The sequence below is a fragment of the Alosa sapidissima genome, chromosome 5 (assembly GCF_018492685.1).
Source record: "Alosa sapidissima isolate fAloSap1 chromosome 5, fAloSap1.pri, whole genome shotgun sequence".
Lineage (NCBI taxonomy): Eukaryota > Metazoa > Chordata > Actinopteri > Clupeiformes > Clupeidae > Alosa > Alosa sapidissima.
In genome coordinates, this window is record NC_055961.1 from 28,542,453 (window position 1) to 28,597,268 (window position 54,816).

At 43.7% G+C, this 54,816-nt stretch overlaps 3 protein-coding genes across 7 annotated transcripts; 1 reads left to right on the plus strand and 2 right to left on the minus strand.

Annotated features, from left to right (window-relative positions):
- The first annotated feature begins 3,844 nt into the window (after positions 1–3,844).
- On the plus strand, positions 3,845–7,564 carry LOC121709531 (fibroblast growth factor 18-like). Its single transcript, XM_042092984.1, has 5 exons — positions 3,845–4,466; positions 5,018–5,057; positions 5,222–5,399; positions 5,999–6,105; positions 6,404–7,564. The coding sequence occupies exons 1-5, from the start codon at positions 4,399–4,401 to the stop codon at positions 6,674–6,676; spliced, it is 666 nt and encodes a 221-aa protein (XP_041948918.1). The 5' UTR covers positions 3,845–4,398; the 3' UTR covers positions 6,677–7,564.
- Positions 7,535–23,505, minus strand: LOC121709529 (F-box/WD repeat-containing protein 11). 2 transcript variants are annotated; one of them, XM_042092978.1, is made up of 13 exons: positions 23,376–23,505; positions 21,051–21,113; positions 20,308–20,527; positions 16,810–16,996; positions 16,261–16,351; positions 15,053–15,190; positions 13,432–13,550; positions 12,706–12,955; positions 10,853–10,971; positions 10,183–10,293; positions 9,792–9,870; positions 9,553–9,717; positions 7,535–9,443 (listed from the first exon to the last, which is right to left on the minus strand). In XM_042092978.1, exons 1-12 carry the CDS (start codon positions 23,412–23,414, stop codon positions 9,556–9,558), a joined length of 1,578 nt encoding a protein of 525 aa, XP_041948912.1. In that variant the 5' UTR covers positions 23,415–23,505; the 3' UTR covers positions 7,535–9,443; positions 9,553–9,555. The 2 variants fall into 2 exon arrangements, with proteins under 2 accessions (XP_041948912.1, XP_041948911.1); XM_042092977.1 differs by having other exon boundaries at positions 9,553–9,870.
- Positions 23,506–23,942: 437 nt separating this feature from the next.
- Positions 23,943–33,733, minus strand: LOC121709530 (eukaryotic peptide chain release factor subunit 1). Of its 4 annotated transcripts, none has more exons than XM_042092979.1 (11): positions 33,439–33,733; positions 32,898–33,003; positions 31,641–31,816; positions 29,876–30,015; positions 29,114–29,252; positions 27,768–27,958; positions 27,512–27,641; positions 27,153–27,326; positions 26,809–26,873; positions 25,897–26,044; positions 23,943–25,720 (listed from the first exon to the last, which is right to left on the minus strand). In XM_042092979.1, the coding sequence occupies exons 2-11, from the start codon at positions 32,981–32,983 to the stop codon at positions 25,638–25,640; spliced, it is 1,332 nt and encodes a 443-aa protein (XP_041948913.1). In that variant the 5' UTR covers positions 32,984–33,003; positions 33,439–33,733; the 3' UTR covers positions 23,943–25,637. The 4 variants fall into 4 exon arrangements, with proteins under 4 accessions (XP_041948913.1, XP_041948916.1, XP_041948917.1 ...); XM_042092982.1 differs by lacking the exon at positions 33,439–33,733 and adding an exon at positions 33,345–33,375; XM_042092983.1 differs by lacking the exon at positions 33,439–33,733 and adding an exon at positions 33,162–33,292.
- Positions 33,734–54,816: the final 21,083 nt, after the last annotated feature.

Genomic DNA, 54,816 nt, shown 5'->3' on the forward strand with positions numbered 1-54,816 from the left:
CGTGATCAGCACGTCCACTGATGCAGAACAATGTCTATTTACATAGTTTGAATCTGGTGCCTATAGTAAGCAGCTGCTGTCAAAGGAGAATGGAGAGATATGGGGTTTTAATCCAGGACTGTGGAAGTGATAGGTGGTGAGAGATATAGAGAGAGAAAGAAAGATAGAGAGAGGGAACAAAAGAGAGATAAAGAGAGAGCGAGGCCAACAAAGTGGTCATAGTGATGACAGGTTCTGATGTTGCAGATTTCACAAACAGCCCAAGGTTATGTTTGAGGAAAAGTTGGGTCAAGAACACAATATACCTGTGGTTGAATGACACAGAGCTATGTAAAGAATGAATTCAGAGGACACGAGACCATGTAAAATATGACCACAGAGCAAGCGTTCATTTAGTTTACAATGGCTCCAGACCTAGTCCAGCTGAAGGACTTCCTAACTGCACTTGCATTTGTCTTTGCTGGTTTTCATAGCTCCATCACCCAGACCCTGTCACCCCTTCATCCCCTCTCAGCGGTGACTCACTCTGCTCTTTTCTTCATCACTCATCTCCACTTCCTCCCATCAGCTAGTGAGGCTTTCATCTCTTTGCTTTCTGTTTGAAATGTTTCTCTGCTATCCCTTCTCTCTCTCTCTCTCTCATACACTCTCTCTCCCTTCTCTTGTCTTCTCTCTCGCTACCAGTGCAGCACACTGCCCTCAACCCCCACCACCACCACCACCACCACCCCCTTCTAATCTATTCCAGAAGACCGGCTACCATGGAAAACGCATAACAAGTGCACATACTTCTCTCTGGGCCAAGAGCGAAATAACACAGAAAGGGGAAAATGGGAGTGGAGGAGGGGTGAGGTGGGGTGGTGTGGGGTGGTGGTGGGAGGCAGTGGGGGGGAGACAGACAGGGGGGGAAAGGAGAGAAAGTGTTTATTCAAACTCAAAGCTGACTCTTTTGTTGTGGCAGAGACCTGTCTTATATTAGAAGTTTGAGCTGCCTTCAAAGTCTGGAAAGACGGAGGGACGAGCCAAGAGGAAGAGATGCAAGGAGACAGAGAGAGACAAATCGAAGCAGAGGCGAGACAGAGTGTGTTTAATTTAGCTAAAAATGAAACTATGACCAGTGGTGAAAAATTAATATGAAAAAGTAGACTTGAGAATAATGTGTCGGCTCTTTGAACAGAGGGGCCAAGATGTTCCTTAGCTGCCGCTTGGTATGAATTCCTGAACTGAGCTGTTGGCCATATAAATACATGGACACTTAACCTACCTTCCTTTTTTTGAAAACATGGAAATCTCTGATTCTGACTGATGTTAACGAGGTAGAGAGTGTCGATGTCCACCAGACTCGGTCCTGTAGAGCTCCACATTATGAAGCAGTGAGCGTGTTTTACAACCATGGCAGCAGAAACGCAGGCTGACCAGACAGAGAAGCCGCTCCAAGGTACAAAACTGGCCTTTAAATAGGCTGTTCTTCATATTCATTCTCTCTCTCTCTCAATTCAATTCAATTCAAGTGAGCTTTATTAGCATGACAAATATTTTTACATTGCCAAAGTCCATTGCCATTTTCTCTCTCTCTCTCTCTCTCTCTCTCTCTCTCTCTCGCTCTCTCTCTAGTGCTTTTCTTCGATTTCTTAAAGTTTAACATGTCCTCTCAAAAACAACACTGTCTCTATCCAGGTCAGGCTTCGTGCGCAGACAGTGTCGCAGAGGGGAGCCCAGGACTAGCCAAGCGAACGGGCCGGCCGGCCGGCTTGCTCAACTGGGCCAAAAGGTTATCCAATCATGGTGCAGGTGTCAGGTACTGGGTGTGGGCAGTGGGAACGAGACGGGACAGAGAAGCCAGACTGGAGGTGCCAGCGCTCGCCGCTGTGAAGCACGCCGTCCCAGCCAGACCCAACATGGCTCATATGGAACCTGTTAATGTCGCCCCAGTCTCTTTCTCCCTCTTTCTCTCTCTCTCTCTCTCTCTCACACACTTAATTTGGTCCAGTATTGAGACAGAGAGAGAGAAGATGGATGGAAAAGGCTTTGCTTTGGTGATGGGAGTGGTGGTGGTGGTGGTGGGATTGGGTTGAGGGGACGGGCTGTCATCTTAACAGCAGGCCATATCCATATTCTTCCTAATCTATCTCCACACAAAACTATGACTAATAGCAGGAAATAATGTTTTTTTCTCTTCAGAGGCAGAGGCAGGAAACATCCAAAACAACAATCCACCCCATGAATGAGGACAACTCATACAACACTGTGTGGATGACATAGACAAAATAACAGCTAAGAATCTCATAGGACACTCCACAATCTCCAGTTCAGTGAAATCTTCCAAACAGTGAGTTACCCTGATAAGGCTCATGCACAATTATGAACTCACAATTAAATCATGTGCTGCCAAAATAAACGGCATAATGACTGTTTGCTGACAGCACTCTCAGGAGGACCTCATTTTGGCATGGCTCAACATTTGACTTGGCCTTTTGCTGGGTTATTTTAGAGAGTTTGCATCTTCAGGGGGAAGCATGTGCCAGCAAGTAAAGACTTTTGCTTGTTACACTCAAATTTAGGCAATATTTGGCTCAGATGAAAACATATTTTCAAAAGAACTGAAAGGAACTGTTGCCGAGGTCAATTTGTGAGGAATGAGAATGTGTTTTTAAGATTTTTTTCTCTCTCTTTTGAAAGCATTTGGCATGCATTTCTTCCTCTTATAATGTGGATGTGTTGAGGCTTCCTCTAGACCAGGATGAAACCTTCACTCTGGAAACTGGAAACATTAAGAGGTCCATCTGAATGATGGTTCAGGCCATCATTCAAAAGTAAAATGCTATGGCTGGTGTGTATGGTTAATAATGCGCCTGTCTCGCATGCTTTACTGGTAATTGTGGGGCAAAGTGGACTCTGAGTTATGTACATTCTTGTGCGGCGCCACCCTTTGGATTCATCAAAAGTATCTTCCCTCTTTGCCACTCCTCACCCTGTGTGTTTGTGTGTGTGCGCGAGCGCGTGTGTATGTGAGAGAGGGGGAGAGTGTGTGTTTCTGAGTATCTGTGTGAATGTAGCCTATTTGAGCGAGAGAGAGAAAGAAAGAGAGAGACAGAGAGAAACGGCGCTGGCGCACGGACCGGGTGTCTGCGGTTCTGTCGCGGTGAGGGAGCGGAGAACGGGCGAACATTTCTAAATCCCTTAGAAATGTTCGTTTTGGAAACATCTTTTGCTTACATACCACCCTCACGCGCTCCCCCTCCCTTTGCCATGGTCTAATATCGCCTCATTTCCCTTATAGCCTTTTCACATCCCGTGTGAGAGCTTGGGGTTAGTTAGCCTATCCCAAAACATTTAAAGCCATCATGGTACTCTGATTTGTAGACCATACGCAATACAAGTGAAGCGCAAGGAAGATTTCCTGTCTACCTCGGCTGCTGAACAGTGTCAAAATTAACGAACTTTAACATTTCTTCATGTAAGAGCCACGTGTCGGACAGAACGCAGGCGACAGGTCAGACGAATATTGATTTTTGAAGTGTCAGTGGTGGGCACGGGATGTGTCCTTTTGCTTTGGATGTCTGCCTTGAAACACAACTGTGAACTCCTTTAACCTAATCAGGACTACTTACTGTTTCTTCATACGACCTTCCGTTGCTGCCCTAGATTGTCAGCTTAAGTTGGACAGTTTGGAGTTGAAGTTCTCCACTCTTACTTGCTCCGTTGTGGACCGGGTGGGTACCTGTTACACGGACGTTTGGCTCCTTGAATACCATGAATGATCGAGGTCAGAGGTACGTGAAGCAGACGAGTTCGTCACTACCACTCCAACCCATGAAGGTGCTCGAGTCTGCGCTGGCACCGCGTTACACCTAATGACAGGAAACATCACAGGACTGCCGCTGTAATTCCATCCATAGGATGCCTTCCTGTGAACATGCTAAGACCTCCGTTTCAATCAACTAAAATGCAGGAACTTTTTCTGTCTTCATGTGTTATGCACGGAAATATGTCAGGAACGATGATTGCCTCAACTAATGTGGATGCATACTCCTGTGGTTAATTCCTGGAGGGTGTAACATCGTTGTAGACAGTGGACTATATCCTCTGGACATGGGATAACCCTAAAATGTAGACTAATGTCAAGAGAATATGGTCAAGAAATACGTCTCACTCACGCGCATCGAGACGGCCATCTGAAGCAATACTTTGACTCGGATTGACGACGGCTGTTCACCTGTCGCTCCAAACCAGATTGGTTGAGAGGAGTACTGTGCCAACAGCAACTGGCTTCGCACGGAATACCTCTTTGTGGCCACCACCGTCGCGGATGTTCTCTTTGGGTGACTCAAATGACTGGGGGTCACTTCATGCTCTGAGAAGAATACGGACAAATACGGAAATTGTATAACTTTTTTCATGATAGCTGGACAGGGCAAACTCATGTCTCAAGCGATGCGGTCCCTGCTCTCGGCGCTGCTCCTAATGTAAGTTACAATTACAAATGACAAAGTATATCAGTGACAGTCTGACGATCCGGGGGATTAATAGTTACAGTCTGATGTATTTGAAGAGTTACGTGTTTTGAGATGCATAAAGAGGAGCCTCTGGTTCGGGTTTAACATTGACTGACGCAGCGTCCTCCATTCATACCTGACATTTAAAGAGTGACGAACAGCAAGACGTTTTCATGCTCTCTCTTCATCTTCCCTGTCCATCTCCCTGCAGGCAAAGTTATTTGACTGTATTTCACTCCTTGACTTTGTTTTTTACTTGGACTGTATTCTTTGCAATGTATGTCATTTTTCATTCAGGTGCAAAAGTTCATTCAGTTCAACCTTAGACGGTTGATGGAAGAACTAGAGCTATATATATATAAAACACTGACCTGAGAATAATAGCAGACAACATGAATGTACACTTGCAGTAGGTCAAAAACATGAACTTACAAAAAGTAACAAGCATTAAGTGTCATGAATGTATCTGAAGGGTAGAGATATACAGACTGTCATAACTTATCCCATGTTTTCTCTCTTAGATGTTTCCAGACTTTATTGGTAGTTTGCAGCCCTCTTCAGGTAAGCAGGTGTGAGGGGTTACATTAGTCTTACATGTGCACACATAGGCTGCAGGAGCGTTGGGAGACATTTGATTGGCTTTGATATGTTATTGATATGCATTCCCACTAACTTGGGCCTATAGACAAAAAGTAACAAGTTTCTTTGTCTACCACCTCTCCCAGGTGCTCGCCATTGACAACTTCAACTTCAGTGTGCACGTGGAGAACCAGACACGTCTGCGGGACGCCATGAGCCGAACGTACCACAGACTCTACCAGCTGTATAGTAGGACCAGCGGCAAACACGTCCAGGTTCTGGGGAAGAGGATCAGCGCCAACGGAGACGACGGAGACAAATATGGTAAGCCTGTCTCAGCCACCTGCGTAAGAGGAGGAGAACACACAGTCTCACTCGACCACATGCAGTAGGCAAGAAAGACTGAGACGAAAAGTATTCGGGAAAATGCCAGTAGCTAAAAATAAACACAACCACCACAAGTCCACTAATAAAACTGAAACAAGCTGTTAAATGAGGTGCCATTAAAACTAATGGTGATGGTGAATATAAAGGGCTTAAGTGAATTTTTTTCTTCCTTTGTAAGACTAGAAGAAGAAAAAATCCTGATTAGAGAAGGATGAAGTAGTGCAAAAGTCTTTTAAATACGAGACAATACTTCCATCAATCATTTTATTGATTTTACATCTGCCCTGCAACACACAGGGTAATATTGATCTAGCTTGACCTCTACGCTGCACAGGGTCACATATATTATCCAAAGGACAGAGCTAATGTCAGTCATTCTTCTCAGAACTTGAGAGACCAAATAACAGCCAATTACAGAGCTCCTTTTATTTCACAAGCAATAGTGCCCACAACCACTTACCAATCGCCCTATTTAAAAATCTCCCCTTTTCTTTTTATATCCCATCATCTCTGCCTCCTCGCTCTCTCTTTACAAGCCCAGCTTATTGTGGAAGCTGACACCTTTGGGAGTCAAGTCAGAATCCGCGGGAAGGAGACCAACTTCTACCTGTGCATGAACCGCAGAGGGAAGCTGATTGGCAAGGCAAGTCAAAGTAAAGTTTCCCCTGGCTCCCCTTAAATGGCTCTGCCCAGCCAGATGTTACATAAGATATGCGGCTCATGTCTCATAGGAACTGTGAAACAGATACCTTTGTGGTATCCTTTGATATTTAAAGAGAGAAAAGTCAAGAGGCACAGTGATTACTTAATTACATGTTAATTAAGTGTTAATTAATCCCTTATATTGTCATGCTACAGTTGTGGATTTACATGGCTAATCTGAATTGAGCTTTTCCGTGTTCACAATTATATGGATTAAAACAGTTTGCCTTCCATTGTAGCGGGCCAGAAATCTCAGTGAGGATTGCGTCTTCATTGAGAAGATTCTGGAGAACAACTACACAGCACTGATGTCAGCACGGTACAGCGGCTGGTACGTGGGGTTCACCAAGAAGGGGAGACCTCGGCGTGGTCCCCAAACACTGCCCAACCAGCAGGACGTGCACTTCATGAAGCGCCCCCCGCCATGGCAGGGCCCACCGGACACAGTCACCTGCCGCTTTACCACGGTCAACAAGAAGGCCAACACAGATCAGGAGACAAGGCCCAGCTAGAGGGCTTCTGTTACATCCACAAGACTGAAACTTTGTTTCTGGGCAAGCGAATGCAATATATTAATGTAAAATGACTGTAATCGAGATGGATAAGGCAGACTTCCGCAGCTTTAAGACTTTCAACAATGATTGACTTTTTTCACACTGCAGACTAAGACCCATTGTGTCTGCTACCACCTTTCCCAAGACAAAGACCCCCAGGACCACAAGTTGATGCAGCTTGGGAGAACATTCTGATCGGTTAACTGCTTCTTTTCTGGGACATATACGCTCTCTGTAGGCACTTAACTGATATCTATGACCACTGAGTACCCTTGACATACACTACTTTATTTTGTTGACCAATCATCAGTTGTAGATCACCAATACAGTTTTATAGAAAGTAAGTGGACAACTATATCTGATCACAAATATTTACTCTCAAGTTTGAGTCTACTGACCCACGGCACATCTTATAAATGTTAAGGCGCTTCAGTCGAATTATCAAAATCTGACACTTATTTGAACAACTGAAGGGGGGGGGGGGGGGATCAAGGAGTAGTGCACTGTACTGGTGACGTAAAGTTCTGACGTTTGCAAATGGCAACTACCATTACCCAGTTGTACATACTGAAAGAAAATACTAACACTCAGTTTAATGTGGAAATATGGATGTGTCGACATGTGGATACAATGTTCACCCTTATCCACTTAACTGTGGCTTCTGTTGATACCCGTTATATTCTTAAGACACAGGACCTTTGGGTTCTCTATTGGAAATAAGACGACATGCTGCTGGTATACAGTAACGCACCCAAGTCAAACCCTATACACCATCTCTTGTGAGAAAAGGAATGAAATATGATTGATTGTAATCAGTACTGTTAATAAAATTATTTATTTCATCAATGATACGTGGAGGTTAACCACTGTTTGTGTTTGCAGCATCTCTACCTTGAGCCGTTTTAAAGGAGGGAACTACAGGCATTTTTGAAAACATTTTCAAACATTTCAGCACCACCTAGTGGTCACACAGTATAAAAGGTTGTGATTCAGCCTTTCAAATGTCTTCAAATGTCCATGAATCACATAGACTTCACTAGTATGTTGTAAAGAATACTAGTAATCCATTATTTCTACTATATTTACATAAATTAGTTACTACTTATGATTGTACATTGGTGTGTAGAACATATGCATTTGTAGAAAGCTTTGTGTTAGTAATTGAGCCTGGGAAAACCTGAGGGAGGACGAAGCATAGAAAGACAGAAATGAAGAGAAAGAGGAGAGAAAAGAGCTTAGGCAGTCTGGCCTAAAGTCGTCTGCAACACTGTCGATCACCCTCTTAAGGCCCCAACATTCTATCGGCTGAATGACTTCGACCCACTCCACCCTTACGACACACATACATACACACACACACACACACACACACCACTGAGAACATCGTGCATGCCAAATGCTCACCCCAGACAGAGGCACACGCATACAGGGCCATATGCATACACTCACACAACTGACTTCTACAAGTGTTTTAACACTCCTTCACAGTCAAGATCTTTATTATTATTAATAATAATGTGTTTTTTTTTTCTTAAAAAAAATCATTTCAATATACAACACAATTTTAGACAAGACAACTCTGTTTTACAACTAAATTCAGCTCATTTATAGGTCATTCGAAACCTAGACAAGCAGACTGCAAAAATGGGACAAGACAGGAAGGTCAAAGAAAAGAGATAGAGCAGGCGAGAGAAGAGAAGAGAGGAGAGTAGAGAAGTGGAGAGACACTGTAGAAGTCTGAAAGGGGGACAGAATTACAATTATTAGAGTACGATATGACAAAGAAAGCAAAATTTAAAATTTCCAAAAAAAAAGAAAAAAAAAAAAAAAAAAAAAAGTCAAAGAATAAAAAAGTAAGAAAGACAAAAAAAAAAAAAAAAAGGGGGGGGGGGGGGGGGGCACTAGCACACACTACTGTCCAATCGTCCATTCATGCAGTAAAGTCCATGTGGAAGACACCCTCCCTCCTTCTCCATGTCTTCCACCATTTTTTTTCTCGGTTTCATCATATTTTTTCTCTTCTGTCAGGGGAAAAAAACCTCTGGCAAGAAAAAGCAAAAAAAAAACGAAAAAAAAAAAAACAATCAAACAAATAAAAGCAAAACAGATCCACTGAAAAATGTCTTTTGGGCCATACAAGGGGCGGGACTGGGAGCTCTGTCACTCAGTCTGGTTCTCGGAGGCGAAGGGGAGGAGCTCCCATGCCCTTCCACACCTTCCTCCTCTCTGTGGCATCTCTCTTTTGAGAGGCACAGGCCATTTTGTCTGTCCATCCATCTATCCATCCATCCACCCATCCATCTCTTTCACTCCTCCACCGGTGGTGAAACGTCTGAGCTCAGGCACAGGATGGGTGTGTGTCGAGTGGGGTAAATGGGCTCTGTGGGCGGAGGTGCGTGGCTCCCAGGTGGAGGAGTAAGATGGAGGATGGAGATGTGGAGAGGAGAGGAGTGGAGAAGATGAGAGGGGAGAGAGTTCTTTTCCTCGACTTCAGATCCTGGCATACTGACACAGAGGCTCGGTCGTCAGGACAAACCCCACACATTCACACAAGCACAGATACACACACACACACACACACCCACGTACACCCTCTCACACACAGACACACACTCTCTCACACACATACATTCACACACACACACACACACACACATTCTCTCTCTCCCTCACACACACACACACACACACACACACTCATACAGTGACCATCAGTGGGCCTGCCCTGTAGTAAAAAAGGACAAGAACATAATTAATATTTACTGCTTACACTTTGAAACAGGATGTCTGTTTCATACATGTGTATGTTTAAGACCTGCAATAGATGCACATACCTGCTATCTAGAGATGTATGTATACGTGCGGGAGGGCGATCGCCCTTCATTTTGTCCATTGGTTGACACATTGAGGAAGTCCCATATGAGAATAGTGTCGTCATGGGAACTGCTGATGATCTGGAACTCGTCAAACTGAAGCCTGAAGACTCGACCAGAGTGCTCCTGAGAAACAGAAAAGACGGGTCAGAACACTCCATCTTTCTCCTCACCATGACGAGTTCTGCAGCTCTACTCACCACCAACGTGCGCAGACACAGCGTGCTGGCAGGAGCGCGTGGATCCAGGGCGGCTTGCAGGTCCCATACTTTAATTTTACTAGAGAAAAGCAAACAAAAACGTCTCATTATATGTCTAAAATGCAAAAACTGTTTAATGTAAAGATAATCGATGAAGTTGAATATCTGAGCTGAGAACAATTACGTAGGAAATAATCTTTGCAGTAGTATACAGAATACATGAAGCTGATACACTTCTTTTCTTGCTTTGGTCTGTTATTGTTAGTGATCAAGACAGGATTTTGATTATGATTAATCTAAACCAAACTGTCTATGATGAGAAATCCTCCATTATGACTACACAAGTGGTTCAGACTGAAACAAACTCAGAAAACAAGAAAGCCTTTCGCACCCGTCATACGCTCCACTAACAATCCGTTTGTTGTCGAACCGTATGCACCGGACCAACTCCTCGTGGCCTTCCAAAACTCGCAAACATGCACCACACTCAATGTCCCACAACCTGTGAAAGCACAAACAGGACAAGATATGAGAAGTGTGCATAAAACAGGAGGGAAAAATAAACATCCTTCACTCTTTCCATAAACAGTAACTTTCCCCTCACATGAAATTGCATGAATATGAAATACACATGAAAGCATCCTGGAATATTGGTCCACTACGGTAATTAGAATTATATTTCAGCAAATTAAGTGGTAAAGACTTTACTGGCTCTGGGCCCTAAGAAAATACAAGCAAACAGCATTTGTACAAAATGTGATTTCCAATACATAGGCACAGTGTTCACTTCCAGCACTCCCTCAGGATTTTAACAAGTGGTGGAAAAATAACCGAAAGGTTCATGTTCATAGGCCCAGAGCTGGATGGGGGCCCTGGAGAACACCAAGCAGAGAAAAGAGCTATGGGGATTTTGATTATAGAGGTTGAGGTGAGATTTTTTTAAGGACCCCACATGTTGTAACAAATAAAGTACATCCAATTCAATTAATTTCAATGCAATGCTTCAGCTGCTCTTTTGAGCTCGAGTCATATTATGATCGCCAGATCTCCAACGAACGCACCTGATAGTGTTGTCAGATGAGCCGCTGACCACCAGCCTGTCCCGGTACTGGAGGCAGGCGATGCCCCGCTTGTGCCCGTTCAGCGTGCGCACAAACTCGCACGTACTGGTGCTCCACACCTGCAGAGGACACAGCAAAACAAGAGCGTCAGAGCTGAACAGAGCAGAGAATGAACGAACAAACAAACAAACAAACAAACAAACAAACTCCGATCAGAGAACATGGACAACACATCTGACGGCCGGTTGGATAGGAGGTCCGTCACTTACATAGTAAATGTGTCCCCTAATCAACAATGACCCACAGGCACCCCAAAATTCTCAAAACCAAAACTGCATGTCATTTATGAGTGACATGGGTACTCGTGGGTCTTCTGGGAAAATCCTGTAGTGCTCCTACAGTTCCAGCCACTGTTTCTCCTGGCCTGAGGGGAAGGTGGCTTAGAACCAGTTTCCCTCTCCAGACACACACACACACACAGTTGAGTGCATGCCCTGCCTGCCCTCCCTCATCATTCGGGGAATGTTTTTGGAGGGCCGTCGAACAGAGCTGTAGGAGACAGCTCTGGAGAGTTTCCCCCCACCCCCCTCTTTTCTTTTTCTTTTTTCCCCCCCTCCTGCTTCTCTTGCGGAATGCTTTGGCCTTTCTCCCAAGGCGATGGGTGGGCTCGCGAGGGTCTCTTTGTTCCTGGAATCCCGGCTGCCCACAAATCCAGCGTCTGGAAGGGAGCTGCGAGGGCCAGGGCGGGTGCGCGGCAGAGCCGGGCCCAAGGCGAGGTGAGCAGAGGGGCCACGCCAGAACTTGGCTGGCGGCTGCAGCAGCAGCAGAGGCAGCGGCGGCAGTACTCCTGTCGGGACTACAGTCTGGACGAGCAGGCCCCAGCCCACAGCAGAGAGCTGCGCACCTGCACCCTCTGGTGGACAATGAAATCATGGCTGAAAGTGAGCACCGACACTATGGTGTTATGATCATGGGTCAAGAGTTCTATTAAAATTCTTCGGGACTTTAGATGTGGGGAGTGTGTGGGTGCCTTTTCCTGTGTATTACGTCCCCGAGTGTTTTGCTTTGCTTCGGTGTCCTCTGTTTACAGCTCCTGTTTCAGAACATCCTGACTCCTAGACAAGGACATGCCCGGGACACACTGGATTGGTGCCATACATTACGTTTTTTCTTTTTGGACCGCAAACTATACTCACAAAGTTCTCTTAGTTGCCAGATATATATCTGAAGTTTTGATAATTAAATGATTGATTGACACAAAACTTTGTACAAAAAAATAGCAATGCTTACAATGGGAAAACACTACTTATTTCATGCACAGTGGTTATACATAAGAATAAACACTCTGTCCAATTCAGCAACTTCCCAGCCATCTAACTCAATATCACTAACCAAAGATAAGACCACAGGCGCGCACACACACACAGGGTCCCTCATGCTGAAGACAATTAACCCATTTCACAAGATGGGGCCGCTGTGTAAATCAACTTCCTGTGGAAGAGCACTGTCCCATAGACAGCAAAAGAAAAGTCCACAGGAAAGACAGAAACAGGAAGATGTTTTACCCTGCCAATTAAGGTATCATTAACATCAATGAGGCCGGACACCTGGACACTGTGAAATTGGTCTATCTTCTCAACCCTGAGCTGAGCATCTCAGCAAGCACTCAACCAAACCCACAACCAGGGAGGCGCAACCAGACTTTATCTGAATGATCATTTCCAGACAGTCCTGATCACACACACAGGCCACATTTGCATTTACACCAAAACCGAATTTGATATATATATATATATATATATAAATAACGCTCAAAACACAGAACGACATCCCTCGTCCCAATTCTAACTGACCTTGATGGTGCGGTCGCCCGAGGCAGAGACGATGTACTTGTCATCGAAGTCCACCACGTTGACGGCGGCGCGGTGTCCCACCAGCACACGGCGCAGGCTGATGTCGGTGGGCGAGGCCATGTCCCATACGGCGATGGAGCGGTCCTTCGAGCACGTCACCATCAGACCGTTGCAGAAGCGCAGGTGAAGCACCGCCTCGTTGTGATGTATGAGTGTGTTGAGAACCTCGCCCGAGTTCACGTCCCACACCCTGAATACAAAAGGCAGGCAAAACTATGATTAACATTCGAGTTGAGTACCTACACATTAGCCTGGCTAATGCTAGTGGCAATATGCATTGGGCAAGCATTAACTGTGATTTGAAGATACAGGGTGGAGAGACGGCAACACCTTCCACCATCGGTTATTCAAAGAGACTGACTTAGCATTAAGCTCTTTTCATACAATAACAACAATCAAACAACACATGGTGCACATGTTGGATTTAGATCAGGTGACAAGAATCATGATAAATAGAGAGCTATTGTATCAGTCAGACCAGTGCTGAATAATGAAGTGGTACATACCAATGAAGTAAGTGACTGATTTTTATCACACTAAGCAGATTGTTATTTATATTAATACTTGTGTTGTAGAGGACAGGATGGATGGATGGATGGATGAACAGAAGAGCGAGGGGTGGGGGAGGGGGGTACATTAAGACATGAAGAGCAGGCGGCTCGATACCTGACAGTAGAGTCTGAGGAACCTGTGACGATGACCCGCTCATCGTACTGCAGGCAGAGCACAGAGCCGGTGTGTCCCGTCAGGATCTTCAGACACTCCAGGCTCTGTTTGTCCCAGATCTGCACCGCAACACACAAACCAGTAAAGATATTAACCCCCGTTGTTGAAAATGGTCCACGGTGGCCCCAGCCGTGGCGCACCTGGCTGGGGCACCTGCACCGTACACTCCCACTCGCTTCCGGTCATTCTCAACTATCCCACATTAAAAGGCATAAAAAAGCCCAAAATATATGCTGGAAAAAAAGAGAAAGAAACTGGTCCACGGTTGTTAAAAACAGTTCTTCGTGGTCAAGTTCAAACAGAAATAACTGCAAGCGACGATGACTGGACCTAGCACCTCCGGTTCCACTAGCTGTGATGTTTTGTCATCCAACAATTCACTCACATGTGGTGTTTTTGTCAAATGCACACACGTGATGTGTGTGCTGAATTTCACAAGATTTAGACATTTTTAAGAACTTCTTTCTGGGTGCCTGACAGTACGGTAGTAAAGCAAATTGGGCAACACGAAAGCTTCTTAGAAGGCAGAACTTTATACAATTATTTAATTCGGACATGCCTCGATGCTTTGCTGCCACCGAATGCTATCTTAGAAGGCTGGACTTTTTTTAATTTTGGACACAGCCATAGACTTTTCACATGCAGATAGCATTTGATCATCAAGTGTAACTACCATTTCTGTGCATTTGTGTGTCAATTACATTTCAGTTCTATTTTTGTCGGTGCTGCTCAATAAAATCCATTGTTTACAGCTTACGACTTCAGGAGTTGTGGAGGAGTCGTAGCATTGCTGCAGTTTTGAGTACATGTTGCTTTGGATAAAATAATCTGCTAAATACCAGTCCACTTTAATTCTTAACATACTCAGTACACAAACCACTACAACTCAACTGAAGCCTACAACAATGTGCCTGAACCAGTACTTAAAACAACAAATAGCTCACACAACATTTGACAACATTTGAACAGGAAACTATACACACTATTTTATCAGTATCTTTAATATAATGTCTATAATGACATTGTTACTAGTCAGTATTATATATTCAAAATCACATTGTCTATATCTGGACATTTTTGATAACTGATAATATTATGACTAGTAACAACAGTTTTTTTCCTAGAAGTTGTGGATTTGAAATTGAAATCCAAAAACACATTAATGGCAGTATTTACGGAATTTTTCCATTGTGAATACCTAAAATGACAATTGAGAATAGAGAGGACTGGATGCCTGAAATGTTTTATCCATGAGACTTGATGGATATCTTCAAAACATAGCCATATGAAGATATTAAATGTTGAAACTGCTGCTGACGTAACATCTGAGTAAAAATGGATGTGTGTGCCAAATTTCAAGTTTTCACCCATGGGAAGCACTTCAGAAAAGGCAAAGTCTTAAAGAAACACTAGGGTTTTGCATCTTCATTGCTCTGGCCCTTTTTGTGAATGTGCCAAGTCACAAAAAGGCCTTGATGTAATAAGAGACCATAACTCTTTCTTTCAACACACCCCACAGATGCCCAGATACGGAGTTGGCCAAGACCTCCCACACACACACCTTGATGGAGTTGTCTCGCAGGCCGCTGATGATTTTGTCGTCGTCGTACTGCAGGCAGTAAACGCCCTTGCTGTTCTCTGAGCGACACTGAATCCTTTGCAGGTTGTGCCGCCCACACCGCCAGTTGGCCTCGATAGTCTGAGCGAGAAAGGGAGAGTGAGTGAGTGAGAGAGAGTGAGAGAGAGAGAGTGAGAGAGAGAGAGTGAGAGAGAGAGAGCGAGAGCAATGAATGTGTGGACAAGGCAGAAAGAATAAGTCTGACACAAAAATGAGGCCCCACAAATCAGTCTTCCAGACAAAGAGAGCTACACAATTTTCCATCTGACTTTGCAATTTGGCTAGTAAGATGCTTATTGCAGTACCATTCTTATATTTCTCCCCTGCATGGTGTCAGAGACTACTTTAAGTTAATGGGTGGTGTGGCTATTTCCCTCACTGATGTAAGCCCCGCCACCACCAGCTCCATAGGGCTCAGTCCTTCCCTCCCATGCAGCCACACGCCGGGGGACACAGAGTGGACTCAAACATGGCATACTACACTAACGGGGCCTACATATTTAATTCCAGACTTAAATCAGTCATAGCCATCAATTCCAGGTGCAGCCTGGTTACTGCATACCTTCACCTAGTAAATTTCAACTAGTTTCCCTTTCAGAGAAAAACAGGAGCGCACTCCACTGACACAGCTCTCCTGACCACCACCATCTCACCTGAAATCTCGACCCACTGCATTCTGCCAGAGCATAGGTTAGTCCTATCTCATCCATAGCACAGACCGTCAAGCTAAGAAAATCTCTCGATTCTGTGTGGTCATCAGTTCTTTTCATTCATCTAACAATCATGCATTACGGTCTGCTGACTCAGACCAGCACTTCTGTATCCTTTCTTTTTTTTTTTCATCTTTTTCTGCCCCATTTCATCTTTCTCAAGCCCAGAAAGAATTTTGCCAGGTCAAAAACTCCACAATGCCGAGTCTGGGCTTTGAGTAAACATTCGGTCTCGCAGTACAGGGTCCCGCCGAGTCCAGACATAACGTGCCCCTCCAGTGTCCTCTTTAAACTGCTGAGAGGGGAAGAAGTGGTCACAGCGGCTCTCCCCTCAGCTATAAATCATCCTTATTTACTGCAGAGCTGATGTGCGCCTGTCTTTGTCCAACCCGTCTGTTTTAATCTCACTTAGCAGAAAAGGCTCGGCACTGCGGCACTCACCTCAATGTCTTGGATTATTTTGGGATACAGGGAGCGGTAGTAGGAATTTGGCGGAACTTCTGTTGTCCGGTTCTTGAATAGATACTTCTCCCTGGTGGATTCAAAGGTGTAGGAGATTAGTTTTCATATTTTCAACTACATCTAAAAACCTGGGTTATGTTTTGGACAAAGAGCAGTACACAAGTAAACAATTCTGAAACATTTACAGACAACCACAATTCATACTTTATACGTAAAATATTTCTTCATAAATATTTCAAGGGAAAATCTGCTAATGTGACTGACAAGCTTGCAACCATTGCTCAGGGCAATTTACATTCTTCACTTAGTTACTTCACACATAGATTTTGAGGCACATACACATAAGCTGTGTTTGAAATATTCACTAATTCACTCACGATATAGATATAGTGTGACATATATGGGACTATCAAGGGGACAAGTGGATCTAGTGACTGGAGTGGCGATTATCAATTTCAAACACTGCTGCCTCATTCATGCTCTGGATTTTTTTGTAAAGCCCAATGACAAAGGGGGCACTGAACTCACCACTGGTGCCTCTCCGACAGGCCCTTCCAGAGGGGGTCGGTGCGGACCATGCGCTCAATCAGCTTCTTCCACAGCATGCCCTCGGAGATGACCCGCTGCCACTCCTTACACACCAGCTCGGCCGAGCACAGCGAGCGCGCGTCCAGGAACGACAGGATGTTCTCCGCTATGTGGTCCAGACCCTGAGCTAAAGGGGGTGGAAGAAGTAGAGAGCAGGGGGTTCGGTATGTATGGAGGTTTGGTTTATGAATAGGTCACAAGGTGGTCAGAGGCCACAGACCTAGTCAGATCATGTAGTAAGCATAGCTTTAGCTAAAGCATTGTAGTAAAACATGGGACATAGCTTCAAAAAGAGATGATGAAAAGATGACAAATCCATTTTGATTACTTGAGTGTTACAGATACAAATGAGCACTGGTTGTGTGTCAAAGATTTTCTTTGACTTATTCGTTTTTGAACATTTATTTTATCTAATGACAGAAAACATGATGAATTGCATCCACATATCCTGCACTATGCGCAACTATTTTTCACTAGCCTAAAACTGTGAGACTGAAAGCTAATGACTAACATTCTTGTTAAAGTGACAGGCACTAAAATAGACACCACCAATGTACCGTAATGACACTAAAGACAAGTACAATAGTAAAATTCAATATGAAGCATTCAAATTACTAAATATTTGTAGCCATTAGTAATTATGCAGAACAGAAAATACTAAAATTATTAATCAAATATAAACTTTATATGAATTCCAAAATATATGAAATAGAAACATGACATAATCCTTCATTTTCCGTGTGTGTGTGTTGAGGGTCGAGCAGAGTCTAGGATCGCCACTGGTGTGAATGATCACAAAAATATTCAATATTACTGGTGGTGTGAAGGTGGTGGGGTCCCTCAAATCAAATACATTTTTAAAAAAAGTATAGAAATCATTTTTTTTTTACTTGGCATCGGTATTGAACCAATAATTTTGGTATCGTGAAAACAATTCAGCAGACACTTGACTATTCTCCATAACACTGCAGTGGGAGTCTGAAACACCCAGACAGAGGCAGACATGGTGTCACCATCACCAGTCACATCAAGACTGGCACGACAGCTAGAATACCAAGGACAGCCATCTGAAGAGCAGACAGGTCTCTTCTGAGAGAGACAGGTCATTATTGGCCCTGGGCACAGTGAATCCAACTTTTAAGCCTATCAAAAAAAGATGGGTTGAATAACAGACAGACAGGGTCATAAAAAGGTCTCTGTTCTTAAGGGATTTCTGGTGACATTTTCCACTATGTTCGCAATTCAATAATGTCGTCACATGTAGCAAAGTAATACACTTTTTGAAATTATTGAATTAATTTCAGAGTCAACAAAATGTAAACAGGATGTGGATATTGTCAGAGCAGATGAGTCATTTCATTGATCAAACCAATACATAGATAAGCAATCCTTCAAATCTTGTGCAATGCTGTCGCTAGATGTATTCAATCTGTCTGAATAAAAGTTCTCTCCATAATCACAACTGATAATCCTGTTTCCATCTGTTTAACCACTCAAAAATATCCTCCACCCTCTGGCTCAAAAGAATAACAATCTGGGTGTGTCCCTGTCAACAAGCACAGAAAATGAGGGTCTCACTCAACACAAGAGCAGGGGCAGCTCTAGAAGATCACGGTCAAAGTATATAGATCACCTTAAAAACTCCCGTAGCATTAGTGCTGGGCGGTATACCGGTTCACACCATATACCGGTGTATATTTTCATTATGATATGAATTTTTAATATACCGCCATACCGGTGTATTTCATTACACAACGTTTGGAACGCTGCGCGCGCGACAGTGTTTCAGACAGGACTTTTCACACGCACGCATGGTGCGACTGCGAGGCATAGTGAGTGTAAACACAAAACACCTTAAGTTTTTCCCCTGAAGTATGACCCTTAAGGCTTGATTTCTCCTTAGGTAAGGGGTTTATTTAAGGGTGTTGCACAGAATACCTTAAATTGTTTCTCTAGTTAAGGAAAAACTTTATATTAAGGGATACTGCATTGAAAGGGATTTACAGTCACGAAAATTCTATTGAGATTGTTCAACAGCTGTAACTAGCTGGCTAGTAGGTGATGTTAGTTAGCAACCCACCGAACACAGTGAAGTTTAATGTTCTTATCATTCTTCATCTCACCTTAAGAATATTCGCTGAAAATATCCAGGTAGCAAGTGAAGCATGTTATGAACTGAGCAATACTAGCTGGCTAGTTAGAAATGATCCTGACTGTCATCAGTGCACCAAAACGAACTTTTTTGTTAATGTTTTGCCTAGCGAACCGAACCGAAGCTCGTGGCAGGCTAACAAGACATGCACATCCACATGAAGTTAACGTTAGCCTACCACTAACGTCATGCAAACCACACAATAACAATAAGGCATGTTTCTGATAGGCCTATTTGTCAGAGTAAGCATATTAGCAGAGAGGTTTTATTTTAAATTGTATAATTTTCAAAAAAGTATAATTATTGCAAGTTTACTTTTTATTTTTATTGGTTTTATACAAGATGTTTGAAATTTGCACAGTGAAAGTTCTGTATTTTGACTTCAATTGTCTTTGCATTCTAATGCATTAGAATCATAAGTAGCTCTTTGCAAACAGCATCATTTTCTGGGGCCATGCAAAACTGCATTACCACTAGTGGAGTTATTCTACATCATGACAGTAAAATAGACCATCCTTAGTCAATGTACTGCAGCAATTCCTCTCTCAACCTGTAGAAAATGCAGTGAACATCTGATTATGCATGCACAAAAAATACCGTCATATACCGTGAAACCATAAGAATTTTGAAAAATACCGTGATGTACATTTTTGGTCATACCGCCGAGCACTACGTAGCATCACTAAACTAAAACGACGGAAACGCAACTGCATGGAGACTGGATGCAGACACACTAAATGTAAACCTCATCGACATAATTACACCACCAAGATTTGGACACTGCAGCTGTTAGGTCACACCCTTCAACCAGATCCATCTAAAGCCAGTACTGACGATTACAGACTGTGGATTGGGATGGGCTAGATAACCCAAAACGTAGCTAAGAGGAGCCCGATGGACTATGAACAAGGATCAACCATCTTTAGACTGACATAGTGGAAAATACATATAAATGTTACACAGGCTATGAAATGCCAAACACACACTTCCCCCATCTTCTTCTACACATTCTATTTAAATGATAAAATGCAGATCAATGTGATATCTTAAGGGGGGTGGATAGATTAACAATATCAACCAAATTAAATTATCCTTCCTCACTTTTAGTAAGACAGTTTACTCTCACAGCATAAACAGACACACAAACTATACATGAACTGAACTACAAACATAACCAACTTAAACTTTACTAAATGAAACACACCATTTCACACAAGGCCTGGTCCTATGTGAAGATGTACCATAGAATGAGAGACTCAGTGTTGTCCTGATATCAGCACACGTACCTGGCAGTACTGTGATGAAATCCCTTTGGAGCATGGGCTTGAGGTAGGAGTTGATGTGGCCGTGCTGGTAGTGGCACATACGCGAGATAAGGTGCTCCACAAACTCCACCTGGTCTGCCTCGGACCACTGGTCGAACAGCTGTATGCAGACATCCTTCTCCTTCTGGTAGTTACCCTCCGATGGCCTTTTCCGTGAGCCCGTCATGGGACCGTTGGTGATCTGAAATCAAATCAAATAATGCATCAGAAAGTCATGCTCTGTATCAGCCCATACAAATGAAAGCTGAAAAGGCTGAAAGGCAAATAAATGACATTCATGGAGATAACTAAAAAAGAAATTCAGCTTCAAGCAATCAATACCAAAAAGTGTTAAGAAATCAATAATTGCTTTCGAAATCAATTACACCTCTTTCGTATGCATGCATGCCTATAAAGACCCTGGGTAGGGTCAAAAAAGCAGCCTTTTATGCCAAATTAATGAAAAAAGAGCAACATTTCACCGCTGGCCAACTTAATACATCAACAATAAATGGTACCCATCATGGGAAACCACCTAAACCCATAACAGAAAAATATTATATCCTTTCCAGTAGCCTAGCTTCTTAAGATTTTCAATCATGTTGGTAAACAATTTCTGGAGGAACCAGCACACATTATAGCCAAAAGAAGCAGTGGATAGAAATGGCAGTTGTGCTCAAGCCCAAAGAAATAATGTTATTCAGCAAATAAATAAGGTCACTCACCTTGAACACTGTGGTTGTCTTGGGGGAGAGATCCCCTGTCTGTGACTCCATGACGGAGGTGTTCTTTTTTTTTTTGTGGGGGGGGGGGGGGGGAAGGGCAAAGAGAGATAGACATCAAAGAGCATCTGTGAATGCCGATCATGGAAATAGGCAAGCAGGCAACTGACACTGTGGTGATACTAAATATGTACGAGTTGCCCAGGCCTGCATTTCTTGTGTATATGCAACAACCGGTATGGTACCAGCGTGAGTTCAAGCAACCATCCAGGAACCCTGGGGCTTCCAGGAGCATACAAATCAACCTTCTTTCAATTGCAAGATGTCAGCAAAACAAACATAAACGCTAATGTCTTCTTTAAAATCCTCGGGAGGGATGGGGTAACTGCACACATAGTTTTCATCATTTGCAGCTCCAGGCACCTTACATTGGACTCTCTAATGCCACATCCAATCTTAGCTTGTCCACATCCCTGTTTATAATCAGAATAACCCCATGACAAATTAAACACAAATATAGCACAAGAGACTGCACAAATAAAGGATACCGGCAACTATGGGCAAGCGGGAGCTAGCAACAGGAGCAGCTGCTGTGCTGAGGGTGCCACTTCCAGACCCTTTTATAGGGTACAGCAGGTGTTAGGGCCCGACTTTCCTCAACTCCGGGGACTGTTTAGACTATGCATGCTCAAGCCGACCCATCAACTACAGAATCCAAAACGAATACGCTGTCTGACTAGGGCAATAGTCAAAAAACATTTCGGATTCTTGAAATGTCGACACACCTAGAAACAGTTGCGGTCCATGTCACCTTAAGTCTTTTGACTGTATCCATAGCAATACAAGGCATGGTCACCTGGACGCCGGTGCAACAACTAATTTATACAGCCATCACTAGTTGTCGGATGGCAACATTGCATGGAAAAAGGAGACATGAATTACCTGGGACAAGTGGGCAGAGCCTTGTTTGCGATTAATCTACTTTACATTTTAGTATTACCTTTCCATCATGACAATAGTATATGTCCTCACTGCACAAAAAAGAAATCTTGCATGCCCTAGCATCGGTAAATAGTGATGACAGTCTTCATGTGAACCAACACTAAAATGGCTTGCATTTCATTGTAACGTAGCAGCTAGCAGATACCTACGGTAAGTAACGTTACCATCCATGTACTACAATTTAAAACATGAAATTATGTGATTCAACGCTACAAATAGCAGCAAACCGATCATTAACGTTACCGTGAGCTGGTTTCAGACGATACCGTAACCCCTACCGGACCATTATTTGAGTATTTGATCAGTAAAAGCAACCTACCACATAATACTGTAATCAAAGCAATGGACGGAGCAACTAATGTTACTGTATGCCCTAATATTAACGTTACTTAGCTGTCGTTACATCGTTCTACTTAGCTAGCCACCTACATTCAAATATGAAAGTATACGGGACCCCAACTACATCTTGTATCCGAACTAACGTTACATTGATACTGCAAATGATTATGACATCGCTGCTGTGCCCATATAGAAAAGGTGCCGGTAGCTAAAGAGTTAGCATAGCTAGCTACATTCAGGTTAGCCAGCTAATTTATCTAGCTAGCAAGGTAGCTATAGCTAGCAAGAAAATTACTTCCTTCTACGCAGCTTGAAACGCCTCTCACCTCGACTATGACAGCCGACTGGGCAGGGTTTCGCCGGGGTATTAATCAATATCCATAGTATTACGCTTAATTGAGCGCTTGCGATATTTAAAATACCGATTAAAGTAATGTCATCTGTACATCGTCCACAGTCACCATTACACCGCGGGTCTAGGCAGGCTAATGGCGCAGAGGCGCCGCAGTGAGACCCACTTAGCTAGCGAACGTTAGCTCGGTATCTTGATAGCTAGCGTTAGTCAACACCGACGGCTAAAAAAACCGACTTACTTTACTACCATAACCAACAGTGGCATAATACAATACGTATACCTTCCTCATTTCGGTCTCAAACGACTACGGGGAAGCTCCAACACAATACACACGAAAACAACAGGGATGGAACAGAACTGAGTAAGGGACGATTTAACAACTGATGCACATTTGGCTGGCTAGCTAGCTAATCTACTCAGTTAGCTACCTAGCTAGCTGATATCAGGCCCTTCCTATCAAAGTAGGTAGCTGCCTGGCTATTTGTCTCCCAGCTCACCCCCTCCTTTTTCTTCCCCCTCTGTCGATCTTCTCCCACTACATTCGATCAGAATGTCCTAAAGCCGGCTTCATCACTTCCAAGTTAGAACCGATACTCAAATGGGAAGACAATCTAAATCAATTCTACACTTACCATAAGCTCCACGGTTTTGTCCTCCATCTCCGGCTCCATACTGTTGTTCCCCGAAACTCGCAGCAAAAAATGGAAACCCAGCCCTGCGTCGGCGGCCTGCAGCAGCTGAGACGACGTCAGAACACAAGAGGCGGAGGGGGAGGGGTATTTGTAAAATCGCATGAGTGGCTGGTTGGTCCAGCGCTGACAAAGAGGGTGTTGTTTTCGCTGTGAACTCGATCGCGATTGGATATATACTGCTGCTAAGGCAAAGATTGAGGTTATCCCCAATGATTCACGCTTTTGGTAAAATCGCCAGATTGCTTGCTATCTGTCATCGCCGCTCCAGGGTAAGTCAAAGATAAGATGACCCATAGACTGTATATACATATATACCGTTTATGAGATGACCAACATACATGTCAGCTAATCGCCCAGAATAGGCTGTGTTGTGATTCGCATACCCCGTCGATGGTACTGTGCTCGTCCCTTTACCTGTCCTTTTTTAAAACTTCAGCAAAGTGTACACAGAAAAAGTAATCATAATACAGTATTCATTATGCGAATAACAAACCACTTCAGGACAAATTGCAAACAATGGAATTGTTTAATAGTTGTGGTCATTTGTAATAAATGATTTATACAAAATAGTGATGACAAAGAAAACAAGAGACAATGCATTTCTTAACATAAGGTTAGGTATATCGAGATGTTTTACAGCTTGACATCCCTTGGTGAGGTTGTCAGTAAAACCCTCTTAAAAATAAAAGGGGTCTTAAATCAAAGCAGTCACTGGTATGGTCCACAGCTTCAACAGCTAATGACAGTGCCAGGTCCGTCACATCTTTTTAGTCTTGCAGCAGACACTTGAGAGGAGGGCCACCTTCATCTAGTAACAATTGACATGTTCCTGTGGAAAGGCTTAGGTTCAATGCTGTTTGCTGCAGGCTAGGCTATGGAGGTTCTCAGACCTGACGAGGGCAGGCAGCTGGCCAAACAGAACTGGACAAAGCATCTATAAATACAAACGGTACCAAACATTCACTGCCTCACTCCTGCATAGTTTTAAAGTGCCCTCACAAACACACACATGCATAACCCACAAAGACATCTCTTTCTGCCACAGAAGAGAGAGAGAATTTCAAAGGCTCAGCACATATTCACAAGCACACCAGTTAATATGCCAGGAAATACAACCCCCCCCCCCCACACACACACGGCTAAAATGAGATCAATCTGGCCTAACTGGAGAAAAACAGTCGACATCAATGTCAAAGCCTCAGCATCATTTGTGCTCTACCATCTTAGACACTTTGGGCAAACGGGAGGCTAACTGGAGGTCAGCTTTAGGGCCCAATCTCTCATCACACTGCATGAGGGGGGCTCCACGACTGGGAGTGTGGCTGGGCATCGTATGAAGAAGCCCCTGCTGTGAGACTAGGAGAGCAGTGACATCCATCTTGCCCACCGCTCACCTGGGAAGATCAGTAGAGGGGATTGAGCTGGCTCAGAGGGCACTATCAGTCACAGTGACAGAAGGAGAGAATGGAAGAGAAGGCAAGTGAGGAAGCAGCTAGGTGGATAGATGGATGGATGATGAATGGCACCTGTGCGGCTATGTTCGGATCAACCACTAACCAATTACACAGAATCCTGAACAAACCACAGAGAACCGATAACCAAGCTGAAAAGAAAAGGAGAGTCCTTGGGTAGAACTGGGCTGAAAACCCAACTCCACTCACTTCAACCCTATAGACCTAAATGCAGTAGTGCAAACCAATCAACTTCATAAACAGTGTGAAAAAGATGGAAATAAAAGCAAAAATAAGAACAAATCAATACAATTTAAAATAAGCTATAAAATGCAAAAACAGTGGGTAATATGTGAGCAATAAAAAAAAGAAAGAAAAGAGAAATGACAGGGTATAAAAAGATTATTTTTACACAAGCCAATGCTTGAAGCCCATCTGTATCTTGGAGAAAGGTGAGTTTTAGGGGGAGGGGGGATAACTGGGCCTTTCTGACACTTCATACCTTCACAGAGAGGGGAGAGGAGCAAAACCTAGACTCAGTCCGACCCAAAAGTTCATTACTTTGTGTGTTCTTTTTTTAAAGTCAGGGATACAACATATATATACTATTATACTTTGTTTATGTTTTTTTTAAACTTCTCACATTGCTCCGTTCGTCCTCTCGAGGACTCACATGTTCTCTCTCTCCCAATTGGCCTGGATGAATCCTTACATTTGATTTTGTCATTGATCATAGTTCAGTCCTGACTACCTAGTAGTCATCCAAATCAAAGAACTCATCATCTTCACCCTGATAATCCATTCCCTGGAAATCCACCCGGTAGCGCAAAAGCCCTGAGGAGGCAAGGGGAGAAACAAATTAGAAAACAAAAGAAAACATTTTCATTAAAACAAAATGTGAAGAGAATACAAAGCAGAGAAATGCAAATAAGGAGCAAACTATGAGGTGCTGCCAGTGTTTAAAATGCAACAGTTCCATTCAGTAACAATAGAAAGAAATATGTGCTCACCCCCGATTCCACCAAAGCCTTTAACAAACTGTGACCCCTCTTGGCTCTTGTCGGTGACTATCTCCAGCGTGGCTCCAAACCTCTTGTAGTTGTTGGCAAACCACTCCAGCAGAGGCATACTTTCGATCAGCTCGTGCTCTTGTCCTGTCTGGGTGCCAATTGCACAGGAAAGATGTCAGATTAACTGTAACCGACAGGAAGTTTACATTGGTTTTGGCTTGTTTTCTTTGCCTCTCCATGCCAGATCAGAAGGGTTAATGGTCAATGTACGATACATGTGTAGTCATCCTTTTTTTGCACAACACAGAATAGCTTAACTGTTCAACTGCATTTCATTTAATCTCTCTCTCTTTATATATATATATATATATATATATATATATATATATATATATATATATATATATATATATATATATATATATATATATATGCGTTGTAAGGAAGAATATTTTAGTAAAAAATGCCAAGAACGGCGCAAAGCAATGGCACAATTTATGTCCTAACACTCTGGTCATTTCATGGACAAGAAAAAATACTGGAGGGTTAGCTGAGGTGACTTTCAATAGTCCTACTGATAGATGTTAAATGGTGCTTGTAAATTAGAGGCAAGAGTCTTGCATTATGCTTTGGTGATTTTCCATATGTGGCTAGAATTAAAATGCTTGACCTTTTCCCCTCCTTTGGTGTGCACAACATACACTTATAGGTCATTTAGCTTGTGGGTACCCCAGGAAGGAAGAACTGGGATTAGCTTGTACTCAGTCTTAATTTCCCATGCCCTATAGGGGGGCATTCCCATTGTATAATGCATTTAAACTGTGCACTCAACCTTTCAGTTAGAGTAAGACAAGAGTTACAAAGTTCAGAGGAAGACTGTGTACAGTTGTTGTCCTTTGTGACATTTTGTACCTCTTTGTCTGTGAAATGAGATTTGTCCTTCTCTTGCTCTGGAGTCAAAAACAAAGTCTTCTCATCTAGGGAGCAGAGGAAAGGGCAGAATTAGAAAATGTTCTCCATCATGCAGTACATTTTAATTCCAAAACATTTGTATGCTGTTCCATCCAATTGTAAGGATATGCTATATACGGGAGGTGTCATTCTTATATAGTTTAATATAAGTCCAGCTATGATTGGTAAGTCCAGCTATGAGATAGGCTTACACTTAACTGACAGTTGAGACAAACAGTATGCTTGACCCTTATGACAGACTGTCTAGCCCTGCAACCCCTGGCCTATGGTGGCAGGTTTCATACCATTCTCTGGTCCGTTGCTCTCGGCGCCATGGCACCGCAGAACATAACGCATGGTGTCCAGGTTCTCGTAGACTATGAGGATCTCCACCGCTCCCATTTCCAAAGCCTTCAAGGTGTCCTCCACACCAAAACAGTACTTCCCCGTGTCCTGACTGATCTCATCAAAGTATCTTCCTAAAGAGGGAGAGTGTTCCCATCAGCAAGACATCAATACCTGAGCACCACAGAAAGCAACATCAGCAAATAAGAGTGTAAACACCCACAATGATTAAGTTCCCTCAGTGGGAAGCGAAATCCCAGTCAACCTTTTTTTTTTTTTTACTTTTTCTAACTGCATCTTTTTAAATCTGTTTTCCTACCGATCAGTTTCTTCTCTTGTATGAACTTGACATTGGACAAGACCTCAGCAGAGAGCTCAATGGCCTGGTTGAAACCATTCTCTCCTCCATACGAGATGTCCACCAGCTTCAGGACCTTTGCTTGTAACCTCTATGTGGACAACACAGAATACGAGACAACCAATCGTCAGAGGAGACACCTCAAATTTCCTCAGGTCACTAAAACATTTAGGTTAGCACGTACGTTGGTTAAGTTTCATGTAACGACGGCACTCACCGGATCGAACATATCCGACTGACTTAGTTCCGTCTTGAAGTCTGCTGATCCGGCGAGTACCAGGCCAGCGACGTTGACCTTGTCGTTGGAAACGAAGAGCTGCACTGCTGTCTCTGCCACCTTGCGTACATAGTTGTGCCTCTTCTCCATTCTCAGACGGGCAAAACGCAAGGCAGACTGACCTCCTCTACCTGAACAATACAAGACAGCACATTACATTCTTCTACATTGCTTAATGCATGGTGGATTACTGCAGGAGTGTTTTTGTTTGAATTTGTCAGTGTGAGGTAGTAGAATGTTTTAGTAAGACAGCGAGGGTGCGAGTTTGACAGCGGAATGCTATGTGAATGCAGGCGGAAACTCGGATATGGGTGAGACCTCTCTGGCAGAGTGATTTGAATACACTGATCACATGCATCCAGCATTAAATTCTGATCTATCTATCAGCTAATAAATGTCAACATGTCTTTATGGTAATTATTCAAACTATGCCATCTCTAATCTCAATTTCATGTGTGACGATTGTTAATTAAATATCTAACCAAACTGATATAGTATAGGAGTAGATGAGAACAAGGAAGTGTGCAGTGCGTACCAGAAAGTATCGTCGCTTATTCTAAAACATAGGCTACTACAACATGCATAAATAGACTACATCCATACTACATCCAACATACATTACATTATTTCCAACCATGGCGTAGCCCACCGGGATTCCATCAGAAATGTTTAATTCCATAGAAAATAGAGTGGAGTGGACCTCTCTTTTCAATAGACTGCAAGTTAGAAGTTGCAAATGTGTTTCCATTAAACTCGACTCAACACGACTTATAATTGAACATGAAGTTTGGCAAATCTTATTGCTACATGAATGAACACTATAACAGCCTGGATATGATACAGCATGTAAAACAGGTCTGAAAAGCTACAACCGTGTTTTTGTGAATGAAATTGTTCGGAACAAAAGAAATGCTACATAAACTATTCAGACGTGCAGCAATATTGACATTTCAAAGGCTACTAATCTGATCTGAAGCATTCCATTTAAAGGTATTGCTCAACACTGCTATTGGTGGGCTTTAACCTAATCCCTGCTCACTTTGTGCGTATGGCCTAGGTCTGGCACCCCTTGCATTCATTGCATATGGACTCTCATTATCGCCAGGAGATTCTGTTCTCAAACTTGGACCTCAAATACTTATGCAAGAGACACAGAGTATGCATGTGAGAAACTGAGCATGTATTTGAGAGACACTAGCCTAAATGTTACTGTGTGTGAAAGTTGTTAATAAGCAAGCAGTTAAGTGAGCAAGCAAAGAGACTTTGAGTGAGGTGGGGCCACTTACCGTGTTTTTTGGGAAGGTCCACAGTGAACTTGTGAAGCACTTCTCTAGTGTTCCCCTGGAGAGTCCCAAAGAGCGCACCACTCCCATCAATCACAATGAAGCCAAATTTACTGTCATCTGACAGCAATGCAGTAAGAGCCTAGAGTAAACAGAGCAAAAGATTAAGCATGACTCAAATGACAACTCTGACAACTGTGTATAAACTACCGGTCAAAAGTTTGGGGTCACTTAAAAGAAATTTCCATTCCACTCCATTATAGACAGAATACCAGCTGAGCTCAGTTGCATTGTTTTTTTTAATCAGGGCAGCAGTTTTCAGATTACATTATGTTCTTACATAATTGCAAAAGGGTTCTCGACAGTTGTAGAAAGAAATGGCTGAAATTTTTAAAGCAATATCTACATTGCCCATTATCAGCAACCATTCAACCAATGTTCCAAAGGCACATTCTGTTTACTAATCTGATAATATTTTAAAAGGCTAACTGAGCAAACATTGGAGAACTCTTTTGGAATTATATAAAACATTTCTAAGTGAACCCAAACTTTTGAGCGGTAGTGTACCTTCTTACAAAGAGGTTACCCTCAAAACACACCAACGATCTCTACATAGTTCAGTGCAAAAATAAATATTGCACCATAAATGGCATTTCCAATTTATGTGAATTCTAGCTAAACCAACACCAGTATCCAGAAATCATGCAACTCAGCCAAAAATCCATTTGACGCTGTTGAAAAGGAAGTTTAATGGCTGATCCTTACCTCCGTGTGGAATTTGTTATCGCACAGATACAGGGATGTGTTGATTGGTTTGAAAGGCTCAAAGTCAATGTTGACTTTCTTCTCTTTGCCCTCTTCAGTTACAATGGTTCCGCAATACACCACCAAGCCATTGTGTGGCACTGCATTAAAAATAAAATGGGCACACAGATTAAACACCACACCAGGGAACCTGGCAATTAATAGGCCACCACAATCATCATCATCATTATCATCACCACCACCACATCTCCCAGGTTAGTGCCTTCAAAGCATAAATCATTTCTTTTTTTTCCCTACACAACACACAGAAAAGCTCAAAGGGAGCAGGTCTGGCTTAAGAATGTAACTTTACTGAATAATAAGGTGCCACTGACATCAAAGAAAGCAAATTGGTAACAGCCACGTTACTATTTATGCATTTAGTAGACGTTCTTTTCCAGATCGTTTTACAGACACCAATTACAGGGACAGAGCTCTTTGGGCAACTCAGGGTTTAGTGAAATAACTCAGTATAACTTCAGCATTTGTGCTAAAAAAAAAAAAAACTCTTGTGTTCGTAAGTCATGTCTGTGTAAATGGGAAACTAACATGGCTTGTGGCTTGGAGCAAGCCATTAATAATTTCAAGCCAATCAACAAGTGGCTGTTGAACTCGTATTAACAACCTCCTCAACCCCAAATCACTATTTTAGGGGCAAGGCCACTTGGCCTTCAGTTGGGCATATTTTATGTGGGGCACAAAGGCCACATGTCAGGGCACCAAGGCCAAAGTTAACTATACAGTAGTAGGCTATAAAAATGAAAGTTGTATTTAGCCTATTCACAGCAGTAGACCTGCATCACTGTATGAAACATTACAAAAACATGAAACATGACATATTACATAGAACTGTAAATCATCTGATCATCTAATAAGTACAGATATCTAGGCTATATTTAACATTTATTTTATATTTGGCCTGTTATGAAATTATGTATTGAACAATTTAGGCACAGCTCAGCTTTAAGAAACTCAAATACCCTAGATGCATGCTTAGCATTTTGTGATCATTAAGGCTCCTTTCACAAACTCTTAGTCAGCTGTATATTCTCTGACTGCTTTACACCTTTGTGTTCGGTAAGATCTGCTGTTTATTCTGATATATGGTTTGTCATGTGTTGAACGAAGGGTTCGTGAAGTATTCCACAGAGATGAATGGGTAGGGAGATGGGCGCAGAACCATTCACCACAGCAATTAGCAGCTAACATCGTTTAAAAGCTGAGAAAAAGATCCTTCATGTGATACATGTGTGATGAGTAGGCTACTTCGCGATCGCGAGTATTTCGACTGAGAAGAATGGGTGAATTTAGACGCACTTTCTTTCTTGCCATGCACTGTCATTTTCTCCACTGCGTAAGACTGAATTCATTTGCACTGTGAATGCTAAAATTATTTTGACAGGCCATAGGCTAAATAAAAAACGCTATTAGACGGATGCAAAGCAGAACATTGAAAGGAGGGGGCACCAAGGCCACAGTGGCCTGTAAACTTTTGATTTTCAAAGGGGCATCACGGCCAACGCAAGGGGCAACAACAGCCATGGCCGTTGTTGCCGCCGCCGTGAAATTCCTACCCTGCTTATGCCTGTCTAAACAAGTACCAGTGTCATTCTTTGATGAAATGTTATCTTCCACACGCAACCTATACATTCAGCAAACTCAAGAAAAGATGGGTATAAGAATACCACATATATACGCTGGCATTTTCACAAACACAAAAACCCACCCTTGTTGTAGAGCTTGAGTCTCTGTTGTACAGATGTGATTGCTCCTAGCACAGAGAGGCGGTTGACTCTACTTTTGATATTAGAGGCTGTGCCGAACTCATCAGCCAACATCTTGGCCACTCGAGAAATCTGGTCCTTCGGGGGGATGATTAGAGAGATCATACTCGTGCCATTCCTAAGGAAAAAAATGAACAATATCCCAAATCAGTTTCGAGAACAACTTTATCCACACATGACAACACCTTAAAAAATGGGGAGAACAAGCTATCGAATAGTGACTCCCTACAATGGGGTAACTCTATAAATGCATGAGTGGGTTGGTATGAATCAATAATGTTGTTGCAAATATGATACCTAGCAACAAACTCCCAGTTACACTTCTGACATAATCTTTATGTTTGACAACACACAAGTAGAGGTCAGTATCACAATGTTTTGACATCTGAATTAAACCATCTTTCTATTGGTGGTCTTTTCAAAATGCATCATGTATATTGTTGGCCATCCTGAAAAAAGTCAACAGGAAAGAAAAGCAAACATTCCAACATGCCCTAATAAAATGGTATCCATCATACTCAGAGCTAACCATATGAATATACACTGATGTACATAAGGTGCAGGCTACAATTGTATCAAGAGAAACATGCCCAGTATATTACAACTATATTTCAGTAGCAATCTAAACCATTTCGTGAATAACAAGTTTTGACCCAAAATTGAAAAACAGAGATGGAATTCTGGGGTTTCAATGTCGTACCACTACATCAACTAGCCAACATCTTGTATGAAGTCTGCTGATATGAAAGGTGCGTTACTGTTACACTTTGCAAACCCCCGTGCACCGGTCAACCTTCAATCTAGAGAACAGGGTAAGGTTACAAAGGATCCTAAGTGCTCTTACAGGTCAAGCGCAAATCAGCTAAGTTCAGCTGGCTAAACGCTAATATTAGCTAGCCATTAATTGTGAAATGTTCGGGTGATGTTAGACAACCTGACATGACTATGTTCTGCACATATGAAAGGATGCTAACGTTGAAACAAGTTTGACATCACAACGGGTTTAGCTAACGTTAACTCGCTTTAGTGAAAAACTATCCCGTCTATCAGCTTGACACAACTTCCATGTCTTGCCCCTAGAGTAACATTATAATAGGCTAACCAGCTGTTACCGTTACCCCAGTTACCGTTCAACAACACAGCATTCAGCTACGCACTTCTACGACTATTCTACCCATCCCAAGGTTTCGTACACTTACCCTCTGGCAGCTTCAAGGCTTTTAATCAACTTCTTAATCTTCCAGATCTCCACGTTCCTGTCTGCAGCACTGGGGTCGTCCGCCATCTTTCTTGAATCGTTTCAGCCTAAAACAGAATGGCTAGCTATGTTAGCTAGCTAGCAACCTAGATAGCAGGCAGAGAAATTGTGCTCACCAACTAGTTACATGAGAAACTGAGAGCTAATAGTCAAAAAGAGTAAGTTACAATTCGATGCTACACAATTCCTAAACCATACACCACACCTAAGGATAATTTAGTGACTAAGTTAAATGACAGCCGGGCAAAAGTGCGTTGAATGTAACACAATGTGTCTTGAAATATTGCGAGCTAACTGAGAGAAGGCCTTTCTCCATCGGTTAGATTGGGAATATACAGAGAGCCCGGCATGATCGATCACAATAACCCTCCCAGGCCCTAAAGCCCACCTATTTCACTAGTTTGCTTCGTGAGTAGACTGCTACGCGATTGCATTCGTAGGACTCCTTAAGTCGCAATGTCTCCGTTAAGTTGACCACTTACAGACTCCTTGGTAGTTGCTGTTTTGTCGCGTCTCCAATCTCACTTCTGATGTTTGTACCTGGCTGCTATTTTCCGACGTTGCCTCCCGAGCCGGTTCGGGGTTGCTGCGCGTGGTACGGTTTAGCTCACGTGAGGTAAGGGTTCCCGGTTAGATCACTTCCTGGAAATGGATATGTCCTTCTCATTGGATGACAAGGAACGTGTAGAGGGGACTACGAGTCAGTCTTCAGAAAGGCTAGAATTGTAGTCATAACTCATTATGTATTTTAAATACGTATTTAATTACTTTAGTGCGTTTGGTCATCTGATTTGTAATCAGTCCCAATGAAACTTCAAATACTGCTCCTTCTTTGAACTTGGTAATAGAGTCCTGAAGCCATGACGTAGCGTTGCCAAGGCAGCAATTTCACTGGATCTAAACAAATCAATCTAACCATTGAAATCGCCATAGCGGTGGCTTTCTTAATCTATTTCAGTAATTTTACAACGTTTCTAAGACGTTAGTATATTTTTTTACACTGTAGGAATCACATACTACAACATATATTAATACCAACACGATCAAATTCGTGACTACAGAGTTCTATTTTAGCATGGGTTTCCTCTGTAAAAGAGACCTGCATGTAACTTCACAGCATGCGGTTAAAATCCTTAAATTCACGGACGTGTTTTGGCTTTATTTTTTTGGCAAAAAACGTTGCTCTTAACAGCCGCCAGTCTTTGAGAAGACGTGAAATATCCACTGGAATTTTGTTTCTTTCTATAACACCTGCCAGGAAATCCGTGTTATGTGGCTAAGCTGCTGCCTAGCAGGTAAAACACGTTTAAATGGATATATTTATTTTTATTAGCTAGAAATTATGCCACATGTCTCATTCAATGCTATTTAAGCCACTTCGAAAGTTTGTTTAGATCCAGTGATTCTGCCGTCATGGAAACGCTACATAGTAACAGGGCTGGGACTGGTGAGGTGCTAAAGGGAGTGAGTGTCATTGTGAGGGATCGAGCAGTCGACACAGGGAGCCAGGATTGCAAATTCCGCAAAAATGGTTTTATTACCAAAAATCAATAAATTACTTTTTTAAATACATCTCTGTGCCCAAAATAAGGGTATCTAAACAGAATAAACATAGACCTCCGACATGAACACACAGCAAGAACTGACAAAGGGGAACTTAAATACAGACTGGCCAGACCATGAATAACTAAAAGGGGAACACAACAAAATCAATTAACTTTCAGACATTACCAAAACATTCAAAAAGATAACCACACATAATGCTAGCAATAAATAAACTACACAAAGACATCTGGGCAGAAACACAAAAGAATCCAACCAGAAAGCTCCAGTCAATAAACACGAAAGGCTTCTCCTTCCCCCATGGCAAAGACGTTAAATGGATGTGGCCATAGATAATTTAAACCAGCGGAACTTGCAGCTCCGTCTTGACAGTCAGGAAGTCCGCCCGGACCAAATACCATGACGCACACAGCTCCCGGAGTCGGCCGCACCAGAGAATGTCTAATAAGGGGAGAACCTTCACTCTCGGAACTCTTCCGGTGTGGTACTGCATCTAGGGGCGCTCGCGGGCGAGTCCAGAATGAATGGAGGTCTATGGAGCAGTACCCCTCAAAATCCATTTTTCTCGGGATATAATTTTTTTTCAAGTAATTTGAATATTGTATTCGAAAGGGCAGGCAAAGACAACACACTTGGTTGAGCATTATATTTTTTAAAGTCACTTAATTGTTCTAAAAAGCCTTTCAAACGTGTCAATGACGTCATTCATTAGCATGATCATAGCATAGCATAGCATCAATGCTAGTGTGTTATGGGCAACAACAACAAAATGCATTAAATAACGAACTCTAACTAATTAACAACAGAACACAATTGAGAAGTTGCGTGCACTCAACCACACAATCACGTACTATTGAACTAAGCAATAAAGTCTGTATGTTGTATGAAATCAAAAGTCTGTGTTGCGTTTTTACTTGGTTGCCACGTAGTGTTGCTAAATGTAGAGCGTACGTGAATATAATTGTAAATATGTAGACATCAAAATGTGTGAGCATATAATTAAGAAAAATCAACAGAAGATTTAATGAAAAAGGGAGCGTTAGTGCGTTCGGTGTGTGGCCGCTATGGCGACCATCACAGTCATGGTGAAGGTGCAAACAGTAGTCCAACCACAGTCCTTAGTTATCAAAGTCAAAGTCTGCTTTATTGTCAATTTTTTCACATGTCAATACATACAAAGAGATCGAAATTACATTTCCCACTATCCCACGGTGAAGACAAGACATATTTTACCAATTAGCTCCACAGACAAACATAACATTCAAGTAAACAATATAAAAAGTAAATAAGAAGGCACATACAATGAAGAAATAAGAGCAGCAAAATTTAGGTTGAAATTGTGCAATTGTGCATACAGTAGACAGTCAATATAATAGTGCAAAAGTCAGGCCAATAAATGGCTGAGGTAGTTCTGTTTGACCTAAGTATGCAAGTGGCATAGTGGCGCAAGTTATGTAAGAGCAGCAGAAGTGTGTTCAGAAGTGTTTTCAGGACAACAACAACAAGTTGCAAAGTGTGCAAGTGTACAAGTGGAGTAGTGCAAGTGGAGTAGTGCAAGGCAGCCATTGTGGGTCCAAAGTCCAGGATGTTATGTAGCTGAGGGTGGAGGGGGGAGAGGGGGGAGAGAGTTCAGCATCCTAACAGCCTGGTGTATGAAGCTGTTGGTGAGTCTGGTGGTGCGGGAGCGCAGGCTTCTTCCCAGAGGGCAGTAGATCAAACAAATTGTGAGCGGGGTGACTTGCATCACTCACAATTGTGGTCGCCTTGCGGGTGAGGTGGGAGGTGTAAATGTCCTTCAGGGAGGGGAGTGAAGCACCAATAATCTTTCCAGCTGTGTTCACTATGCGCTGCAGGGCTTTCCTGTTGTATTCAGTGCAGCTTCCGCCCCACACAGTGATACAGCTGGAGAGGATGCTCTCAATGGTGCCTCGGTAGAATGTGGTCATGATGGCTGGTGGAGCACTTGCTCGCCTGAGTTTCCGCAGGAAGTACAGGCGGCGCTGAGCTTTCTTCACCAGTGATGCAGTGTTGGTGGTCCAGGAGAGGTCTTCACTGATGTGCACTCCCCAGGAATTTGGTGCTGCTCACTCTCTCCACCACAGCACCGTCGATGGTCAGTGGCAGGTGTTGGGTGTGACCTCTCCGGAAGTCAACAACAATCTCCTTGGTCTTGCTGACGTTCAGCAGGAGGTTGTTGTCCCTGCACCACGTGGTCAGAGGGTCGACCTCCAACCTGTATTGAGTCTCGTCGTCCTTGGTGATGAGACCCACCAGAGTAAGTTGTGTCGTCAGCAAATTTTACTATGTGGTTGTTGCTGTAGGTTGCAGTGCAGTCATGCGTCAGCAGGGTGAAGAGCAGCGGACTGAGCACGCAGCCTTGGGGGGCCCCCGTGCTCAGTGTGATGCTGCTTGAGATATTGTTGCCAACACGTACTACTTGAGGCCTCTGACAGAGGAAGTCCAGTAGCCAGTTGCAGAGGTAGGTACTGAGTCCCAGTTTGTCAAGTTTGCAGATGAGTTGTTGTGGTATTATGGTGTTGAATGCAGAACTGAAGTCTATAAACAGCAATCTCACATATGAGTCTCTTTTTTCCAGGTGGGTGAGGGCTGGGTGGAGGGCAGAGCAGATTGCATCCTCTGTGGACCGTTTGGCTCGGTATGCAAACTGGAAGGGGTCCAGGGTGGGGGGGAGAATGGATTTGATGTGTGACATGACAAGCCGCTCAAAGCACTTCATGATGATGGGTGTCAGTGCCACGGGCAGTAATCATTGAAGCAGGATGGAGCAATTTTCTTCGGCACAGGTATGATGGTGGCAGCTTTGAAACATGATGGGACGATGGCTTGCTTCAGGGAAGTGTTAAAGATGTCTGTGAAGACATCCTTAGGGCTTCTACATACTCGACGCACCTGACCGGTAGCGCGACAACGTGACGTCAAAATGAAGTAGATCTTGCTGGCGCACCAGGATTTTTTTTTCAGACGAGCGCGACAAAGCGGAAACAGGAAGATGGACTAGTTCGAGGGCAAGCGAACATTGTTTTGTTACAGTCGTGTTGTTTAGTCGTGAATTTTTAATAGTTTGCTGGATAAGTTAACAAAATTACCAGCGAGAGTTGCAACACATGGAATTAAGAGGAAAGAATAGAAACGATTTATTTTCAAACAAAGGACATCTATTAAGGCCTGAACAAAATCTCTTTCCACTTCAGGAAATAACACAAACTCAGCCAGCTGCTAACTAGCTAGCCGGCTAACTACCCTGTTTAAATTATTAAAATAGATACTAAAGTATCTATCTATATATACATCTATCTATCTATCTATCTATCTAACTGTGCACACACCTTGGAAACTAGATGATAATGATGATGGTAGTTGTGAATAGTAGCAACCAAAGTCTGAAGTACCATCACAGAGGCTAGCTACTAGTGTTTCTTACTGCAGCTTCTTCTGCTGTGTAACGTAGTTAGCGTTAATATATTCACAACAGCGACACCTCTGTTCAGGAGAATATTGCAACTAGTGTTGCGACCACCACGCGCGAGTATAAATGGTTACGGCGCTTCTGTGACGTCACATTGTCGCGCTACAGGTCGGGTGCGTCGAGTATGTGGGACGTTTTAAGCTCCTCAGCGCAGTCCTTCAGCGCACGACCTGGGATGTTGTCTGGGCCTGCTGCCTTACGGGTGTTGATAGCAGCGTCCTCTTTAGGCTGTCGGCAGAGAGGCACAGGGGCTGCTCGTGTGGAGGGGGAGGGGTCTTCTGTGGGCAAGTGCTGTTTTGTGCTTCAAAGCGAGCAAAGAAGCGGTTCAGATTGTTGAGCAGAGGGATGTTGCTCTCACAGCTCTGTGTCGCGGGCTTGTAGTCCGTGATGGCCTGAATGCCCTGCCATAGGCTTTGTGCGTTCCTTCTGTCTTTGAAGTGGGTGGTTATCTTGTGAGTGTATTCCTTTTTTGCTTCCTTGATGCCACGGGACAGGTTGGCTCTTGCTGTTCTCATGCCAGCTTCATCCCCAGCTCTGTAGGCTTTGTCTCTGGCCCTCAGCAGCCTGAGGACATCCCCTGTCAGCCATGGCTTCCAGTTAGCCCGAGTGATGATGTCTTTTGTGTGGGTCACATCATCAATGCACTTGGTGATGTAAGAGGTTACAGTGTCTGTATACCCCTCTATGTCTGTCTGGTTGTTGTAAGTGGCTGCCTGCTTAAACATTTCCCAGTCTGTTGTGTCAAAGCAGTCTTGAAGAGCATCAGAGGCTCCCTCAGGCCACACTTTTACATGCTTGCGAACCGGTTTGTTTGCTTTCACTCTTTGTCTGTATGCGGGCATTAGCATAACAGTGGTATGGTCAGAAAGTCCAATGTGGGGGAGGGGGGTGGCTTTGTATGCTCCTTTGTGTGTAGTGTAGACCAGGTCCAGGATGTTGTCTCCTCTTGTTGGAAAATCAACATGCTGGTGTAGCTTTGGATGAACAGTTTTAAGATCCGCATGGTTAAAATCTCCAGCGAAGATGGTGAAACCGTCTGGGTGTGCCGTCTGTTGTTCACTGACAGCCTGGTACAGTTCACTAAGAGCCGTGTTCCTATCGCTGTTATTGTTGGTAGGCGGGATGTATACTGCGACTAGCAGAATCACAGTAATTTCCCTTGGCAGGTAAAAAGGACATTATGTGTGCATGGCAAGGTGCTCAAGAGAGTGAGTGTCATGGTGGAGGTGCAAAAAGTAGTCCAACATTAGTGCAACAGTGCAAGAGTAAGGTCTAGAGACCAGCATAAATAATATGGTCAAATAGGAGAGTAAAGTATAATGTAGACAAGGTAAAATAAAAAAACTATTTCAGTGCAAGAACAGGTTGAGGTAATAGGGTTATAGCCATTCGTTCATTCAGTATTGTAGCAGAAGCCTGACCGCAGCCATTGATCATGTGTGCTAATATAGCATGAAAAACAGTGTAGCAGTAGTGAAAACATTAGGCTGTGTACATTAGTAAAACAGTAGTAAAACAGTAGTAAAGCAGTAGTGGGCATTCAGTACTCAAACATGGAGAGGCAGACAGACTAAGCAGAGAAGTCTATCTCTCCTCTTCCCTTTAGTGAGGCATTGAACAGTTCAATGGCCCTAGGAACAAATGACTTCCTCAGCCTTTAAGTTGTGCATGGCAGTGAGCAAAGTCTCCAGCTGATCAAGCTCTTTTGGTTTTTGATAGTGCTGTAGAGCGGATGACATTCATTGTCCAAGATGTTGATCAGTTTGTTTAGGGTCCTTTTGTCAGATATTGAAGTGATGCACTCCAGTTCAGCTCCCACTACAGAGCCAGCCTTCCTTAACAGCCTGTCAAGTCGCCCAGCATCCTTCTTCTTTGTGCTTCCTCCCCAGCATACCACTGCATAGAAGAGGGTGCTGGCCACAACAGACTGATAGAACATCCTGAGGAGCTTGCTGCACACATTGTAGGACCGCAGCCTCATCAGGAAGTACAGCCTGCTCTGTCCTTTCTTGTAGAGTGCATCAGTGTTGGCTGACCAGTCCAGTTTATTGTCCAGGTGGAGACCCAGATACTTGTAGGTGCTTACCACCTCCACATTGACCCCATCAATGGAGACTGGTAGCAGAGCGGGCTTAGACCTGCGGAAATCCACCACCATCTCCTTGGTCTTTGAAGTGTTTAGTTGAAGGTGATTGAGTTTGCACCACTGCACAAAGTCCTCCACCAGGCTCCTGTACTCCTCCTCTTGCTCGTCCCTGATACACCCCACAATTGCAGTATCATCAGAAAACTTCTGCATGTGGCATGACTCGGTGTTGTAGCAGAAGTCAGATGTGTACAGGGTGAACAGGACTGGAGAGAGCACAGTTCCCTGTGGTGCTCCGGTGCTGCTGATCACAGTGTCAGAGAGGCAGTTCTTCAGTCTGAATATTAAATACTTCAGTCTGTATTTAAAGTATATATTTTTGGGGGCTTTTATGCCTTTAATGTGACAGGAAAGTGGACAGTGACAGGAAGTAAGTGGGAGAGAGAGTCGGGGTGGGATCCGGAACGGACCACGGGGCGGGAATCGAACCCGGGTCGCCGGCGCACGGTGCTCCAGTTGCGCCACGGCTGGGGCCAACTTCAGTCTGTATTCAATCTAAAACCCTCCTCTTATCCACTCAACTGCATCCACCAAGGGTGGTGAAAGAGGCATTTGAGAGTGTGGATTCCTCCATCCTCTCTATTATCAATTCATTGCTTAACTCTGCCCAAGTAGCCTACCAACTAATTTTTAAACATGCAATAGTGCAGCCCCTGCTTAAAAAGCCAGAGCTTGATGAAACTGACTTAAACAATTAGACCCATCTCAAAATTGCCCTTTCTTTCTAAAATCCTAGAAAAGGTTGTCTTTCAACAACTCCAATCCTTTCTATCAGAGAATGATATGTTAGACATCTTCTAGTCTGGATTCCGACCTAAACACAGCACAGAATCTGCTTTAATTAAAGTCACTAACGACTTGTTACTATCAGTGGATGCAAAGAACTGTGCATTAGGCTACTTATGTTGCTAGATCTTAGCGCCGCCTTTTGCACTGTATATCACTGCATTCTTTTAGAGTGCCTTGAGCACTGGGTTGGAATTTCAGGTACTGCACTGAAATTGTTTGCTTCCCTCTTAGAGGGAAGAACCTTTTCAGTTTCTTTCAATGATACTTCATCTTCGTCTGCCCCCTTATCTTATGGTGTTCCACAGTGCTTAGTTGTATTTTATGCACTGTACATGTTGCCACTCAGTCAAATTATGAAAAAGCACGGTATATCCTATCATTGCTATGCGGATGATACACAACTGTATCTCCCATTTAAATGTGGTTCCTCTGGTGCTCTAAACCCATTGCTTGATTGCCTAAAAGAGATTAAACAATGGATGTCCACCATTTTTTTAAAACTGAATGAATCCAAAACAGAAATTCTATTTTTTGGTTCACATGAAGCTGCAAATAATGCAATTAGTGAACTAGGGTATTTTGCCAGATATGTAAAACCTTATGCAAGAAATCTTGGCTTTTTACTTGACCCTGATTTTAAATTGGAGAAACAGATTAATGCTGTTGTCAAGTCATCTTTTTACCACCTTAGAATCTTAAGTAAAGCCAAAACTATGTTTTCTTTCAAAGACTTTGAGATATTGATTCATGCCTTTATTTCATCCCACCTGGACTACTGTAACTCTTTATTTTGGTGTCACTCAGTCCACTCTATCCCGACTTCAGATGGTGCAAAATGCAGCTGCAAGGCTGCTCACCCAGTCTAAAAAGACACAACATATTTATCCAGTTTTGAAATCCCTGCAATGGTCGCCAGTGGAATTTAGAGTAGATTACAAAATTCTTCTTTCAATTTCGTCTTTAAAGCTTTTAAATGGACAAGCTCCCCAATACCTAAGTGAGCTTGTACACTTTCACTGCCCTTCCAGAACTCTGAGGTCCTCAGATAAACTACTGCTCTCAGTCCCTCAGAGTCTTCTAAAAAATAAAGGTGACCGTGCTTTTAATAGCTGGGCCCAAGTTGTGGAACAACCTGCCTTTTCACATTAGATCCACACCAACTATTGGTGCCAAGTTAAAAGAACATATGCTATCAATCTTTTAAATGAAGTGTGGAATGTAATTATATAGGCTATATATGTACATAGTTTTATTTGTATTTTCCTGTTGTGCTTTTTTTGTGTCTTTATTAATTTTGTCTTCTATTATCTTTTTTTTGCACTTTGGTCAACCACAGGTTGTTTTAAATTGTACTATATAAATAAACTTGACTATGGCTATGACTATGACTATTTGTATTTTGCAAGATTGGAACAAATCTAATGTAGGCTAGTTTGTAACAAAATACTTTAAAGGAAAATGTCATCACTCAGTTAAACATACTACCTATAACCATGACAATAAGCTTATCATAGTGCGGGAGCCAAAGGCCAGAATCTTGATGAACCTGGTTTTGTCGGTTAAAGTTTTTTTTTCTTTGCTGTTTCTTGTTGCCTAGGGTTACTCCATAAGAATAGGGTGGGATGATAGCCCTTAGACAATTCCCTATATTCAGCTCTAAAGTTGACCTACTGTAATTATGTAAATGTGTAACGATTTGTCCATAAAAATACTAATTTCATTACCATTTTGGAAGGACAGCATAAAATGTAAACCCATTTTTACTTTTTCTTGCAGTAGTATGCCACATTGTGACCATTGTAAGTGTTAGATCCAACTTTTCTCTTTTACAATCCCCTCTGGACATGTCTGAAGTTGGAAAAAATGAAAATAAAAGTCAACTGAGGGAGCCAACATGGTCAACATTACGCTGATACATTTTTTTTTTAGATCTACCATAGGAGCCCCAATGTACAGAATTAATAGCCCTCTGCCAGCCAATCAGAAAATATCTCTTGTCTCCAGGGGATACGTTTTCAATAATATGCCTTGTAGTTTCTTTTAAAAGTTGGTATACCATGATTATTGTGTGGGTATTTTTGTATTTTCAAATGACTAATTACTTGTATTTTAATTAAATACATTTTCACATCAATGTTTTGTATTTTATTTTGTTACATTTTATGAGCCAGTATTTTTATCTTGTAACAAAATAGTTTTTGATATATTTGTGCCCACCTCTGCTCATAAGGAATAACAACCATGTTACACATGGACTCAATTTAGCTTATTATGCTATGCACAGGCCCGCTAGAAGGCAAGCAAACCAAGCAATTGCTTGGGGCCCCGAGCTGGCCAGGGGCCCCAAGACAACGACTGGTTAAAAATAAAATGCAACGACAAACTGTGAGCGCCCCTTTGATAGTCAATGCAGTAAAGTGCAACGACACTGTTACCGGCAATACCGGTATCCCCCTCAAGGGGGCCCCTCTTAGTAGTCGCTGACAGCAGCCAGCCAGCCAGGTTTGTGGTCTCTGCTGTTGCCGCGAAAATATAAAACCTCGGCAGTCATAATGAAGCGGAGTTATGCGTCCAGAAGCCAGAAGAGAAAGGAAGAGGATGACAAGAAAAAACAAGATAGTGGTAAGTGATAAATTACACTGGATAAAATAGCTCTACTTGTCTTGTACAAATGGTGTAATGAAGTGCTGGGCGGTATACCGGTTCACACCGTATACCGCTGTATATTTTCGTTATGATATGAATTTTTAATATACCGCCATACCGGTGTATTTGATTACACAACGTTTGGAACGCTGCGCCGCGCAACAGTGTTTCAGACAGGACTTTCTTCACACGCACGCATGATGCCAATGCGAGGCATAGTGAGGGTAAACACAAAACACCTTAAGTTTTTCCCCTGAAGTATGACCCTTAAGGCTTAATTTCTCCTTAGGTAGGGGGTTTATTTAAGGGTGTTGCACAGAATACCTTAAATTGTTTCTTTAGTTAAGAAAAAACGTTAAGGGATACTGCATTGAAAGGGATTTACCTTCACAAAAATTATATTGAGATTGTTTAACAGCTGTAACTAGCTGGCTAGTAGGTGATGTTAGTTAGCAACCCACCGAACACAGTGAAGTTTAATGTTCTTATCATTCATCTCCCCTTAAGAATATTCGCTGAAATTATCCAGGTAGCAAGTAAAGCATGTTATAGACATGCACTGAGCAATACTAGCTGGTTAGTTAGAAATGATCCTGACTGTCATCAGTGAACCAAAACAAACTTTTTTGTTAATGTTTTGCCTAGCGAACCGAACCAAAGCTCATGGCAGGCTAACAAGACATGCACATCCACATGAAGTTAACGTCAGCCTACCACTAACGTCATGTAAACCACACAATAACAATAAGGCATGTTTCTGATAGGCCTATTTGACAGAGTAAGCATATTAGCAGAGAGGTTTTATTTTAAATTGTATAATTTTCAAAAAAGTATAATTATTGCAAGTTGCACTACTTTTTATTTTTATTGGTTTTATACAAAATGTTTGTGAAATTTGCACAGTAAAAGTTCTGTATTTTGACTCCAATTGTCTTTGCATTCTGATTAGATTCTTCATTAGAATCATGAGTGGCTCTTTGTAAACAGCATCATTTTCTGGGGCCATGCAAAACTGCATTACCACTAGTCAGTGTGGAGTTATTCTACATCATGACAGTAAAATAGACCATCCTTACTCAATGCAGCAATTCCTCTCCCAACTTGTAGAAAATGCTGTGAACATCTGATTATGCATGGAAAAAAATACCGTCATATACCGTGAAACCGTAAGAATTTTGAAAAATACCGTGATGTACATTTTTGGTCATACCGCCCAGCACTAGTGTAATGTCGCAGCAGGAAGGCTAGCCTAGCAAAAAATGTTTATGTTAACTACCTGCCAGACGGCCCATGCTGCTTGTAACAAACTAGAACAGTTAGCGCAACTTTTTTTTCGAACGGACGGAATATGGTTACATACTGTAATATGTTTATTAACGGGATAAGGAAGACGCAGATCTGTTCCAGAATCACTGTTTATCGTATTTAATGACATAACATTGCTAGCTTTGTAATAGGTTTTGATGAAAGTGGCATAGCTTCTCTGCTATACTAACTATTCGACGTGATAATCTATTTACCAAATGGTTAGGAAAACCACACGATATATTCCGTGCATCAAAGCAGACTGGAACATTCATGTCTAGTAGTATTCATGCACGCCAGCTGTTTACTGTCTTAAAGCATCAGGTGCGTCTGTCTAATTCTCAAACAGCAGAATGCTTAAATGCTATGTTAAGCTACACGTAGGCCTAGGTCAATGTATAACATTAGCTTGGGATGTTTTTACAGTAAGCATTGGTAGTTGTGAAAGCAGCTGCATTCCTTCTAAATATCAAAATATGGAAATGCTAACATATCTTTTCTTTCTCCCTCAAGGTGCTTTGCTTAAATTTCTCAGCCCTCAGGCTCTTCCTTAGGATACCTCCACTGATGAAGATGGCCTGAAAGGTTAATCTAATGTGTGTGTGTGTGTGTGTGTACACTTATGTTGGATTTTTAAATTGCTATACAACCTGCACTCTTTATAGTTTGAACAATGCATCTTTTTTCTGCATAAGATGGCAGTGTTTTATTTTCTCACTTTGTGAGAACTGAAAAATGTTAACGTGAGTGTGTGTGTGTGTGTGTGTGTGTTTAAGTATGTTGGATTTAGTTATTGTGCACTTTTTTACATTTATATTGGATTTTAAGGTACGGTGGTGTTTTTGCAAATGTTCAAAACTAATGCACAGTGTATATATATGCAACAGCAGTATTTGCACTGTCAACATTTTGTATTTATATAAACTGTGGGTGAACTTAAACTGTATGGCTATGCGGTGGTTCCTGTAGGCTTTGCGTGCGGTGTGGGGGGGGGGGCTCCATGTCCATTTTGCTTGGGGCCCCCAAATTCCTTGAAACGGCCCTGGCTATGCAACTTTGAAACATGACACACTGGCTTTTGATAGAAAAAAAGGGGGGGAAATGCTGCAGAGTTTTCACAGAAAAATGCCATGAGTACACAAATTGTGTTTTGTGTCTTCCCTGCTGGTAGACTATTCAGTTGAGCATTGCGAAGGAAAGATAGGTAGACATGCTGATGCCTCAAGAGGAGGGCCCTAGTTTTAGAGCCTTTCAAATGTTTCTGAATCTGGCTATAGACTCATGATTAATTATTTTATCACCAAATTATTTTCTCCACCACAGAGTTTTGACAAAAAGACATAGGCTATTCAGAAATTCAAACCCTTTATGACACTTGCAGTTTTACAATTGAGCTGTGGTGCATTACCTCTACCAACCTACAATTAACGTATAATCAACCTATAGAAGACCAAGAACACAGTAGTCCCTATGCATGAGATCAAGAGTTTCCTCGTAAAAATGGGAAAACTTTACAGAAGGAGTTTGCTCCACTAATCAGTGGCAGATTTCAGATTAACCAGACAGAAGACACTCCCTTAAGGCACATGAACGCACACTGGCACGGAGTTTGCCAAGAAGCACCTGAACAACTCTGAGGCAAGAGTTGAATTCCACTGGGCTGATCCCAACATTTTTCAGAATGCTAAGGATTGCATGTTGGTACTTCACTAAAATAAAAAAAAAAATGATTGATTGATTGATTGATTGATTGCTGCCAAAAGGGCCTTTACATGTACTTTGTGAAGGATCTGTAAAGTGAAGGATTGATGCAAGACAACAAAACACACAGATATTAATTACTCATTATTTAATATATAGCTATATGTCAAATATTTCAAAGTTGTCATTATAATAGGAGGATTTCTAAATGTATAAACAATATGTTATACCTAGATTCACTTAGATACCTAGAACACTTTAGCGTATAGCAAGATTTTATAATAAGTAAGGAAGATTAACTGAGCCAATATGACAATTAATAATTTAATTAAATACACAGAGGTGTAAAAGTCCAGCTTCAGAAAGTAAAGGCAAAGTCCTTGCAAGTCCGGCGGCCATATTGCAACGCTTTTTGGGCACTTATCGGGCATCTATTCGGACAGAAATGCACGTGCGCAAGGCTTCACGACACCAACCTTGCTCCAGTGGCGAGATCACAACACATGATTGGCACGATGTATTCACAACACACCACCTGATTGGCACAATGTTTTCACATGTCGACTTTTTGCCGCAGACGGGCGGGATATGTGTAGACAACAGCCATATTGGCGTTACAAACTAACCCCTGCATTTCTATGGAGGATTTTTTGAGTGCTGTGTCTCCTCATAAGAACGTGTGGTGATATTATCTAGACATTTAATAATAATGCTTGTGTGTGTGTACTGGTCTATTAAGGAGACCTTCCATTTAATATGCAAACATGTACTGGAAATAGTTTGTGCAGCTGTTATGCAAACAATGTACTGGAACATGTAGTCTGCCTGTTATGCAAACATTTACTGGAAGTCATGAGACTGGACGGTCAAAGGCTAAGAGTGGAAGTAAACCAGACAGGGCCTGGGGGAGAAAGGTGCTTACCAGAAGGGCATAAAAAGAAGGGGCTAGCAGAAAAGGAGAAGCAGGGACTTCCAGAGAGAGGAAGTGAAACCAGATGTTGAAGTGACACATAGAACCAAATCAAAACGTACCCTGCCTGGCAACAGATTACACATAGAACCTGGACACATGTATTCTGCCTAGCAACACACATTTTTTAATGTCTATATGAGGAGGAGTTTCCACCAATATCTCAGGTCCCAAAACGCTCTGATTGGCTAAAAGGGGCCTGGTGACGTTCCTGGGGATAGGAACGCCTCTCAGGCCCCCGAGAGTATAAAGGAGAGAGCTCAGGCACATTCAGATCAGATCTCATCGGGGTAGCAGCTGCCACTCACCACTCTATTGCCTGACGGTCCAGTCCTGACTCTGTTTGGATTGTATTATCACTGCAATACGGTGAATAAAGGATCAACAGTCTTCAGCTTCTCTCGTCTTGGTGTTCTCCTTCGGGTCTTTGACATCAGAGTGCTAGTTGGATTGGAGGTTTTGGAAGTGGATAGATTTCCACGACAGATCTGGAGGTTCCTACCGAGATTTGAAAGGATTCAACAAGGGAAGCAGTTCCGTCCCGGGTGAAGCAGACTTCTCCAGTACAACTCTCCGGGCCCAAAAGGTAAGCACTTTTGCTTATTATTAGGGAGAGTTGTACTGTGGGAGTCGGTGGGTAGGCCGGGAAGGGGTGCTAACCTGAATCCTCAAAAGAATAGTGGAGACACAAGACAGAGATTGGGTTGTACTGTTGGTCTTAAAAAGCGTTTTGTAATTTTGTGAACCGGGTAAAATAGTTTTCAAGGAGAAAACTGAGTTAAATGGCCATGTAATAATTTCCAAGGAGGAAATCTAGTTTTCAAGGAGAAAACTAAAATAGTGTTTTAATTTCCAAGGAGGAAATCTAGTTTTCAAGGAGAAAACTAAAATAGTATTTTGTGTAAAGGGAGCACGGGCTGCCCTAAAATATATGTGTGTTTCAGAGAAAAAGAACGGGTTAATAGGTAAAAACTGCAATATTAGCTGTAAGTTGAACGTGTGAAACTGTCCTGAGCAAAGGGTGATGAACAAAATATATTTTATTATAATCTGCTGTCGTTTCTGTAAAAACTGAGTGTGCGCCGTTGTGTTTTCTTTTGACCGCCTGGGCATGGGCCCACAATAGATGCAAGACAAGCGCACATACAAATTTGAGGTAGAGGAGTTCGGCGAGGGAAGGAGGATCGCCACGCTAACAGACGGACGTCAAACTCACATAATAGAAGTTGCGGCTGCAATATTCATAAGAAAGTTGCACAGCAACCATAGCCTGGACATAAGGAGATTGTTGCAGTTGTTGGAGGTTTTTGCAGATGCCCCCCCCGAGCCCCCTGTTAGAGTAACAATATTGCCCAAGATTAGGATTGTGAGAGACCATAGGCCAGAGACCCTAGGAAAAGTCCTCTACCGCTTTGAAATTTCTGATGATTCAGGTGAGGAAGAACCAGACACAGACTCCCTAGAAGAGTTCACTCCAAACAGTAGTGTGAGAGAGGAAGAGGCAGACAGTGAGCCAGGGGAAGTAAGTGCCCCACCAGAGACAGGATACAGCAGCCTAGGGTCAGAGGAAGAGGGGCACCAGGAGTCAGGTCAAGGGGGTCTAGTAAGAGCTCCAACTCCCTATCCAGGCAACACCGTATCCCACCAGCTGATTCGCAGCCCATTCCGTGTATTTAACAGCCCAGCCACCCCCCGATATAGCTCACCGCCCTCTACAAGTTATAGCCCAACCAGCCCCCGGTCCAACTTAAGCTACAGTCCAACGGTGCCCCAGCAGGAGGAGGTTCAAGGCCCGACTGAGCCCCAGCCAGTGCGGGATATAGAGCAGGCACTGAAAGAGATAGTTGGCCGAGATAGAGGAAGGCTGGCCGATTTTATGAGAGAGTCTTTATCAGTATCAGTGTTCTGGAACGAGGAAGGGAGCACTAGGGATAAATATTCAGTTCATGTTGACCACCTTGACAAGTACGGAGGAACCCACTCAAGACTAGGCACCAGCGTAGCACCATTGGCACTGCAGACAGTAATAGAGCAGGTAGGAAAGTTTGTGGGGGTGAACACAAGGCCAGTGGTTGACCAGCTCTTTGCCCCACCTGAGGGAAGGAAGCGCAAGTTTGAGAGGGATTCCCCAGCTGTAAGAAGGAGAAGGACAAATAGAGATTATAGATAGGAGGGGGAGACACTGCTGCAGGGTCTCCATAACAACTGCTTGAACTGAATAAACCCCGCAGTAACGGCTTAGCAAAAAACTTGTAATCCGCTAACTTTGCTTAAATCGAAAGTGTTGTACCTGCTTCAATAAAATAAAGAGAAAATAAAGTCAATAAATGTACTTTGTAAACGAAAAATAAAAGGCTAAAAGGTAATCTTGAGTGAAGAAATATTATTGAAAAGAAAAGATAATAAGTGGTGCGTATTTACAAGAAACCGAGAGGGTCTCGTGAACGGAGCATATCAGGTGCCACCGTTACACAGAGCTACTAGAAAAAATAGAATATCTGATAGGGAGAGCTTACCCGTTAGAGTTAGGGACACCTATGGACACAAGGAGCGACGATAGCGATACATCGGATTAACAGAGCACAGAAGCCTAGTAAGCAGGTCCAGGAGAAACGTTGAAAGTATATGGAACAGGGACAGCAGAACGTGCTCTGGGCCATAGAAATCGTTGAATACGACGAACACGACTGGGAGACGAGCGTCAGAGACGGAGAGGGCCGAGAATACGTAGGATACGTGGGTGAGGCCCCCTTTGAGTGCAAATTCCCGTATAAGTGCAAATATCGAGACGACATAGACCTAAAAGCAACGCTTGCTTTATTAAGTAAACTAACCCCTAATAGCCTGCCAGTGAGGAAACAGGAGGAACCACAGCCCCAAGCAGCCGGAAGTAAAGGAGAGGCTACATCGGGTGACCTGAAGATAAAAGAGAAGTGGACAATAAGAATCTCCGAGCACGGGAGTGACGGGTGGAGCGTAAGCGCAGTGAACGATAGAGGAAAAGCATTTGAAGAAAGGAGAGGCAAACTGAATACGGTCTTCCAGGAGTGGGGCGACGTGCGGAACTCTATACTATACTTGGTGAGCGACCTACGACTGGACTGGGAGGAAAAAGACCAGAACAGATACAAAAGGGAGAGGAAAAGGCAATACGAAAAAGATTATCGCATGTTCTGCACTGACCGGGAGGACATAAACGAGCTAGACTACGGCAAAAATCCCCATTCCACCGAAGACAACGACCTCTAAAGAAAAATGGCAACCAGAGCAATGACACCTCTGGAGGAAGTAGTAAGGGAAAATGCCATTGCTGAAAAGGACGTGAAGAACATCAACCACAAATGGTTCCTAAGATACAAAGGAGACCACACAGCATGGCCAAAAGAAGGGTCACTCAACCCGACAATAATTGCTCAAATGAGGGAAAAAATCATGAACCACAAGGGTTATGACAAAGGCCCACGGAGGCAGGAAAAGAGAGAGAAGGAATTGAAAACTCTGGAGGCCTTCGCTAAGATATCGGAAAGAAAGAGAAGGCAAAGGGCGGACCAGAATGACACGCCGCCGGAAACACCCACAACAGAGAAGTGCCCCCAATCACAGCCCACAGAGAAAGAGCTGGACGCCCCGACCCAAGCAGCAGAGCCAGGAGCTCCGCCCATGGAGGAGCTGCGTCCTCCCCCATACAGGGAAAAGGACAAACTGTACCCGGAGGTGCCGCGAGAAGAGGATAACGTGCGGGAAATAATCCGGCGCCTGGAGGAGAGGGACCCACGGACCCTGGCAATACAAGCACCGGGATACGGGTCACAGGCCCCAACGGTGCACCTGGCAGTGCAGGCCCCACTAGTGGTGAAGGGGATCACATTGGAGGGGACCTGCGCGGAGGTGCTGAAAGAAGTAAAGAGAATAAGGTGGGAACAGGCCAACCCCCAGCCGAGACCATCAACCTCCCAACCGGCGTCCGCACAGGCATCGCCACCATCATCCCCCACCCGGGAAACGCTCCCAGAACGCCTTCTGGAAAGTACAGAGCCGGGTGAAGAAAAAGAGTGGGATGAGGAAGAAGAAACCAAAAGGGAATTGGAGGAGCGGGTGGTGAGTGACTACCACACAAGCCTGAGAGGCCACCGGGAAACAGACGGATCTCCAGTGACCAGCCCCCAAGAACTCTGTCGGGAGAGCCAGAAGAGGCGTGAAGGTGACCCAGAAGCTGGAGGGAGCGAGCCCTTACGCCTTCCAGGCCGAAGGAAGGAACAAGCCCCTGAGGAGGGAGAAGAGGAACAGAGACAATGGTATGGGAGGCTGTGGGACCACCTGAAGACAGTCATGAGAGAGTGGGTAGAGGCCACAGGGGAGGAAGAAAGAGAAGCCCGAGATAGAGAGGCCATGAAAACCCTGGCCTGGGTGAGGTCACAGATGGACCAGGAACCGGTGAAGGAGGGGTGCAGAGAGTCATGGCGGAAGCTCGAGGAATACACCCAGGTGTGCTGGAGGAAAGTGGAAAAAGCCATTAGGCAAGCGGAAGAGAGATACCGAAACAGAAGAAGAGAGGAACAGAGGGTTGAAGAACGGTATGAGGGAAAAATGGAAAAAATGGAAAAGGGTCTGAAGGAGCTGAAAGCCGCTAGAAAGATCGGATCACAGGAGGTAGAACTGGCCGAGGAGATGATGGAGGAATTAGCAAAGATGGAGAAGTGGGGAGACAAGGGGACAGGCCCAGGAAGCACGCCAGAACATGCCAAGTATAAAAGGGATTGCAGGAACTGCGGCGAAAGCCTGAAAAGAGAAATGACGGAAGTCCTGAAAAGAATGGAGAGGATGGGAGTACGAGAGAAAGAAGAAGGAAGGCTCAGAGAGGAAGAGATGAAGAAGAGCGAGGAGCTGAAAAGGGAACAGGAGAGTGGAAAAAGGGAAAGCCGTCGAGAGTCCAGACGAGAGTCCTCCGAAAGGAGGAGGGCCCGCCGACTGACCTTCGAACTGACCTGCGGTCCAACCACAACAGTGGAAGAAGAGGAGGAAAGTACGGACGGAGCAGACAGCCAGGCTGGCTCAGGGGAGGACTATGAGTCAGCGGAAGACGAGGAGGTAGGACTGGGAGTCCTGGAACAGTTCCTCGAAGAGCAAGCTCAGAGAGAACTGCCACAGGGTCCGAGGGGAGAGGACCCCTCAGTGTGTCTCGGCTGCGGAAGGACGTTCAAAGGAGAGAAGGGTGTGAGGACCCACCAGCGGCAAACAGAGGCATGTAGAGGGCGGGCCGGAATACTCCCAGTAATGATCCCACCCAGTGTGCTCACCACAGGACTGTTTGGAATCAGCAGGATGAAGAAAGGAGTGGAGAAAGGCCTGGACGAGATCAGAAAAGGAGTGCGAAAGGGGCTCGACGAGATCGAAGGGGGAGTCAAGAAAGGCCTAAAGGAAAACAAGAAGGAGCTGGAAAAACTGGAAAAGGAGGGAAAGAAAGAAAGAGAGAGGGCACGGAAAGGAAGAGAAAGAATGGAAGCCATCCCGGAGGAATTGGATGAGGAAGAGACGGTTGTGATGGCACCATTAATAACAAAAAACCAGACGGCCCACTACCAGCCATGGACCCACTCAGATGTGAATGGCCTCATTTCACGGCTCCCTGTCCTGCATGAGGGAGCGGGCAGATGGATAAGTCGGCTAGAGTCAGAGACTCAAGGCCGAAACCTGGCCGTGGGAGATATAAAATATCTGCTCGGCCTGATATTGGGAAAAGCTGACACAGAGGCTGTACTGGAGAGAGAAAACCTAGGGCGGTTGATGAATGCCAGCAGAGACGCCCTGTGTTTTGATAGCGTCCGGAACGACGTATGGAAGGCCCTAAGGGCAGCTTACCCCAACCACTACAGCCCCTCAGCCGTCTGGATAGAGAAACTCAAAGACAGCGATAATCCCGCAGCCTTCGTGGAAAGGGCAGCGCAGGAATGGACGATAAGGATGGAGCAAAGACCAGAAGACTCAGGTCCCCTCACCATGCAGTTCAGAAGAGCAGTCATGGACGCACTGCCAAGAGAAGTCAGGACGCAGCTGGAAAGCGACTGGCGCCTGGCAGCCATGCCAAAAGAAGAATTTAGACTGGCAGTGGTACACCACGTAACTCTGTACAGACAAGGGAAAGACAAGGAGGAGCAGCAGGAGAAGGAAGCGATAAGGAAGCTGACCCATGTGCAGCTCCAGGAGGCAAAGGGGGCAAAGAAGGCAGTTACCCAAGCTCCGGTAATGCCTGCTACGGCCCCTACCACACAGCCACCATCACCGGTAGTGCAGCAACCTATGGTGCAACAACCAGTAATGATGCAGCCGCCACCCATGCAGCCCATGATGCAAACATGGCAACAAACGCCATATGGACCCCCACAACAACAGCAACAGAGACAACAATGGTACCAGCCAAGAGGCAGAGGAGGATTCCGCCAGGGAAGAGGTGGACAAGGCAGAGGAGGCTATGGAAGGGGACAATACCAAGGCCAGCAGAGCCAAGGAAACAGCATTCAATGTTGGATGTGTGGAGGAACGGGACACATCTCCAGGGATTGCCCGACAAAGACCGGAGGCCAGAACAACCAAGGAGGACAGGCAAATCAAGGACAAATGCAAGGAGGGAGCTATGCTCCCCAACAAGGGAGAGCCCCACAGCAAATGCAGGCACCCTCTGGCCCAGTCTCCCCTTACGGGGGAAACTGGAATTGACGAAGCCCAGAAAACCCAGGGGAGGGTCAGTTCCCCGCCCTGACCAGGGGAGCTGACGCAGAACCAATGCTGCAGGTTCTAATCGAGGGCATGGAAGTCAAATGTTTAGTGGATACAGGGGCAACATATACTTGTCTTCACCCAAAAGATGCCCAACACCTCCCCAGATCTTCAGGAAAGTTTATGAAGACAGTGGGTTTCTCGGGGAAAACGCAGCTAATTCCAATGACGGCTCCAGTATCGATCCAAATAGAAGACAAGGAAATCAGGATACCAGTCTTAATAGCAGAGCACACGCCCGTCAACCTATTGGGACGGGACGCACTGTGCAACCTAAGACTCCAAATTGAGTGTTCCCCAACAGGAGTACAAATAACAGGGCTGGCAACCCAAATGGCCCTAAGGATAAGTGCCCCAACTCAAACTGAAACTCACCAGGTCTACTGGATTGGACAATTGGAGCCAAGCGTAGAGCGAGTAGTCTACAACGAGTATGCTTTCCAAATAAACAGCCTTCATGCTCGGCTAAGGACGCCAAG

Excerpts from the sequence above, each read along its gene's own strand:
- LOC121709531 (XM_042092984.1), top strand. The coding sequence starts at position 4,399 with ATGATAGCTGGACAGGGCAAACTCATGTCTCAAGCGATGCGGTCCCTG. Across the intron at positions 4,467-5,017 it reads CTCTCGGCGCTGCTCCTAAT|ATGTTTCCAGACTTTATTGG; the intron begins GTAAGTTACAAT and ends TTTCTCTCTTAG. Across the intron at positions 5,400-5,998 it reads AGACGACGGAGACAAATATG|CCCAGCTTATTGTGGAAGCT; the intron begins GTAAGCCTGTCT and ends TCTCTTTACAAG.
- LOC121709530 (XM_042092979.1), bottom strand. The coding sequence starts at position 32,983 with ATGGCGGACGACCCCAGTGCTGCAGACAGGAACGTGGAGATCTGGAAG. Across the intron at positions 29,253-29,875 it reads ATAACAAATTCCACACGGAG|GCTCTTACTGCATTGCTGTC; the intron begins GTAAGGATCAGC and ends TGTTTACTCTAG. Across the intron at positions 26,874-27,152 it reads GAGCAACGGACCAGAGAATG|ATGAGAAGACTTTGTTTTTG; the intron begins GTATGAAACCTG and ends TCTGCTCCCTAG.
- LOC121709529 (XM_042092977.1), bottom strand. The coding sequence starts at position 23,414 with ATGGAGCCGGAGATGGAGGACAAAACCGTGGAGCTTATG. Across the intron at positions 21,114-23,375 it reads ACAAAACCGTGGAGCTTATG|AACACCTCCGTCATGGAGTC; the intron begins GTAAGTGTAGAA and ends AAAAAAAAAAAG. Across the intron at positions 10,972-12,705 it reads CGGGCGACCGCACCATCAAG|GTGTGGAGCACCAGTACGTG; the intron begins GTCAGTTAGAAT and ends TGTCCTCTGCAG.